This window comes from Ursus maritimus, unplaced genomic scaffold, assembly GCF_017311325.1.
Source record: "Ursus maritimus isolate PB19 unplaced genomic scaffold, ASM1731132v1 scaffold_1, whole genome shotgun sequence".
NCBI lineage: Eukaryota > Metazoa > Chordata > Mammalia > Carnivora > Ursidae > Ursus > Ursus maritimus.
Window position 1 is genome coordinate 50,040,668 of NW_024423343.1, and position 72,089 is coordinate 50,112,756.

At 36.2% G+C, this 72,089-nt stretch overlaps 1 protein-coding gene across 5 annotated transcripts; it reads right to left on the reverse strand.

Annotated features, from left to right (window-relative positions):
• Positions 1-10,124: 10,124 nt before the first annotated feature.
• On the reverse strand, positions 10,125-48,151 carry ITPRID2 (ITPR interacting domain containing 2). 5 transcript variants are annotated; one of them, XM_040643185.1, is made up of 18 exons: positions 47,728-48,148; positions 47,320-47,365; positions 44,324-44,373; positions 43,445-43,501; positions 40,935-40,974; positions 40,750-40,848; positions 39,366-39,574; positions 37,796-38,493; positions 30,609-30,681; positions 26,340-26,428; positions 23,749-24,957; positions 21,207-21,284; positions 21,001-21,128; positions 20,449-20,599; positions 19,303-19,356; positions 18,124-18,588; positions 12,037-12,154; positions 10,125-11,268 (listed from the first exon to the last, which is right to left on the reverse strand). In XM_040643185.1, the coding sequence occupies exons 1-17, from the start codon at positions 47,936-47,938 to the stop codon at positions 12,050-12,052; spliced, it is 3,762 nt and encodes a 1,253-aa protein (XP_040499119.1). In that variant the 5' UTR covers positions 47,939-48,148; the 3' UTR covers positions 10,125-11,268; positions 12,037-12,049. The 5 variants fall into 5 exon arrangements, with proteins under 5 accessions (XP_040499119.1, XP_040499118.1, XP_040499114.1 ...); XM_040643184.1 differs by having other exon boundaries at positions 10,125-11,263; positions 19,291-19,356; positions 47,728-48,147; XM_040643180.1 differs by having other exon boundaries at positions 19,291-19,356; positions 47,728-48,147.
• Positions 48,152-72,089: the final 23,938 nt, after the last annotated feature.

Sequence of the window (72,089 nt, forward strand, 5' to 3'; positions counted from 1 at the left end):
GCAAATCTTTGTTTATTTTTTAAGAAAGAGAGGTGGGGGAGGGGCACAGAGAGAGGGAAAAAGAGAATCTTACGCAGGCTCCATGCCCAGCATGAAGCCTGACTTGGGGATGGATCTCACAATCCTGAGATCATGACCAGAACTGAAATCAAGAGTTGGGCACTAAACCGACTGAACCACACAGATCACCCCAGAATAAGCAAATCTATAGAGATAGGAAGTAAATCGTAGTTGCCTAGGATGGGGGTGAGTCAAAGAAGAATGGGGAGTGACTGCTAATAGGTACTGGGTGTTTTGGGGGTGATAAAAGTGTTCTAAAATTAACTCTGATGATGGTTGCACAACTTTGTGGATATATTAAAAACCATGGAATTTACACATTAAATAGGTGAACTGTATGGTGTATGAATTATATTTCAATAAAGCTGATACACACACACACACACACACACACACACACACTCAAGCATAAAGTTATGTACTCTGTAGAGTGGAGGCATAGACCAAATAGTGATCTCTGCTGGGTAGATCACAGAGGGTTTCCTAGAGGAAGAGATGCTTAAAATGGGCGAAATTGGAGAAGAGGGAAAGGACTTCCCAAGCAGAGAACAGAACATGCAAATACAGGGAAGGATGGAGCTGCAAAGTTGAGAATGGCTGAGGCACAGCTGCATATCATGGGCTTTCAAGAAATAGGCTTGAAGATGCAAAAAGGGATGCATTTGGACTTTCACTCAATCACTCTAATCATATGGACGAATATAGGCAGCAGATGAACTACTGTAGGCAGAAAGGCCAAGGTGGCACATAGTGCCATAATTGCAAAAGGGCCTAAGACGCAAGAGGGCCTGAACTAAGGTATTAGCAGTGGAGATGACTGGATATGCAGGACTTAGGTGCTCAGGACTTGTGAAGAAGCAAGGTACCCGAAAAACAAAGACAATTCATATTTTGTAAGTGGAACTGGAACTTGGTGGGCCTACTTCGCTATTTCAACAAAGGGAAAATATAAGAAGTAATCTGAGACGCTAAGGCTTCACATATAATATTTTCTTGAAGGGAAAGAAGTGACATATGGCACAATCTACAAATGGATTTTTATGTGCTTAGAATCTGTAAATGTGGGCTTGAGTATATAAAACCACTTATACATTTCTTCCCAAGAACAAACAACAAAAATATGCATTTTAATAACTATATAACCAGGGACTTAAAATACTGGGAAGTTCTTTTATAGTTATTTTTGTAGATCATCATTGTTAATTAGAAGTCCCATAATCTTTGAGAAATAATTATGGTATTTTGTCCCAACAACCATAAAAATAGGTGGGCGGGGAAGAAGCACCTGCTGCATGTGCTGTGTTTTTCTAGTATTGTACCAGAATCTAAGTGTTCCTTGTTTAAAGAAGAAACCAGGAAGTTGGCAGGAGCCATAACTTCTCAAAAGTGCCTCTTCTTTTTCTTGACTGTCATGAGATATCAAGGTCATGAAATACTGATGTGCACACTTCCTGATCTTTAGTCTCTAAGATATACAAGTCATGGTGAAGTAACTAACTGTTCCTCCCTTAGCAATCCTTGTGACCCAGAGCTGTAAATTCTCCCGTCTAGATAGGAAAGGTCAACTCTTCCATTGTAGTGACTTTAAAATTGTCAAAATTGTTTGCAGTTTCTACCAGTTGAATATTTTTTAAAGTTTTAATTGTATGTCCTTCAGAATTATATCAATTTGAAAATCTCTTAGCTATTATATATCAGTTAGAATTATAATATTCTGAATAGTAGAACTCAAAAGTAAATCATCATAATGCACTCTGGGTGTAGTACATCTTATTTGTAATATTCCTAATTGAAAATAAATTAGCTTAATTTGCTAGTTTTTCTCATCTTTTTAAAACCCATACCCCACCCTTTCAGAAGATTTTAGAAGGTTGTGTTTTCTGTAGCTTGTATTTCAAAGGAATATTTTTCCAAATACAAAATTATAAAACAATAAAAACATCATGCCCATGCATATGTGCATAAATGCACACGCACACGCACACGCGTGCGCGCACACACACACACACACACACACACATATTCTGTAATTACTCTTGCCCCGCTGAGAATTGCTATGCTTAGAGGGTTTTTAAAAGCTTAACTCAGTTGTTCATTGATTCATTTTAGAAAAAATGAAAGAAAAGAAACAGGAGGTTTATGCTAAGAAAAAGTTGTTGTCAAGGGCATTCATAAGAAAACAATAAAGGGCTATCAATAGCCAAAACTAAGGATTCCAATTTTCCGAAGCTCCAAATCCTTTAAATAAATAATACAGGGTAAAGCATCTCACCATTGGCAATTATCCTAATTGATCTTTTATTGCAGTGCCAACTGTATTAAAAATAACAGAAAAGATAAACTTGTGACAAATATATCTAACACTGAGCTTTTCTTGAATTAAATAAAACTTAGGCATGACAAATCACACAATGTTTGTGGTGGTTTATTTAACGTAAAGTTAGAATAACTTCAGCTGTATTTTCACTCCGTTGATTAAGATAATACAGTATATTATCTTGGTATCTTAATACACTGGTATGTTTTTACTTTCTTTTCTATTATTATCATTACTACCTCTTGCTAATAGTAACTATTTTTTGAGCTCTTACCATATGCTAGGGAGTATACTAAATATCCTTATGTTATTATACCTTATTAATCTCCCATAATAAACCAAAGAGGTAGGTACTGATGTCATTTTCAGGAGAGTGAGGCTAAAACAAGTAAGAAAGTGGCAGAGCTAAGCCAGGAACTGAGGCCTGTCTGCCTCTAGGTTGGACCTCTTAACGCTTACTTATGTTCCTCTACTCACTTCAGTTGTGTATGTTTTTAGCAATATTTTCTTGAAAAATAAATGAATATACATGTCTGTGATTTTTAGCAAATTCAGTACAGACTCAAACATGCAGGACAGATCACATGAAGACTTAACTTGCTTTATATAACCTGAAGTCTCAAACTCAGTGTTCAGACTAGAATGATACTGAAAGGGACACTTGTTGGCAAAATATGATATTTAATCCAGTTCTATCAACTACTATAATGCACAGATTTGAAGAAGAAAACAATGTTCTCAGAGCAGAAAAGTAGGGTTCAAGAAATCTCTCAGTAAGGAAATAATCTCTAGGTCTTGAAGGGAAAGAGGTGAAAAAAGAAGAAAAAAGCAGAAAGAAATGCTGAAATTGAGAACATACTATAAAAGAAATCTGTATTGCTCAATAGGTGTCTGTGGTTAGGATTTTTCCATCATAGAGGTATTTCCTCACCAAATGACTTAATCCAGGCAATTCCTAATTCCCCCAACTGTCTCTTCCTCTGTTCCCTTTATTTTTATTAGTTGGAGAGTATAAAGAAATTTGCTTTGTTGCTGGCTTTGCTATAATTCAGCTAATTCATAAACCAAGCGTAGATAGACTGTTGTCAGTTTTGCTGATGTTCCATATTGCGTTCCAGATTGGTTTTAATGAAGCCAGGCATTCTGTTACTTGGATTTCTTAAAAAAAAATAATAATAATAATAATAATAGTAATAGGGATAATTTATTTAGGAGCAGACACAAATCCAGAACCCTTGGAAGGTTAAACCTATTTTGAAAAACTGTCCCCAGGGGCGCCTGGGTGGCTCAGTCGTTAAGCGTCTACCTTCGGCTCAGGGCATGATCCCGGAGTTCTGGGATCGAGCCCCACATCAGGCTCTTCCGCTGGGAGCCTGCTTCTTCCTCTCCCACTCCCCCTGCTTGTGTTCCCTCTCTCACTGGCTGTCTCTCTCTCTGTCAGGTGAATAAATAAAAAAGTCTTTAAAAAAAAATAAGAAAGAAAAACTGTCCCCAGAATCATGAGTGATAATCACAAGTGTGTTCTATAACTCACATAATTTCTGATAATGGATGAAGTTTCCTTTACTGCTGTTGTGCATTTTTACAAATAATTCCTGCCAACTGTGTATCTAGAGTCTGAAAAGGTAGAACATTTCACAAGAGATGAATTGTTTCATTCATTTATTTCCCTTTCCCATTATGGGCATAACAGGCACAATGAACCAAGTAGACGCTTCTGGGAAATTAATATCTACTCTAAAAAATGGTTAGGATTACACCTGACTGATCTGTGATATTATTTATGTTCTGATTTTAGCTTCTTATACAGCAGTGAAAGATAACAACAACAATAAAAAATTGTACCAAAATAAAAATTCTCCTTTGTGAATCTTGAGAAACTTGATTCAGATGCTAGCAAAGTTAGCAAATTAGCAAATAGCAAAATAAGGCCATATAAAAATCAACTTTGTCACTAGTGCCTTGTCCTCAACAGTTATTCACTAGATGTGTGTTAAGTGAATTTATGTTATTTCAGAAAATATAGTAAAAATATGAATGTTCAACATTTGTCATTAAACGCTTGTCTGTGTTCAAGAGTAAAAGAGAACCAGTTTGTGCCTGTACGTGCTAATTTGTGTTCATGCTAAATATTCAGCCATGGTCAGTTTGGTGTTTTGTCAGACAGCAAGAGTGCTTGCCAGCGCCAGAGAAGAACAGGGGATGGGAAGGACAGCAAAGTGTCTGTCTTAAGTGCTTCTCACCCATGGACAAGCCCCTTGGAGATGGTAGTGAACCATAAACGATCAAAGAAACATTCACAGGAGGGGCGCCTGGGTGGCTCAGTCCTTAAGCGTCTGCTTTCGGCTCAGGGCGTGATCCTGGAGTTCTGGGATCGAGCCCCACGTCAGGCTCTTCCCATGGGAGCCTGCTTCTTCCTCTCCCACTCCCCCTGCTTGTGTTCCCTCTCTCGCTGGCTGTCTCTCTCTCTCTGTCAAATAAATAAATAAAATCTTAAAAAAAAAAAAAAACATTCACAGGAAATTCTTTTGAGAAGGCTGGGTTATGGCAGTGCTGCTTTGCTGCCAACGGAGTAAGCAATGATCTAGCAAGAGAGAGGCTCTCGCCCCTCCTCTGTGCAGCATGACATCATCACGGCTTTGGTCAGTTGAGGACCCCAATAGCAAGGGAGCACTGTAGCCTCCAGTAAAGAGAAAAGATCGACTATTGTGAAGATATATGAATAGCTCTTGAGGACTTTCCAAATAAACACTCTTCTAGGAAGACGATATTCTTCAGCAGTCCTGAGGAGGTGATTGGAAAAGATAAAAGAAAAAAAAGTCTATCATCATTAATATAATCCCATTTATCCTCATAGACTGAGGAGGCCTGGGTAATACATATAATTAATATAATATGATATGATATAATATAATTGATTTGCAAAACCTTAAGGAATTTTTTTTTAACCTCAGGACTTGAGAAATAATAAAAGGAATTACTTGAGATGTACCAAACAAAACCGTAATCATCTGCGGATGAATATACTAAACAACTCAGAAACATGAATAACATATTACAATGTGTTTGACACAGTTGTGATTGTTTTTATTCACTAATCCCTTCCCAAAAGGAATGGTAGATTTCTCCAAACACCACCGAATGGAACAAATACCACACTTTAGAGCTCATGTCCTCTTTCTACGGTAGCATCTCCAGAGCTAGTTCATTCCTTTTCGGGTCTCATCCTTGCTCTTGAGTGGCAGAGTTCAGAAGCACTCAGACTATCTGCATTTGCTCAATGTCCAGTCAACATAGTATAAAGACTTATCACCTGCTATCATTAACAGCAGAATAGCTCTCTGCTTATGCTGTTAATGTTGCCAACAGGCCGGTCTTGACAATTGTGCATTTGCACGTGGCCTTAGGTAGTTCCCCTCATAGTTTCCTCCTTATGTGCTGTGGTTATCTTTGTTCTCAATTTTGAACTTTGGGCTGTAATGAAAAGTTTCCTGAAGGGAGCCTCTAAAGTGACATCTCCTTGGAGATAAAAAGTCCTTTTCCTGCTTATCAAATTTCTCCCTTCAAAGCATTTGGCATACAGGCAGTAAGACCTACTAATCTAAATCTTTACTATTAAAAGTACAGTTCATAGACTAGCAGCATCAATCTCACCTTGGGAACTTCTAGAAACACAAAAATTTGGACCCCAGAAATAGGACCAAGGCCTACTCCATCAGAACCTTCATATCTACAAGATCTGTGGTGATTTGATTTCTATGCATATGAAAGTTTGCAAAATATTGCTCTAAGTGGTAGTCCCTGAGCAAAAATTTTTGCCCCAAAGAACAAAATGTCTTTTGTATTGTTTTGAACACAATAATGTTCACCCTTCGCAAAGTAGGAGAATCAAGGGTCTTTTGTCAATCCCTGGTTCTACTGCTTGAAAGATGATGAAGATGAAAAATTCAGGCCCGGATCTATAAATTCATGTTCTCTCTTCCAAATAAAGCATAATTTGCCAAACCTCATTACCTGTCACCCTATTTCTACCCATCGTGACCACCATCACCACCACCACAAACCTTATTGAGCTGTGCCAAGCACCGTGCTAAGTGCATTTACATTTGTCTAACAATTCTTTAAAGAGGCACTAGTATCACCTTATTGAGCTGTGCCAAGCACCGTGCTAAGTGCATTTACATTTGTCTAACAACTCTTTAAAGAGGCACTAGTATCACCATCACAGTTCTATGTAGCAGAGATTTAAGGCCAGCTTGAGTCTTAACCACTAGAAAGGTATACATCCTTGTCAAGTCACTGATGACTTGAATCTCACATATTCTAAATCGTCTTGCTTAAAATATTTTGTTACCTTTTAATCTAGTAACTTGTTTTCTGAGGAAGTGCCTGTAGAAATATAATGTTTAACCTTTTATTTCACAAAAACACTCCTTATGACTAGCTGTAAGCTTAATTACACTGGAAGAAAATAGGTGTTTTATTAATATGTGCATTTGTTTTGAAAAAAGAGTAGCATTTACATTCCTATATCACATGAAGCAAAATATATGACATTTAGCACTATTTTTAAATGCAGAAAATCATAAAGAGGTTAACTTTGTAAAGTGTGTTACACTGCTAAATTGCTTTCTTAGGAAAACTAAGATTTATGCACATCAGAATTAAGAACAGAAAATTTAGCATAAAACATGAACCTCTGTTTTAAAACATTATCATCGTTAATGATGCTAAGCCTACCATTTGAGTGTCCAAGTTGAGTACACTTGTCATTCGATACTATTTTTATTGATTCCATAAAAGTATATTTATGACACCAAGATTGATTCAAGGAACATTTTTATAAATCTAAACCAATATGGGCATCATAACAACAGAATGTAGGTTTTCCAAAAACCACAAGAACATACAAGTATTTACAAAGTGCATGCTTTCTCTGTAGTTGTCTGGCCCTCACGTAAGTAGTATAGTTAAAGTAACGTCTCAAGTTTCCTTTAATTTTTCTCCTTAGCTTACAGATAAACCACTTATTTTCCTTAAAATATTTCATCACTAATTCAAATATTTTTATTTCTAAAATAAAGCAACATTCTTTTCTCAGTTCTAGTTCTAAGTCGTTCTGAAGTCTACTCTTCAAAATTCATTTTTCATATTATTCCAACTCACATTACCTACAATATCCTTAATATGTTTTTCTATCCATTTGAAGAACCCATTGGATTTTTAAAAAATGGACAAAAAGGAGACAATCTAATTCCTAAATGTATTGATTCCTTCAAAAGTCTAAACAATGTACTTGTTTACTTGTCTTTAGAATGTGCTTTTATTCATTCTTTATATATCCATCTTCATAAGCTCAGAGCCTTGTAAAGGGTGGGTATCCAGCAAACTTTTTTTTTTTCCAATATTTTATTTTGAGAGAGCGAGAGCATGCGTGAGAGTGCATGAGTCAGGGGAGGCACCAAGGGAAAGGGAAAGGAAGAAGCAGACTCCCCGCTGAGCATGGAGCCCAACAGACTTCAGGGCAATCCCAGGACCCCCGAGATCATGACCTAAGCCGAAGTCAGATGCTTAACCCACTGAACCACCCAGGCGCCCCTCCAGCAAACTATTATAAAGTGAGTCAACCCTCTAAGTAAGCAAATCATTGTTCACAAGATTTAGTCTCCTTTGGGGTACCTGAAAAGACCCTTGTGAGGGAAATGGACACTGTTTGTTTGATATGTTTCTTTGAGTACATTTCTAATTTATAGCTAAGCACACTGACATTCTGTATGTAAGCTATTACTCAGTGAGAAAGAGCATCATTTGTCAAAATGAGAACAAAGTGAATAAGGTAAAGGACTGGATTTAACAGTAATAAACAAATAAAAAAAACATAGAAGAAGAGCTATTAATTAGATATGACATCTTAACTTTCTCCATTTAGAATGCAGCCAGGATAAGTGCAGATTAAATGATTTCAACATTTATAAAAGATTCAATAATCAGTCATACGTAACTTATTACAACTTAGATCCTCAGCTTTAATTACAAGATAGAATATTTCCTCTTGCCACTTCTTGGAAGCTATCAATTCTTCTTTTCCAGGAGAGGAAAACAGAAAAAAGGAGCGCCTATGTTTTGGTTTTGTATTCTTCTTTCACTAGCAGCACATTCCCATGTGGACAAGTGAGGAGCATGGGCAGTGCACCATCTCTTCAGGACCCCCCAAACAGACTCTATTATTTTCCCTGTACTTTACTGCATCCTTATTGTCCTCTAAAAAAGTTGAAGTGTGTTGTAAACCTAAACTGCTCTAAAAACATGAATTGGTTTTTTTTTAGAAGTCGAAGATGGCCAGCTGAACAAATAGTCTTAACTGATGTAATGCATATTTTAAATGTTACTGAAATTCAGTCAAACATTTGTAGAGGAACAGTATGTACTCAGGTCTGATCACCTGCCCAGTTTTGTCCATGGTATATCATTCATGGTGACTCTCACATTCCAAACCATCATTTCAAGATTTTTTTTTTCTTCCGTGCCTTCTTTCTTCAGGCTCTTAGCACATGTGCAAGCTACAGACAACTTGGGTACTTAAAAACAGTTCTTAATCATGCACATAGGAACTCAAACTCAATTTATAATTCTGAATAACCTTTACTAATATTCTTGATTATTTGAACCCCATATCCTTTCCACTTCCCATTTTTTAAGACTTTACACAAACCACATCTTCTTGGTAAAGACTTCTCTGACCACCCAGGCTACACTCTCTCAAATTCTTTTTATGATTCTTCTTCATATTTTTTCATTTGGTACTTGTAAACTTACCCATATAAAAAAAGATGCCTTGTTCTCTCTCTCATTCATTTCTACATAGCAGGAGCTAGCATGGTGGCTTTTAAACACAAAGGTTTAAAATGGAGAGAAGGATGAAACTCTAATACTGAAGTTCACTTTATTTCATTTATATACTCTCTAGTGTATAGTCCTCTAGTGTATAGTCTTCTCTAAATGATTTGCCCATTGACTTAGTCTATTACTGCAACTTTTTTTAAAGATTTTTTTTTTTAATTTATTTATTTGACAGAGATAGAGACAGCCAGTGAGAGAGAGAACACAAGCAGGGGGAGTGGGAGAGGAAGAAGCAGGCTCATAGCGGAGGAGCCTGATGTGGGGCTCGATCCCATAACGCCGGGATCACGCCCTGAGCCGAAGGCAGACGCTTAACCTCTGTGCCACCCAGACGCCCCTATTACTGCAACTTTTAATCTCTAATTTTGATTATCAAACTCCGGGTATCTTGTATTGTTAGAAATGAACTGTTAAGTGGCTACAAAGCTGAACAGTTAAGATCATCGATGCCTGTATTACGTTTAACATGGGGTCACTGGTTTACATGTATCATTACTATTATTAGAATCAACTAAATTGAATAATTTGACCAGAGAATAAAATAATACTTTAATGTCTGTTCTTTGGAGTTTAATAGTACATTTTAAAGGAAAGTTTTATTCAGCTTCAGATGGTAATAATTAGGACCAAAAAACTAGATGAGACCAAGAGGAATCAGTACAAGCTCTTTCTCCAGGGTGGTCTGGTCTTAACTGTATTTTTCAAAGCATCATAGAAGCCTCTTCGGGAAAAGAGAATATCAACCTATTAGGTTATATCTAATTCTTTTGGACCTTATTTGTTACTTATCAAATCTAATCCAAATTCTTCACATTGTAGTTAAAGAAAAGAAACTATTAAAAAGATGTTAGGCAAAATAAATACTTTATTGTTTTATTTTTAGAAATCAGCCTTTGTGTGATAATTCAAACATTTATAAACCTTTTAGATATTCTTTCAAAGAATACTGTTAACATCTCAACCACTTTTGATTAAAATTTCACACAAAGAAATATAATAGCTGAAAATTATAAATGCTAAAGGAATAATTCTGATAAATTTGGTTGTTACTTTACACATTTATTTAATACATACAAAACCAAATAGGAAACCACCTTCCTTTTCTTTCCCCCCCTAAAAACAAACCGTTCTCACTGGTTAAAACTGAATTAAAACCATCTATTATGAGGAGAACAAATCTAAATTACTTCCATTTTGAAAAACAAAACCAGCTTACTCATTTCTATCCATTCAAGTCAGAGGTCCCATTATTTTGGCAATACTCTACTATTTAGTCTAAAAGAAGAAGAAACATCTCCTTATAAGAAGTCTGGACAATGCAAGAAGTATAGTGTTTAACATAAGGCATGTCTCCAAAAGAAAAATACTACATAAGCTATAATAAAATTACATTTGTCTTGGTAAAGTAGCAATGCTTACAGTGTAAGAACATTAAGTAGTTGTAGGTAACCTCATACAATTCTATCCTACTGCTATTAGTAACCTCCTCAAGAATTAAGAGCAATTTTTACAACAGAACAATTTTTCTCCTTGGAAGTGACACTAATTAACAGCAGTGGAGGGCAAATCATTGGTTGCTTCAAGCTCTCAAAAAATGAATCAGTTATTGCACAGTAAATACCTCATAGAGGTCAGTGTTTTAAGAAGTTAGTCTGAAGAAATGTTATTTATAAGTTGGTTAAGTCTGAAGTTTTCAAGTTTTAAAATTAATTCTACATAGGGAATCAATTGGAAAATATTGACATACAAATAAATATTAGGCTTTTCAAATGGCTACAGTTTTGGTAGTTTAGAAAAGAAAAAAAGTCAGCAAAGTGCCTAAATTTCTATGTACGTTTTTTAAAAAGATATGTATAGGAGGAATAAACATTGTACACTGTATACAGTAGCCCAGCTCAGCAGCAAGTATCTTCTGAAGCACAAGTAACACCTCCACCAGTGTATATCATGGATAACTCCAACATCGCACAGGCAATAGGATCCATGCTAAACTTAAAAAAGAAAGAGAAGTGAGCATTAAACATCTTTCAAATATTAGTGTTAAAAGTTCTTTAAAAGGAGGATAAGAATCTTCTCTAAAAATATATATATACAAATAACATCCTTTATATATTATGATATGATTAGATATGGACCTATGGAATACTTTATTTTTTTAAAGATTTTATTTATTTGAGAGGGAGGAAGAGAGAGCGAGCAAGGAAGTGAGAGCACAAGAACGGGGGAGATGGAGAAGCAGACTCCCCACTGAGCAGGGAGCCGGATGCAGGACTCAGTCCCAGGACACTGGGATCATGACCTGAGCCAAAGGTAGATGCTTAACTGATTGAGCCACCCAGGTGCCCCAGGATACTTTTCTTTAAAAGACAAAAAAATTAAGAAAGATACTAATAATTTGTGATTAATTCTCAATCTTGGTCCATAAGTCGTACATCTGAAACACCATTATAACCAATGGCATCAAAATAATGCTCAGGTTTACAAGCCTGATTTCTTCAATTCCAGTATTTATTTGCTATAATGAAATTTGAGTAAAATAACATACTATTGATAATCCCTTGGAGGTAAATATGAGATTTGACTTGCTTGCACTTCCAATGGGGCTGTGTGAGTTTTTCACACTGCAGGATAACCTATTATATACATTCTAAAAATCAAAAATTGGCCAGAGAAACAGTCCTGGGTACTACGAAAACAAAGCATTAAAAACCAAGTAGTTATTTATATTTAGCAAACCAAAAAAATTCAGAAAAATTTACCTATAAATTCCATTTAATGACCATCTTGCTTAGAAGTAGATGCTTTACTTGAAGATACTGCTGCCAAAAGTCCACTTACAATTTCCCGTCTGATTTCACCAACAATAGACTCTTTAATCTAGAATGGAAAAAGAGAAAAATAAGAATTTAACAAAATGACTATAATCTACTTTTTCTGTTTTCAGAAAAACAAAAACAGCATTTAATTCCTACAATCAGCTAATCCATAGAAAAACCCTCATGTAAACCCTCATGAAATATAGAGAGGTAGTGAGGAATCATGTCCTTCTGTCCTCAAACCCAGGTCAGTGTATGGTCTGGTGTAACTCAGATAATTCCATTATAAAATAACATCACAATTCTTAAGTTGAGAACATTAAAAATGTTATTTTAATAAAGACTAAAAAACTTCATTTGCTTCAGGACACAAAGTAACCCAGAAGAACTGATTAAATGTTAGATTTACTTTTATGTTTTTTATCAATGTCTATTTTTGTATGGTCATCGACAGTTTACTTAGTGTTCTTACTGTTAAGAAAACTCAGTAGGAGCAAAAGAATATATCAGTATACTGCCTCTTTATACCAACTGAAAACAAAGTATCTAAAGAAGTTATATATTATTCAAACCTAACATGCACATTTTAAGTGGAAAGAAAAAATAATTTGGTACAATTTATTTTAAAACATGAAAAATATCCTCTAAACAACCACAAAGTCTTAAGAAATGTTTTTCCTTAGTGGTACGGTAGAGGTTTGTAACCTGTCTGAAAATTTTGCTTCAGATAAGGATATACAATCTTATTTTATTGTTGGAAAAGGCAAAGACTTAGGGGCAATGATAATTCCATCAAGATTTTCTTTTCCAGATGCCCAGACACTACACATGCCTGTCCACGCCTTTTTCTCTCTAATGATACAGCATCACCTCCAAATAGCTCTTTGTGAAGGCTTTAAATGTGGATTTCCTGAAATAAACTGATAATGTCTTCCCAAATTAGAACTTGAGACACTTTCAACGAGCTTTTTAAATTCTACATTTCCACAGTTTCCTGTCAGCCTGATCTATTTCCTAAAATTTTCCTAAGTACATCCTGAACACATCTCAATTGAAGTCTTTCCAAAAATGGCTCTGTATTAATCTGTCATGCAAAACTGGTACATAATACATAGATTTATACAGAAACAAATGCTCCTTAGCTACCAACCATCTGTATTGGAATATATTTAAATAAATACAAACTTCTCTTTTTATCTTGTACCAGTATTTCTAAATTTTAAACATCAGGAAAAGTTTTTGACTTTCATAGTACTTCAGATTTATTTTTAAATGAATATGTGTTGGATACAAATATTATGAGAGTCAGAATCTCTTAGCCACAGTGTATTACAAGTACAAACACAATGTGTTGAATCAGAACCTCTGCAAATCTGTATTTACAGAAGACAATGAGTAGTATAGTCTTCCCAGTCCTGTTATTCCATGAAATATGGCAATTTTATTAACTTTCATCATTCTTTATCATTCAAAAAATAAAACAGAAGCCAAAAAGTATTCTCTGCAAACCAAAACTGTGTGCCAACATTTTTTGAGGGAACAGACATTACTGGAATAAAGCATAAAAGAAGCGTGTCCAAGGAGGATGTTATAATCTAGATGGGCACAAAATGAATATTGTTTCATAAAATATTAAGAGGAAAAATAATGTATTAATTCAGTAAAACATAAGAAAGAGAATGAGAGACCAGTATGGGCTACAAGAGGAAAAAGTAAAAACTTCTCAGAGAATGACAGACCTTAAAATCGTAGGTCATGAAAAATAAGGGCAACTTCAGGTCACAGTGAGGAGAGAAAACTGCAGCAGGAGCACCTCAGATGAGAGGGGAGCAAGAAGGAGAGTCACTAACAGACTGTTCCCACCAGGGAAAAGGAGCCTGGAATAGGAAGGGTGAGGTCAAATGGGGTGTGCTGTGCTATGAGCTACTTCAGGGAGAAAACTGGGTCGCACTTATCAATGTATCCTGGCATAAAGTAAGTGCTTGATAAATGTCTGAACACAGTGCACTAATGAGAGAGAGAAGCGACACAGAGTGAAGGTATGAGAGGGAGAGAGGCACAGTATCTGACACAGAAAGTAGAAAAACAAAAGATTATAGACAGACTAGCCTGAAAACAATAAAATGCCTTTAATAATTTATTGAAGGAATAAACGTATGGACAAATACATTAGCTTCCAAGTCTTGGATGCTACAGGGAGGATGGAAGGATCAGGAGTGAGAAAACTCTAATGGGATGGATGGGAAAACTGCCCTTACGAGCACATTTTCCAAAAAGTGGTAAGACTGAACACATACTTGAGTGAGATTAAGAAAAGAATGCTCATTGGCAATAGAAGCAGACTGTTGCAAGTCTGAAGTGTGGGGTAACAGGCATCTACTCGCTGATGACTTTGTGGCAGCCATTAGAGCAAGTGATCACTGAAAGAAATTATAGTAAGAACACAGAGAAGCTATGTATTTACCAAAATACATGATTAAAGCATGTCAGATGGACTGTAATAAAAATACTAAAAGGCATGAATCAAGCCTAGGAAATTCATTAAACAAAAAAGAACCCTCTAAAAAAGAAAAGCAATCTATGTTTATTCTTTGATGTTTAATTCTGTTGATTTGCTTCTATGGCACATGCTCATTTACTCTATGAAGTAATCTTTTTAAGTAATTGTAAACAGTTTCAGGCCACTGATTACATGCATCACAGACCACCTGGACAAATTCTAAGAGTGTAATTTTTCCCCACTACAACATATACAATCTGTGCAAAAGTGCGTTACCGTTAATCTGACAAAAGCTTTGTTATGGAATGAGTATATTAAACATTTGTCTGAAAGGACTTTCAGAGTTCTCTTTCAAAAGAATTCTACTGTATTAACACATTATAATGAGAGCATACTTTTTCAAAACTTCATAAACAGTGAAATGATGAGAACAAAAACCTGACAGACATCATTGTTTTCATGCACCCACGAGCGCAGTAAGAAAACTTCCCTGAACGTGTCTGCCAAACATGCTTAATCCTCACCTGCAAAACGTTCAACCAAGGCTTAAATCCTGCCATCCTGAGGAGTGGCTTTGTTAATGGTGTCAGGGGCACAGAATTTACTGGAAAGGCAGAGTCTAATTTAATTTTCTCAGTAACTGATATAATAGCTTTAACAAGCTATTCAGTACCATGTGTATTTAAGCAAAAAGATTATGGATTTGAAATGAATGGCATCAAGACTAATCTGAATTTTATATATTTTGTAAACAAAGTTTAACAGAACACCCTTATAACTGAGCTAAGATAGTATCAACACACTATTTTTTTCAATTATAAATGGCATTGGACTAACTTATCTAATAATGTATATTTTTTAAGTGCTTCAAAATAGTTTATTTTCTTAAGTACATCAAAATTCCTCTCAACACCTTGTTTCACCTGTATATTTTGCTTGCTAAGTCCTTATCTGTAAACAGCAAAAGGGTAAATGTTAGGCCCAACTTCCTCCAAACCATGCCAAATGTTGAATTAGGGAGTTTCGAATGAACAGGTTTAGTTACAAATTCAGAAAAATTCCTCAAACATCTGCCTTGCATGTCCATTTAAATGTCTTCAAAATTATAAAATCTTTCTTATTTTATGGGAGGTTCTATGTAAATGATCAAATACTTCTCTAGGACCAAGAAACAACCATCTTTTCTGTATGCTACGTTCTATCAGCCAAAGAATCAAAATGTTCTAGTCTAGGAATGCTTTACTCCTCGGAAATTACTCACAGCACAAATCAGGCCACCTATTAACAACTTTAAAAATGAGGACCTAAGTGTGCATTAAGGGAATATTTACGTCAAACAAGCAAAATTAAGTCGAGTTTTCAAGGGAAACTTTCAAACTACAGCAAGCTAAAGGGAGCAAAAATATCACATTTCTAGGGGAAGAAAATGTACCTTAAAACTTACTTCTTCATATAAAACTTCTTAATATATGGTGTGGAGAAAATTACTTAATTTCATGCAACAATTAATCTTTGATATGAAACATATAAATAAAAATGGGTTGTAATCATCTGCACCTAACTGAGCAAGACGTATGTACAGAGCCTGCTCCACATTAGCTGGCTACATACAATCAACTTAAAAAATTACATTTGTAGAACAAATAAATTTATAGAATTAAGACCTTTTAAACTTTAAACTGGTAATTCAAGTCATGAAAAGAAATTATAAACATGTAGTCTCTTTTGCTATAATGCTGGTTTTGAAAATGTAAATTTGTCTCAACATGACTGAAATATTAGGAAACAACTTGAGTATAATATAAATTTCACATCTGCTTATGTGCAGCTTCATCTATAAGAATTACTGGGTGAATGCAATTAACTGCATTCAGCTGAACCTAGGAGCACAGTACACAAAATATCTACCAGCTTTCTCAGTTCACTGTGTCACGAGCCACACCTACTCACATCTGGTATTAAAACTTTCTGCTGGATTTCATCTTTCTCTTCTCTGCTACCTTGCCATACTTCACAAGCTGCAACCCTTCCAAAGCCCAGTTCCACAAGCAAATTTCAGGTATTTTTCAAGGTCAAGTACCATATATACTGCAGTATTTATGTATTTCTTAACCATTTAACATGTGTAAGATTGTGTTATTTTTGTTAGGTTTCTATCCTCTTTTAAATATGTCGCTTACAAAGTTTTGGTTATGCTTCTAATCCTATTTCCCCCGTAAGCCCTGTGGTTATTACTGCACCAATGTGCACAGCACAACAATTTTTAGGAATGTGTATATATATATATATCATACCATAGTAAAACTGTATTTATTTTTACTGTACTTCTCAAGCTACTGTTATGCAGCTATGAATGACGGCACCTCCTACCATGAATTAATCTCTGGACCCAGAGGATCAATGGCCCTTTGAGAGAAGATTCTGGTCTGCTGCCACCATTCTTGATCTATAATCACTACAAATTTGTTCTATATTACTCACAAATTAATTTCAAAAATACATTAGGTTCATATAGCTGCATTTATTAGAAATATGCAGATTAAAAATAGGGAGCCACTAACCCTAATTTCTCTGGCCTATTTTGACCGTTTCAATTTCTAAATTCTTGAATACATTATACTGCATGTTTTTCTGTGTAATTTTTGATTGTTTCCTGAATTAGTCTTATTTACCTTTCTACTAGTCTTTAAACTTAAGGATTTCATGTCTTATATGTATTTTTCTTTTATATCTTATAGAGCAACATACTCATTAAGACTCTTATGAAGCGACTTTTTTTTTTTTTTAATGTATAGGATATCCCTCTTTTTAACCAATGGAAAGATTCTTTCTCATCATGGGTTTTAGTGTCAGTGGGAAAGAGCTACAGATAATTATCATTCTTCCTTAGTTACTCTTAAGAGAATAGATTAAAAAAAAATTCAACATCCGTAATTTTTATCCTGTGCAATCTATTACATTTTGTACCCAGACAAAGTGCAATTTGGGAAGAAAAGGAAAAAATTAAAAAGCTATCAAAAATTCTGATCTGTACTCTCACTTTGTAAAATATATTTATTCCTTCTTATTGCCTGATCTTAGTGTCCAAAACAGCTATTTTACTAATTTTCTCAATGAAATTTTGACCCGTGACTACTAATCTTCCTAATTTTTTGCAATCCTTTTAGTAACCTAGAACTATGGTTAAATGCTTCAGGTTTACACATTGCTATCACCCAAGGTAAATCTTTTTCTTATCTTTGAACAACTCATGTATCTTCCATTTATCTCCACCACCCATCAAGCCAAATAGATCAAATTCTTTAATACTTAATATTTCACACTGGAGTATAGAATCTGCAGAAATGCCATTAGAAACATATCTTAATAGACGTGAGCTAGATCAATGGGAAAGCTCTCTGAAAATTTAATTTAAAAGCTCTCTGAAAATTACTGAATACAGTGAATCAAAGGAATATCTTATAAATAACGTTCAAATAAAACCTCCTGCAACACATACTGCCAAATAAATAAGCATAGATTTTACTCACCTCCCGTATGACTTGCTGCAACTCATCTTGCTCCACATTTTTATGCATTTCCTCAGCAGCTGGCATTAATGGGATTTTTCCATTCCCTTCTTCCACTTGAGATTTAGGTCCTACAGCCTCCAAGCCTTCTTCGGCTGCTCCAGCTTCCTCAGAACTTTCCACATCTGGAGGTGTCTGCACAGAGCCCATTCTAGAAGGAGCAGTGGGTGTTAGAGCCACTGATGCCCGGAATACTTTCTTGCTTGGTACCAGATGGGTCTTGGGTTTGCCCACTGAGTCACCAGAAGGTATTCCAGTTCTTCTATTAGCATGAGATGGACCAGAACATACAGAGGATGACTCTGATGTTGCTTGGGAGAAAACTGATTCTGAGCTTTCTCCAGGAGGAATTTCAAATCCCATTTCTCCAAGTCCCATGCCCAATTCAGACTTCAGATAGGACTGTTCCCGCATCAGTTCAGTGACCTGGAAGTCAGAAAAATTGCATTTCTTCTCTCTTGAAATTAAGACTAGTGGTTAAAAGATTAAAATTCTAGTTGTGATTACTGCCAAAAATCACTTAACTTGTAAAGACATGATTCTAATTCATTCATTTAATAACTACTCAATTTCATTTGCAAAAACATAGGAAAATGTAAATTCATGGTGAGACAAAGCCATAAAATACATAACTAGACTACATGGTTGGACGAAATTTTACTTGTTACTGCATGGGTGTCCAAATTACTTGTTAATGAACAGTAACTAGTGAAAAACAAAATAGCTAATCATAATGTTTTGGCACCAAAATTAACCAGTTTCTTTAAAATATAGTAAAAATCAGACTTTTGTTCAAAAAGTAGTCATCTTACAAATCCAACTACCTAAAGGACCTGGAAACAGACTGTGAAAGCACATTTCCTCTGCAGCATAAATGAAATACTTTTTATATTGTATTACACTTCCTTTACACCATAAAGATAAATCACCATTGCAATTAACTGGCTTTCTAGTGGCCTAAGATGGCAAAAGACTTTCAGAAATGCCAAACTCACTTCCAATCAATTTAGCTACCATCTAATTCTGTATTTAAAAACAAAAACATTTCATCTACACTGGGAAAACTGTGTGTTTATGAAATGTTATTATCATTCCCTTCCCCAGTGATTTGAAAGGAGAGAGGCTTACTGGTTCCATTACATTCAATGGAGAAGGGCATGACAAGTTATCAGCGCTTCTACTGCCACACATTCCCTGAAAAAATAAGAACAATATAGATGTATGTATGTATGTATAAATTACTTCTTCAAAATGCACGTGTTTCATAATAAAATGAATTGGCTAATTATTGCCCTGAAACATTCTTTTATGTCACAAAGGTCACTCTCAACTGTCATGGGATCCTTTAAAATGTGTTAATTCTGACTGAAGGTTCATAGCAGATGTTTTGATTCTCTGCTGTCACCAACACATATTTCTCAAAATAATGGACTGAAACAGTTTACAGAAAAAGATACTCACCAATGAAAACTGATAGTCTTATTCTATGCTACACACATATATGTGTGATACATATTCTTATTCTACTGATTGTACTCCATACGGGGGCACATATATGTGTGTATGGAGTCATCTACTGTTAACAAAATCAAGTATGTAGTTCAAGTAATAGCAAAGTTCACTATTTCAACATTTCAAAACAATTTATTTCACAACTGCAAAGATAATAGCAAAAATAATCAACTGCTGAGGTTTAAATTTCACTCAAAGAAACATCAGAAGTTTGAAAACTGATACAAAAGAAAGAGAAGGTATTTTATTCTCTTGGGTGTTTACATGTTTTCTGCCTTTAAAAAAGATCTCATTTGATTCCTTAAAAAATATAGACTGGCAAAGAATCCAAAATAAAGGAAAAATTTAAAAGAAATAGTTATGTATTCAAAGGCAAGAAGGGGAAAAAAGACTGAGTAAAGTATATATTTACATTCTTGGCAGTTAGTTACAGGCAGTGATTAAAATCTAAATTAGTCACATATTAATCCACTATCATTTTTCCTTTAAAACTCCTAAAACTTTATATTTCTTTATTGTAAATATTTGTATTTCTCAATTTAAAAAAATATTATTAACATTTCTCAGTATATTTCTAAATATACTAAATATTTAAGAAAAGAATCACAACTTGCACATTCAACTGATCTGTGGGAGAGGTTCCTTATACATTCTGCTTGCCTCAATGCCATTAAAATAAGTTGTTTTAAAATTAAGGCATTGGTCCTAAATTATGTGGAACATGATACATGAAGTCCTAAGTGAAAACCGCTGACAAGCCCCCAGGTGCCGTACCATGAGGGCAGAGGAGCGGAAGGGAGAAGGCATGCGCACGGCGCGGAACTGCTCCTCCAGGGCCAGCAGGCGCTCCTCCAGCTGCAGTTCCAGGTCCTGAAGTTCCATGCGGACCGAATTTCTCAAACTCTGAAGCTGATCAACTTCATACCTATTGGTTCGATGACAGGCACAGGGTTGAAAAAAGCAGTTTGGAGATTCACATTCACCACTCTCTCACAAGCCATTAGAAGGTACAGAGATGGCCAGTTCTAAAAATTAGCACGACAGCAACTGCCACAGGTGTGACCAGTAGGACAAATGGTCTTTCTTCCTCTACCCACTCTCCCAAATATTCCAAACTAAAAAACAGATTACAACCACTGTCTTTCTTAATACACTGAAAGCAGTTTAATTAGTAAAACACTATGCCTAATTTTATTTACAGTGATTCACAAAATAAAAGGTACACAACACTAGACATAAAACCAAGCTTTAAAAAAAAAAAGGTGACAATGCTTTTTTGGAATGAAAAATATTTTGAGTTACATGAAGACAAAAAAAACCTTTTACCTTTCCTCCTCGGTCATATGATGATAAACCATGGTTTGCTGACGCAGCATTGCCAACTCTAAATCCATCATTTGCGTTCTAAATAAATTCAGGCTCCGCCTCATTACCTGGAGCTCCTGAAAAGTATTCTAAAATACAGTATGACAAAATTATACTTCTAAATAATATAATTACTTTGTAACACAAAGATCTAAATAAGAACTTACTTCATATAGAGGTAGAACAGATGATTTCTGAGTACTATATGGAGCAGCAGCAAGATCAGGTCCTCTCGTCATAGGGTACTTTAAAAAAGTAAAAGTATGATTACAAATTAAAGTGGTTATTTCCAAATTATCTAAGGCGTTAAAAAGGTAGAATTTAGGGCCTATATGTTTTTCTCTTTAAGGCAAAAACAACCACCACCACCAAAAAAATCCCACTTCATTTTGTAAGCAGGAACCAAATCAGTCCCCAATGCCACCTAGATTACTCCTATCTGTTTCAGGTATAAGTCAGCCTATTTGGAATGAAGAAGAGGCCAAGAAACATGTATCATTTAAATCTTTGTCTTACAAGACTTCCCTCTTGCCTTAAGAAAGTAGAAAACAAAACTCAAAAATGTAGAAGTGATAACAAATTCTGAGATTACAGGAAATTACTGAGTTGGCTGGAGAGAGTAGCAAGCAGTCATCACACTTGTAGACATTTAAGCACCTACTGTATTGTCACTATTTTAGACAGTGAAGAAAAAAGACAAAAGAAGACAAAAAGCATTCCCAGCCTTCAAGTGTTCTCAGTGTAAGAAAAAAAAAAGTGAGAAAAAACTTAAAATGTTGGGGGGGGGGGAGTGCTATGACGAAACAGAAAAATCTAGATTAGGTGAATAAATGATCCCAGCACTGGTGACACCTGAGCTGAGCCTTAATAGTAAACAGCACTTGGTCAGGCAAAGAAAGGCAAGGGTGGGGCATTCCAGGTTAAAAAACAAAAAATAGTCGCATTTGTAAAAACAGACACCTAGGAATGCACACTTATTTAGAGGCCTGCATGCGGTCCAGCACAGCTGGCGCACACACACACAAAGAATGAGCCTGGAAAGACAGGCAGAGACCAGGTCAAGAAGAGCATCTGTCTCTTGGGGGTGGCGGGATGGTGAGAAGATTAATTAGCTGTTACTAATGGGACATCCAAGAGGAGATGACCACATCGAGAACAGAACAACAAGCTGGTCTAGAAAAGTACACCATTAGGGTGTAGGAGGACAGAGCCCTGCAAACGCCGTATTTCAGATAATTACAGCTGAAAGGTTGGATATCTCGCTCACAGATAAAAGTAACTATACGATGTATAAGGAGAAAGAAGAAATACCCACATTCTGGTTAGACTGGAAATCATTAGGAGACAGTTGTCATGAGGATAAAATCTATATTTAAAAGAAGGTATACTTGGGGCACCTGTGTGGCTTAGTCTGTTAAGTGTCAGGCTCTTGGTTTCGGCTCAGGTCATGATCTCAGGGTCCTGAGATCGAGCCCCACGTTGGGCTCTGTGGGGTCTGCTTGAGATTCTTTCCTCCTCCCTCCTCCTCCCTCCCCTTCTGCCACTCCCCCCATGTTCTCTCTCTCTCTCTCTGAAAAATAAATACATAAAATATTTAAAAGAAGGTATACTTTGCTACATAACTTAAGAAGCTGTGACCTGCGATGCCTGGGTGGTTCAGCAGGTTAAGTGTCTGCCTTCGGCTCAGGTTATTACCTGGAGCTCCTGAAAAGATCAAGCCTCATATCGGGTTTTCTGCTCAACAGGTAGTCTGCTTCTCCCCCTCCCTCTGCCCCTCACCCCCACTCATGCTCTTTCTCTCTCAAATAAATAAAATCTTAAAAAAAGTTGCAACTTTCATTTTTACTTTCCTAGTGGCTTCCTGTCTGTTGTGTCATCATAAGAGATATATTACATACATTCTAAGCTTCCTGACTCCCAGCTGAACACTGTGATCATTACATGACACTGTCATTTTTATTTCCTCAACTGTCTAAATACAAGTAGCTTGGAGAGAGATTCAGAAAGGAAATGTGAAATGCAAACCTAAAGACAATTTAGTTATTTTCAAAGTTTTGGGGAATTATTTCCAGCCCACTTAACGTATCTGAGAGCAATAATTTTAAAAGTGACAAGACACACAGACTATTTTTATTCAAATTAACACTTTACCTGGTTTTTTTCTTTTCTGGGGTAGTTCCAGTTTCTGAACCCAGTGGAAGCAGACTCATTCTGTGCCAGGAGACCAGCACCAGGAGTCAGGAGATGGAGGGGAAAGCTTAGAGAGCTATGAGCAGAACCAGGAGAACGCACGGCGACACAGAAGCTGAGGGGAGGGAAGCTTAGAAAGGAAAGAGGTGGTAAACACAGTCAAATGGTAGAGAAAAGGAGAGGAAAGTATTTGAGAGTGAAGATTTTTTAAATAATAGGGACAACCTCGCTAAGGAAAAGACCAGGGAGAAGAGGCTAAAGAAGGGAGGCTACCTAATGAGCAAAATCTCTTCTCCAGAGGGAGGGAGATTATGAACAGAGAAATCAAGCTTGTTCAGGACTAATTATAGCTTCTCCCTTGAGACAGGAAGGCAGAGTTTAGGAGAAGGGCAGGTACACGTAAGTTTAGGCATGTAAGAAAATGAAGCTGAAGTGGATCCTGCCTGATGGGACTTAGCTTCTCAGTGAATTAAGAGGTGCTCAGATCAATAAAAGAAAAAAAGATCTTTTTTCTCATACCTGTGAAAGATTCTGCAGTGAGTTTCTAATATCATGCAATACTCTTCGCAACTGCATTTCGATGGCAGAAGGAGGGTTCACAGAGCACGCTCGGTAAGGGTAGGCAGCATGTCTATGGGAGTTAGGACACCCGAAAGGGGCAGTGAAGGCACTACAGGTGGCGCCTGATATGTTGGGAACACTGTGAGTGCTCAGAGTTCTCATGTGCTCACACAGGGGCCTCTCCTGCCACTCGGAGTGGACAGAGTGAAGGGAACAGGTGGACTGAGATACAGGTGCTGGAGCATACAGTGAACAGGCAGGAGTCCTTCGATGATGGCATTCCTCCGACCGGTTCACCTCGCTCTGAGGAGCTTCTTTCTTCACAGATGACGGAGAGATGAAAATAGTGGATTTAACTAAAGACTGACCATCGTGCTCAATCGCCTCTTTTCCTAATCCCTGTTCCTCTTCAGGTGTGTACTTATAGGTGAAGGAAGGTGGACTGCATCTGGTCTCCTTTCCTGGGGACAACCGGACATTGACAGAGGATACAACTCTTACTGGGCTCAATAAGGTGGTTGGTAAAGACTGAGACCTTCTTAGAGGATAGCCGGCTTTTGCAAATAAGTACCTCTGTTTTAAGAGATCTTTCGATTTTATCAAGCTACGTCCTACTCTTTGATGAGACAGACTGCAAACCTTCATTTGAGCTCTTTGCAAAGCTGTATTAACTCTGTCCACAGAAGATGGAGGCCCAGTTGTATTTTCGGAGCCCTTCTCACTGCATCTAGCTTCAATAGAAGCCAGTGATTTCAGAATATGGTGTGTGGTATAGTGGGCAAATTCATATTCACTGCTTTTATCCACATCACTTTCAGCACTTGCTTCCCTCAGCAGGTCCACTGGCTGTGCTGGAGACAAATCCTCTCTCATTTCAGTAATTTCAGTAATGTGATCTCCTGTGCTACGGGTGGACTGTGTGTTTCCTGCATTCTCCACAGCCTCATTTTGGGGGAAATCCTGGCTATCTGACCTTTTCTTATCGGCAGCTGTTGCTGCCTTCTCTCTTCCCTTTTGAAGAGGGATGAGAGACTCCTCCTCTGATTCATTAAAATAAGGCTGGTCTTGTGCTGTTGGTGTGACAAGGTCTTCACCAAATGATGTGACTGTTGTCTCACTGTCACAACTATCAGCACTACTCCCCATGGCTTGCAAGGACTCAGGAACCTGTGGAAGGAAAACAGGAAGACGGAAAATTCAAGTAAGAAGTATCATTAACAAAAATACCAAACTGATGTGATGCTTCTATATTTCAGGGTCTCCCACCTCGGTAAGGGCCCTGGCACTACTCAAAACTGTTTTCACTGCCCCTAATTGGCAACCCCTCCACTTTTCCATAAAGATTATTCCAAATCTTTACTATTTTCCTTAGGTCCCTTTTTCAGCACCCATTTCCTTTTCTTCCAACACATGACACTGAATCACTGAGAAGATGGACAAACGTTTCTTAACTTTCTTCCCCAACGGCTACAAATGTTCCCATATCTCTCCCCACCATTTCTTCCTCTCTATTCTGAAAGAAAACTATCCTTTTTTTCTAAGCTAATCCTCCAATCTGTGTGTCCAATCACATCCTCTCCAGGACTAGGTTATCTCTTCACAATTTCATCCCAGATTTTCCTGCATCAGACTGTCCTCTTAAGAGCTNNNTCCCTTAGCCAAACAACTTCCCTGAGTCATTCCCACATGAAAAAGACACAAAGACCTATCACCCTTATTTGAAAAAGGAGTCAACATTCATATCTCCTCCTCACCATTGTCTCCATTCATGTTTCTGCCTCATTTACTCCCTCAGAACCACTCACTCAACCACTCACTTTCCAAAAAGACAAATTCTTATCTTCCCATGCTCATGTCCACAGATTTCCTTTTAAAAAAAGACTCTCCAACTCCCAGTTGTTCTGCCCAATGGATCATTCTTTCTGAGTCTCTTTCTCCTGTCCATGTACCCCTCAGGTACTAGGCTCCTAGAGGCTCTTTTAAGTTCTCTTTTTCTCTTACTCCACTTTTCTTTAAAATTTGCTTATAATAGATATTTTAAACACTTTCAAGATACTTCTGTACCTTTGCATACAAGTGTTCCATGTACTATACACAAATTGTGAACTCCTTAAGGATAAAGATGTGCCTGTTATCTGGGTTATCTAACACACTCTAGCATAAAAGTCATATAATATTCAGCAAGCTACATAACACACTTATTGTTAGTTATTAAATAAACAAAATAATTATGGTAAAATACAGAAGCAATGATTGGAAAACAGAAGAATTCCAAACAGAATAATGATCAAAATAACGTCTTTTAACTGAAAGCCCAAAAATAAAGGAGAAGCTCTCTTTGTTTCTAAATGTTCAGTCTGAAAAAGATATATAATTAGTGAAAACCAAAACATGTACTCAAATGCTTAGATAACATCCACATCCTGGCATTTTTATTCTGTCATTTGAAAAATAAAGATTAGGCTGATTCAGTCTTGAAATATATAGCTACTGAAAAATCACCCAAATATGAAGTTAATCACAGAGCCTACTACAATAGAAATTTTTACCTGAAGATGATTAAGGGAGAGGCAGTCTGTCGAATCTTCAGCAAAACCACTGCTATCAGAGTGCTGACTTGCAGTACGTAATAGATGATCTACCGAAAGAAATATCGTTAGGCAAAACTGCTAAATATGACTGCACTGAAAGGAAAATTTACAGATATATGATTCTTAACAGATACACATATTGATTCCTTCTTAGAAAAATATGCATCACTTATGCAAAATGTGGCTTCAAAGGACGGGAGGTTAACTTGAATTCGTCCCAAAATGGAATCAGATCTATTAAAAATTCTCAGTGTTCAGTTCCTAATTAAGTTCCAGTGTTAATATATTTTGGTAAATCCAATTAATATCTTATCTTTGGAGGACAAATGGCTGAAATAAAGGATCATACTAAATAAAAACAGAAATCCCAAAGTAAACCACTTCCATTAGTAGATATGTAAAGATATTTAGCAGATAAAATGAGAAGTTTAAATGTAGTATGTAAACAGTTCTATATCTTCCTAATAAGAAAATAAGAATATAACTAAGGTGCCTATAAATTAAATAATTTGCATGACAGTACTTAAATGCTTCTGATAATTTCAAATGATGCAAACATTTTTAAGTCATGAAACAATGAATTCCTAACAACTGCATGAAATTCAAATACATTCAACTGGTACATAATACTGTGAATCTTATAAAAACCCCATCTGGTTTTTGGCCTGAAAACTCTAATCCCTGGTTAGTATAACCTAAAAACACTTTTTAAAGTAAAAAATCCTTGGGGCGCCTGGGTGGCACAGCGGTTAAAGCGTCTGCCTTCGGCTCAGGGCGTGATCCCGGCGTTCCGGGGTCGAGCCCTACATCAGGCTCCTCCGCTATGAGCCTGCTTCTTCCTCTCCCACTCCCCCTGCTTGTGTTCCCTCTCTCGCTGGCTGTCTATCTCTGTCAAATAAATAAATAAAATCTTTAAAGTAAAAAATCCAACAAGGCACAGCAAGAATGATCACATGCCCATCCACACTGTAAGTACAGGAGAGACTTTACAGCTATTATATTTACTAGGGGAGAAGCTTCATGAGAAGGTCAAGTTCTGCAGAACTTCAAAGCACCAAGCTAAATAAAGTGTGTTTACCAAATCCACATTCAAGATTTGAATGATAGAACCTGATAATATGTTTGAATAAAATCCAAAATCAATTAAAATTCACCTGACTTTGAACACTATCCCACTGTAGCCTCAGGTTCAATGTAGAGCAGCACAGAACAGCATAATTTCTTCTCATTATAATTTAGAATAATTCTGTAATATTGTTTTGAAGTTAACAAAACTGCATAATGAGATATAAGAAACTGATCCATACCTTTGATAAGTCTAGGTAAACTGGAACAGTCGTGAAACTGAACTGTAATAAGGTGTCACCATAGGTACTAATTACACACTATAGCAACTGAGAGAATGATTAACATCTTACATCAGAGCAGTTATCACCCTAATTATGTGTTTGCATGTCTTTTTTCTTTTTAGACTATGAGTGTTCAGAAGATAGAAACCTCGTTTACTCTATTTTGTATCCCAGTACGTAGAACAATTGAACAATAAAAAAGGTTTGCTGAATGAATCAATGATAACTTTCTCCGTAAAGCAACAGTAAAATTAAACAGTCACTTAAAGGATTTAGAAGTGATACTGCCTATCTGGTTGGGCAAAGGGCAACTGCTGGAGGGCCTGGGCAGGCCACAGTGACCAGCTCTGCTCAGGTTCTCTCTGCTGAGATCTGTTTCATCTGCAGTGGAATACAGTCTGTGCTGAGTTCACCTCTGTGGTCAGCCTTGAGTTCACATGCACTAGGTCAGATCGTAGACGACGCAGGCTTCAGAGCAGGTGTTGGGCAGTGGAAAGAATAAGGAGGCCTGGGTTCAAGTTCCTACTTTATCACAATAAGCAGTAACTTCTCTCCTCCACAAAACAGAATAATTCTTCTATCTCACAGGGTTACTTCAGGAACTAAATAGGGTGTAAGCGAAACTATTCTGTAAACTGTAAATCACAATCGATGCTCTTTAGTCACACATTTCACAAAAAACACAGTTCTCCACAGAAAAAGGTAGAATTAAAAACAATCAGACCTCTGTCCTAGCTGAAGAGATTAAACATTTTTTCTAATTAAAAACCAGAAAGTTAGAGCAAAACATTAAAGTGAGAACAAAACAAAACCTAGAATTTGTATTTGCCCAATATCATAAAGAAACAAACAGAATACCTGTATACTCAACAAGACTAATGAAAATCTGTACCTCTCTAATAAGGAAAATGTGAATTGAATTGCTCTCAATATAGTTTACTGAATGTCAGCTGTGACAAAAGTTGAGTCACTAAACCTCTCTGGGCTTCAGAACTTTTTTTTGTAAGAGAGAGAGAGAAGGGGTGGGGGGTGGGATGCGGAACAGAGGGAGAGGGAGAGAGAATCTTAAGCAGGCTCCACACCCAGCATAGAGCTCAATAAGGGGCTCAGTCTCACCACTCTGAGATCATGACCTGAACTGAAATCAAGAGTCAGATGCTTAACTGACTGAGCCATCCAGGCATCTGTACGCTTCAGTATTAAATCCCAGGACTGGATATGAGTTTAAGATTACTGTAACTTCAAAAGTCCTAGGACAAAAATGCTAAGTATTTTTATGTATGTACTATATGCATTTTTACTAAACTTGTGAAATGAATATTCTACCAGTGGTTCTAATTCTGTAATCACAACTAGTCTAAGATATTTTCATATCATATTATCAGAATGTGATAGGTTATATTCAAAAATGATGAAAACACTATATTGTTCCCTCTCCCGCTCATGCACATACAAAACCACTTTACTGTTAATTTATAAAAATGTGATTCATAGAAATGTTAACATTTTTACTTATACCACCAGAAATAAGAGACCTCTTCTTATTGGTAAGAGGGAGAAACTCAGATGTGAACCACATTCTGTCTTTTCTACAAGGAGCTTGCTCTTAAAAGATCCTGAAGTACTTATATACTGTTTTTAATTCCTTTTTTTGATGCAGGGCAAGCAGCTTTTTCCAATGTATCCCATGTCAACCTAACTACAGGAAAAATGTCTTGATGGCTGTGAACCATGCCTTATAGCTCAGAAACACATGCATATATTTTGGACTTAAAAAGGTAACAAAATTAAACAGGAAAGTTCTTTTTGTGTCTGACCAGAACTATAGTGACCTACCTTGTTTCTTAGTACCACAACACAATAAAAGAAAAATTATATGCAAATTGTCCCTTATGAAGTCATTTCAGAGATCAGAAGAGAACAAACATGCAATTTCCTATTCTAGGAATGTACATATAAATCCGTGTTTAAAAAAAACCAGGGTGGTTCAGCATGTGTAAGCTTTAAAAATAACAGTCCTACCTTCAGTGGTCACTTTAACTTCTTTACTTCCTCTCTTCTTTTCTCTAAATCTCAAACGCTTTGTGACTTTAAACATCAGACATGTTTTTCTTGTTGCAAATTAAAAGTGAAAGAAATGGATTCAAAGGTTCTTTGGTCAATAATTAGTAATTCAAGAGAAGAATGGTATCTACAGCCAGTCACCTTTGATCCATAGTTTGAATTTAACTTAACTAGCTTTAACCAGTACTGAGCACTTGGTATTTTTTGCTAGAGGCATATTCATGTACATATTTAGGAGACATGTTTAATGAAAAGCAGAGGTGGATAATACAAGTATGTATTTTGGGGCGCCTCAGTGGCTCAGTCAGTTAAGCATCCAACTCTTGATTCCGGCTCAGATTACGATCTCAGGGTTGTGAGATTCCGCACTGGGCGTGGAGCCTGCTAAACATTCTCTCTCTTTCCTCTGCCCCTCCCCACCTGGCTTGCACATGCACTTCCAAAAAATAAATTAAAAAATCCTTAAAAAAAAAATACAAGTGTGTATTTCAATCATAACCATGTAAAAATAAAAAGTAGCCCTCAGTCTGTTGCTCTATCACTTCCCATCCAGCCCTTATGCAGAGTTGAAAAATAATTAAGAGTACAAAGAATTGCATTTCAGGATAAGCAAACTAAAATTACATTATGAACACAAAAGTCTTCAAGAGGGTACAAAAAAATTCTATGACCAAAGTATAAGAAAGCATGCATACCTCTGACTTAACCTTCTTTTTACACTTATAGGTACTCAAATACTGATAATGCCCTTTTCCAAATCAGTTAATGACACTTGGTAATGTGCCTGGGAACTAGTGGATATTAGTCTACTTACCTCTTTTTGACTTCGTGAGACCCAGCTGGTAAGCCGCTGGAACGTGAGGAGCTTCTCCCTCCGTACTTTGAACCTAAAGAATGGTTTGAAGCAATTAAAACCTGAAAAATCTACTGCAAAAAAGAATACCTCTTGATAATTATTAAACAAATCAACATAAAAAATGCAAAGCATCTTATCTCAAAATTGTGAGAGCGTCCCACATCTTTATTTTATGACCTATTTTCCAGTTAACAATAGGACTGCGAGTTTGTAGCTAGTAATGAAAAGTGACTACATATATAAACTACTTCATTAAAAAGAAAGTTGCTATTAAGTGAAAAATTGATCCCTAAGAAAAAGTTCTATAAATGTTAAAATTCGAAGTGCAAGGCCAATTCCAGGACAAATGCCATGACTTTGTAGCAGATCATGACTGACGCACAGTTGAGGCAATTACAAGTCTTGCATCTTTAAAAAATTGTATATCATGCTCCCATTACAAAATTTTATAAAATCCCACAAATTTTGAGTGTCTCAAAAACCACACTTGTATTAAGACTGCTTTGTCCTAACGTAAGTGGTCTTTTTTTTTTTTTTTTAAAGATTTACTTATTTATTTATTTGACAGAGATAGAGACAGCCAGCGAGAGAGGGAACACAAGCAGGGGGAGTGGGAGAGGAAGAAGCAGGCTCATAGCGGAGGAGCCTGATGTGGGGCTCGATCCCGTAACGCCGGGATCACGCCCTGAGCCGAAGGCAGGCGCTTAACCGCTGTGCCACCCAGGCGCCCCACGTAAGTGGTCTTTTAAGACGTAACTTGGGAGTTGTAAATAGAAAAGCATGTTTTGTCACAGAACTAAAATGTTGAAAGATCTTAACCATAAACCCTCCCTGAAAATATATTCATAGAAATTATCGAATCCAAAAAAGTTCTTTTTTTATGATGTTTCCCCCCCCCACCTGCACAACTACATAATTTAGGAATTTTCAGATTCTTTATTCACCACACCCATCCCATTCCCCAAATACTCTAACTCCATATTGAGATTAAACATTTGGGGAGGGAGAGACACTAATTCCTAACACTACTTGGTAATGATTAGTACTTAAAATAACAAATAGCATCCTAGCAAAGTAGGCAAACTACCCAAACAGGGTTTTCAACCTTGAACAAATGAGAAAGCAGTTAGCAAACAGGTCTTAGGTAGAACCCTGGTAGTTCTGAGCTATGAATCCATCGATGAATAAGAAATATTCCACAGGGGTGCCTGGGTGGCACAGCAGTTAAGCGTCTGCCTTCAGCTCAGGGCACGATCCCAGCGTTCTGGGATCGAGTCCCACATCAGGCTCCTCCGTTATGAGCCTGCTTCTTCCTCTCCCACTCCCCCTGCTTGTGTTCACTCTCTCGCTGGCTGTCTCTATCTCTGTCAAATAAATAAATAAAAAAAAAAAAAAAAAAAAAAAAAAAAAAAAATTCCACAGGAATAAGAGTGGAATGAAAAACATGAAAAAAATCTCAAAGGTTAAAGATATTATTACCTAATTTAAAAACTGCTCTGATTTGTGGTATCCTTGTTCTATACAGTTCCACGAATCCAACGTTTATGAATCTTTTGAGAACTAAAACACACTGGTCATTTAAAATTACCACCCATAAATTACTATATAAAATAGTTTCTACCCTCTTTGTTATTACTGAAAAATTATATCTATATTTTTCAAAGCAGCAGACATAACTTCAACAGGAAAACCTTTGTTATGCGTGCAAGGAAACAAAATGCATTTTCTTTTTATATTCAACAAAAGGTCTATTATTAGTCTCTATTCAGGCCTACCCTACTTCAAAGAGTTTTCTGTTAAAGTAAATATCAAACAGACCAAATAAGTATAACAGAAATCCGAATGCCTCTTTAATTATATTCTAGGAATCTCAGTTTTGGCAGGGCATTATGATAGACCCAACTATACTCTCTTATTTTTAAACGTAGAATTATCACGTATTTTATTCCTTAGATTTATAAAATTAGTCACAAAATAACATGATTTTAATGAATATGTATCTTTAATATACTATCTTTCAAGATGCTACTCTATGGCAAAACAAAAATAAAAAAACTACAAAAACTACAAATGCTATAATTAGTTCAAAGAAAAGGGCCCTTAAAGAAAAGCTGAGAGGATCATATTTTACTAATAAAATTACTAACATCAGGATTCTTCTTCCCACTTACTCAATAAAATCATTAATCACTTGTTGAAGACAGAAAACAAAACACATTCTAGTAACAACAGTTAAATTTCATAGCTTAGTATGTGTTATTACTGGTCACAGTTGTGCGAAGGAAAGCAGTCAAATTTGAGATGGAGTACAGCACAGAAAATTATGAAGCAAATAAAACTTGAATTTATTTGTGTGGCAGGACACTAAACAGTTTCAAATCCTCAGTGGTATTCTCGTCATTTGCTACAGATTGCCTTTCATTAAATTAACTATAGCTAAATATTGATAACTGAATTGAGTAATCAAAAATGGGTGTTCACTATACAATTTTCTTTGATCTCTGGGTAAGTTTGAAACTTTGCATAATAAAAATTATAAAAAAAAAAAAAGACCCTAAAAAAAAAAAGATAAAATAGCTTGATCTCAGTGTTTTGAGATTTAAAACTGTATGAAAATAGCTTTAAAGTAACTCTGTATTTGAGTTATTTCATTTTAAAAAATGTTTTACAAAACATTTATTAAAACTGTATCTTTGTGAATCAGTGTCCTGCTACCATGGCAGGCACCTACTCTGGTGGTGGTATTTTTTTTTTTTTAACATGTCACATTTTTCATAATATACCTCTTCCAGGCACAACACTATTGTGCTGTGTTCTATATAGCACCAATACATGGAATGTTCTAACTCAAATAACCCTTCCTCTAAGGTTTAAAGAGATAGGTATAGCAGTTTTTTGAAAAAAGAAAATCAAAATTGGAGTTTTAGAAATTCTACTTTTTAGGGGCGCCTGGGTGGCACAGCGGTTAAGCGTCTGTCTTCGGCTCAGGGCGTGATCCCGGCGTTCTGGGATCGAGCCCCACATCAGGCTCCTCTGCTGGGAGCCTGCTTCTTCCCCTCCCACTCCCCCTGCTTGTGTTCCCTCTCACGCTGGCTGTCTCTATCTCTGTCAAATAAAATAAAATCTTTAAAAAAAAAAAAAGAAAGAAATTCTACTTTTTAAGGACATCTCAAAAAATTCAAATGAAAGCATTATTTTTCTAAAAAAAGTAGTATGGGACTATGCACCAGATGACTTGAGATCTTGTCCAATGTCTTGACACTATCAGTGAGTCTGACCTTTACCAAATGGTATGGTACAGTCAAAAGTAGCAAATTTATACAAAGACCCAAATTCAAATCTTATTCATGCCACTTACTGGCTAGATGACTTCAGACAGTTATCAGAATTATCTGTGACAATTATGTCAGTTTTTTTAAACTGAAAAATAAAGACTAAAACTTCTACCTCACAGCTCCTTAGGATGATCAAATATTTTGCAACAGTAAAATGGTAACAATTTACAACAGATCTCTCTCTGCTATCATCCAGGGACTCCCTACCCTAACATCCCCTTAGCCGTCCCCCAAGTAAGGCACAAATATCAAAGGGAAATTACTACATTCTTCAGAAAGATGACAGAGAACCACTGCTGTCAAGTATTATCAAATGTTAGAGGAGAAAAAATGCTTCCTCATCTGTAAAAGGAGGTAACTGGAGAATGAATTCAAAGATCTCTTTCTGTGCTAGTTTATTATTCTGTATTTGTTGCAAATTTTTATTTAAAAAAACCCTTCAGGTTTTACTTACAAGGTTTACTTTACTGTCAGGTAAATACTTATATAACAAAAGTTAATTTAAGTCTTTTAGATAAATATCAAATAAAATTTGGTGGTTAACTGGACTTCAATTGAAACAGACAGACGTGGGGTGCACGTATCATGTGTTTGAGTTCATGTACTATTGCAGTCTATTCTATCTAAGACACAATGCTTGTCTTCAAAACACAGTCAAATTTGAAAGGCCAAAGGAACAACTTAACTGTCAAGTATCTGACTGACTTCAGATTATTTTAACTCAGGCCAATAAATAAAACGAAAAAGAATTCTGAAACTCAATGACTAAAAATAAGGAGATACACTAGTTAAATCAACCATCAGTGTAGAGAGAGAATTAGAAACACTAAAACTCCAGTAGCTTAAAAAATTATATACACTTCCAGTAATACCTCTACTTGAATATAAATTCATTTGTACAGTAAGACACAGAACAACCCATTTACAGAAATAAACAGCTGAAAGTTCTCTTTCTTGTAACATTTAAGTATGAGAAATTTTTCCTTTATACCTACAAGATGAACAATTGCTTACTGAGTAGGATCATTCTGGTTTAACTGTGGATCCTTCATACCACAAATCTGTAGCTCTAGACTGTTACCATGATGTACTTATTAAAAATCAGTTACTCTGAGAACACAAGAATTATCTAGGAAAGTCATTACAAATTAGAAAACTCGAGAGGAGGGTTTTACCACTTTTAGACACACTCGAACATTTTAAATAGTGTACAGAACATTTTTTTATAAGGCAAACTGATTTTAATTGAAAATAGTCTCTGGCCTTTTATTTATTTTTTTCTTAATGTGAGAAATAATCACTCTCACTCTCCAAGGACTGAGTCAGTCTTGTCATCTATTTAATTCCCCTTATGTTGAAATATTTCCTGTCTTTGCTCCTGGTGACTGTCAGAGCTTACCTTTGCTCAGAGGGATTAGGCAGCTTCATGCACAGAGTCAGGTCTGCAACATTTTCTCCTACCTCGCTACCCAAAGCAGCTGGCATTCAGTTAATCTGTCTGAGAACTGGTTTACTGAGAGAGAGAAAGGGAGTGTCCTCTAACTTACATTTATTTGCTGTTTTTACAGGAAGAAAGTTCCCAATACGAATCAAACCTCAAGGGAAAGGAGTCTAAAAGAAAAACAGCAACAACCTACTTTGAATGGGACCTAAAAGTTTGCTTCAGTAAGATTGTTCTCTTCATTTGTCAGTATAATTCAAGTCACACTTGGGAGAAGAGGAAATTAAAGAAACACATTATTTCCTTTCTTTATCCATTGTTCTACAGGCTCTCTTTAAAGTTCCCAAAGGGATAAAAACAGTTCTAGGAGGTTTTTATCCATGTTTTAATTACATCTGAAGAACCAGGATTCATTATCCTTAAAATCCCCCATATTTACAATGCAGCCATGGTTGATCATATCCATGTATTCTTTTTTTGAAAACAAAAATCTTCTACTATTCTTCAACCACCAATGCCTGTAATTTTCTACTAAAAAAAAAAAAAAGTTCACTTCAATGTGGCATTACTTTCTTCATTAATTGCTTTTGCCAGCAGAGGGAGCAAAAAAAAAACAAAAACAATAACAAAACAAAGCCCCACACATTAACTCATTAAATGTTAACCTGCCACCAAAGCAGATCTATCTAGTACTTTCCAAATGTTTTAAAGACCTTTTGTTTATGATAGCAATAATTTAAAAAATATGTAGTTTAAAATTCAGGAACTCTAGGAATTAAAAGCAAGTCTTCTCATCGGAGTCACCAGTATCAGATTTGCAAATATCTAACATAATTTGTTTAAATTTTCCTACTCTGCTATTAAATTAAAACAAGGAAACCAGTTGACATATCTGAGTGTCATAGAAGAGGGGCCCTAATGAAAGGCAAGCAGTTACACTTTATTTATTAATGGTAGGACAAGTTTGGACCAAAACAGTGTCAAAAAGGAATCAAATAGTGAAAGAACAAAAAGATGCTTTAATGTATGAAGTAGTCATCTTATGAACTCATTATAATGAGAAATATATTAGGAATTAAATAGAAATATAAAGAATATATAAAGAAATAAGGGGGAAAGAAGGTTACAAATAATGTAAACTATTTCAAAGGGCTGCTCTTCTCCCTTTTCATTTCATTTTTTAGTTAGAATTAAAATATTAAAAGATAAATTCAAAAACCACAAAAAAAGATAAATAGCTATGTCAGCAACACAAATTTTGCAGTAAGTGAAAAATCTTCACTAATGTGAGAGATAGGTACTCACCAAGAGGACATTTATGGGCAGAATCAATTATCCTACTCTCCAACTCCCTAAAATAATGGCATGTGATTCTAAAATTACTGGGAGTTGCTACTATATTACTAATGCTATTCTATAATAAATTTTAAAAAGAGAATTGCACATTACGTAACTTCCAGCCATAACTCTTCAGCAGTATACATGTGCCTCAGTTTCCTCATGTGTAAAATAAGACCAGCACTACCTGCCTCACAGACTAAAGAGAAAAGTACTTCAAAGGCCTGGTACAGTGCCTGCCACAAGGTAGGTGCTTGATAAACTTCAGTTTCCTGTCTCAAACTACACAGCGCCAATCGTAAGTATTAGCTCTAGCCATTCAAAAGTAGTTTTAGTTGACCTCATCGAAATGAATCTCTTTGTCTTGCCCAATTTGAAATTTATGTAAATGCAGTAATCTCTCTAGGTAGGAATAAAAAAATAACCCAACATTGGTCTTCTGGGCTTGCACAAAACATATTCGGTGGCGTTTCAAACCTTCTTCCCTGAGGTTCCCTATCCCCCGCTTCAGAAACAGTATCTTCGGGTTCTTTCCAGTCCCATGCCAAAACCTATCCTTCTGAAAGCCTTGTTCACACTTAACTACCCTTTCCACTACAATACTTTGAGAAAAGTTTGCCTAAACACACATAGCAATTTAGTGGCAAAAAAGAACTCTAACTTCTTTTTGATTTTAGAGACTGTGTTTTTAACTGTTATGCAATACTGATTTTCATTTAAATATACTCTCTCAGGGCTTTCTCAAAGCATGAAAATCTTAAACTGAGAAAGGGGGTTAAAGTTCAGGTATTATCAGTGAATGACACAGGACCTAGAGGAGCTTATGGACTGTCACACTACCCTGGCCATGCATAGTCCTGTGACCAATTCCTGGTTCCTGAAACACAGAACTAAAACCTGAAAAGTCAAAATTAGGATGATTTTCTTCTAGTATAAATCTATTAGCCACCTTTCTTTTATAAACATCTTTTCGGCATTTTTTTTTTTCCTAACTCATTATTTGAAACAGGTCTCAGTAACATTTTACCTACCTCTTCCATTTCAAAGGAGTCCTTCTGCTGCGCCATTATATTTCTTATGGATGGGATCGTGAGCGGTGCACATGGCTCTTTTTCAGGTGTGGACACATGGACGCTTTTCACCTCATTACCATTTTCTGGCTCATTGTGCCTGGACATGTTGAAATTGTTACCTAAATCAGATTCTATAATACCAGATTCCTCACCCAGTTTATTCGCATAACTTTGAGTTTCTTTACTTTGTTCACTTTCAGTTTTTTGGTTAAAACTATTTGCTTCATCACAAGGTCTATCAATGTCAGCATTCTCCATAACAGCTACTGAACTACCTGATACTTCTTCTTTAACTGTAGCCAACATAGAAGATGAGTCTTTCTTCTTTACAATTTTTTGAGACTTTTGATCATTTTTATTGCCACTTTCTTCCATCACTGAAACATTTGGGATCTTTCCTTTTTCAGTTGCTGGGGAAGGACTACTACCTTCTCCTTTCTCTGTTTTATCAACACATAAATTTAGTTTTGATAGTGTTTTCATTAAACGATTTGCAGTGTTACTTCGGGTTAAAGGTGGAGGTGAGTCTGTCTCCTTGTTAGAAGTCACTGAAGACATACTTCCAATTCTCTGGAGGGGAGTCCCAGAGACTTGAGAATATAAAGAAGAAAATGCATTGGCCACAGTAGTAAGCACTTCAATTTGACGAAAACGGCCTACAAAAAGGAAACAAAGTGAATTATACATATATATTTTTTATCTGTTTATACATATATTAAACGATTACTACTTTTTAGAATGCCAATAATTGAACTTAGATCACGAAGATTATAAAACCAGAACTTTTTTCCTTATCCAACATTTAAAAGTTCTCTACATTTACTGGGGAGAGGGAGGAAGATTTTTCACCTTAAGCACTAGAATTTATGTTTTAAAAATTTACTTAAGAATTTATGTTTTATGATTTAAAACCAGAAAGAAGCACAAAGCATGACAACTCTGGATAAAACAGAAAGGACTATCTATTGATCTACAGCTGTAATTCTATTTTTATGTCTTTGACTCCATTAAGACTCTTGCAAATGTTCTCCCAAGAAAATAACGTAAGTTTATATTTTATACCTAATTGTGGGGAAGGAGGGGGTAGGACTGGATTTATAGATCTCTTAAAGCTGTTCCAAGGACCACCTAGGATCTCATTTTTGGAACTTCTGTGCAACAGAGAAAAATAAGATATAAATAAAAATTATCAAATTAGCCATGCTATTTTAGATTTACAGAAAAACATCTAAAATTGACTGACTTTATTTAATAGTAACAAGCCTCTCCCCTACTTCTTTCCTTTTTGAACATCAGCAATCTGGAGAGTTTAAGATAAGTACAAGGTTCTACATGTCAGTTATAGTAACACTTAAGAATGAGGAGGGAGAAAGTTAACTTCTATAAATAGAATAATAAAAATTCAGAATAAGTAAAATAGCTATTGTGTTAACTTCAATAATTAAGTTCCCAGTGTTATTCCTAAAAATCAGTAAGACTTTTTAAAAAAGACCATCTCACTGTGGATGCTAATATTTAAAAACCTTACTTGTTAAAGCGTAATTTGGGTTTTCTACTTCCATCCGTTGCATTTGAGCACTCAAAAATACTTTAATATCTATCCCTCTGGCAAATGATGATGAATTAAAAAATCTGGAAGGAATTTTAGAAGCAATATCTGGTTCATCTCGTCCAAATCCAAGATTATAAAGAATTTCTTCAGGATCTTCCTCATAAAGTTCCAGCAATTCTGAAACACTACAAAAAAAAAAAAAAAGAAAAAAGAAAAAGAAAAAAAAAGCATGAAGATAGAAAGTAAGTTTATAGTCCACATCACATTATAAAAAGGAGCTTCTGCTCTTTACACCATTATGTATTTTAGCATCTTTATATACTGGGTACTAAATGTGCTATATAACTCTTAAAAAGAGTCTATTCTTCCAAACTCTTAGGACTGGGAAAAAGAGCTAGTCCCTGAACAGATACTCAGCAAGACTCCCAAAATGATTCCTCACCTTATTTTTTTTGTCATTTTAAAAGAGTCCCAGTAAAGCAGGTAAAACAATTAGAGGACAGCTAGCGAGAATAAAGAATAAACAAATTAAGAAAGAAATGAAAAGGGAAAACACACTAGGAAGTTGGTAGCACAGGACACTACAGAGTTTTCTGCTCTTTGGCTGTCATTGAAGATGCAATACAGGTAACAAGCTGAATTCAGAAAGGGAGGGAGGGGCCTACTTTCAAATTTTCTCTAACCACTTTCACTCAGGAAGTAGGAGGAGTAAGGTATGGAGAGAATGGGTTACTCAAAGGTAAGTTCTTGCTCTGATTCTATTGGGAATTAAACATTTCCTATCTCTTCTTCCTCATACCAGTGATAATCCACCTTCGGAGATTCACTGAGGAAACAGAGATGAAACCTGAACTGAAGAAAATTTCAATTTGTTTCAGAGAAAATGCTCAGATTCCAATACAATAATCTGTGTAACAATTTAAACTGGTCCCATAGGCTCACATACTTATCTATTTTAATATATATTTTGAAGAACTTTGATTTAATATGTTGAAGATAAATCTATGCTTAAATATCAAACTTTATATTAGAAAGGTTTATTCTGATTTTTTATCTTGGAGTAACTCAAGACCCTAAAAAAAAAAAATGGAGAATTTTGGAAGAAGTTATTCCACTATGGACTTCCTCTTTCAAGTTGTTGATAGGGCTCAAAATACTCATTATAACAGGAATTCCAGCAGCATTATAAACACATTTGCTGCTTTTTATTAATCTTAATTTTTTTTAAAAAAGGAATGAATGAAACATTTTGGATTCTTTTTGATTTCATACTATCAAGCCAAATCCAATACTGAAAAAGTGGTAAGAGTAGGTCATCTATAACACAATGTAACTGTAGTGTAATTTTGGAATAGGTTACCTTGAAACTGTCCCACTACTTTTCCCAGATCCAGTGGAATTCATACTTCTCCCTTTCTGGTGAAACTGTAGTCTTCTTTCTTTGGCCAAGATATTATTGCTATAAACAAAATTAGATTATAAAAAATCTTATTTTCATAAATGTTCTTCATTTTTGAAAAGAGAACAAACAGCACAGCTACGTACCAGTTTTCAATTTGAGTATCAGTTTCATGGAGGTGGTTGGCTATAGGTAAAAGAATAAATGCAGAGCAGAACTGTTAGTGGGACAGTAACTACTGTGATATAGTCATCAAGAAAGTAGATTAGCCAAATATTACAGCTAAATGCCCCCAAACTCTTGTCTTGGTTCATTAAATCTGCATTACTAAAAGTAATATACGGATCAATATCAACAGAACCAGCAGCTTCAGGAAAGTATTTTCATTTGTTAGCAATGTAAAACTACTCCCTTCACTGAATGTTTAAAATAAAAGACATATAGATAACCAATTAAATTTCCTTAATAGTAGAAATAAATAGTAAGAAGATATACAGCATCTAGTAAACGTGGTTCTAACTAATAAATTTAAAAGCTGTTATTAAAGAAGACCTTAAGAGCAAAAACATGATTTAGTTTTATTTAAGTGTGGCAACAGTATACATAAATTCCTACTGTGGTTTTTCAAAGGCTAAAAATTCATCCCAGTTACAACCAATTTTTCATGCATCTACTTTGAAAATTTCTATTCATTTCAAAATAAGTTTTCTTAAAAAAATTACTTTTTAGCTTTATCCTAGACTTACAAGTTTTAAACACATTATTGTTAAGTTTAGAGTGAGTTCAACTGACTGCATTTAACTTTTATAGACAAATACCAAGAATGAAAATAATTACAAACATCTACTTCAGTATATCAGATTTTTTTTTACTTCTTTTTTTTTTTTTAAGATTATTTATTTATTTGACAGAGATAGAGACAGCGAGAGAGGGAACACAAGCAGGGGGAGTGGGAGAGGAAGAAGCAGGCTCGTAGCAGAGGAGCCTGATGTGGGGCTCGATCCCAGAATGCCGGGATCATGCCCTGAGCCGAAGGCAGACGCTTAACAACTCTGCCACCAGGCGCCCCCCCAGATTTTTTTTTACTTCTGATCTGCAAAGTCATGGCAATTTGCTATATTTCTTTGTACATCCACTCAGAAGGCTGCCTAACACATACCATTCAATAAATATTTACTGAATGAATGAAAATAATCTTGAAATAATTTTCAGTAAAACAACATAATATTTCCATTCTTCTCTGGGACTTCCTTTTAGGTTCTGGTTTCCAATAAACTCACTCAATATGGATGAACAGGCAGAAGAGAAGTGAGTTTTAGGGCAGTGAAAATACATTTCTGATATCATAATGATAAATCCAGGACATTATACATTTGTCTAAACCATGGAAAATACGTGACCAAGAGTGAACCCTAATGTAAACTATGGACTTTGGGTATTGTAACAAATGTACCACTCTGGTGGGGAACACATTGATAATAGGGGAGGCTATGCATATATGGAAGCAGGAAGTACAGGGAAAATCTCTATACCTTCCCCTCAATTTTGTGAACTTAAACCTGCTCTAAAAAAAATAAAATCTAAAAAAATTCCATATTGTGAAATTAAGGCAGATATCAAAAGTGCTATTTACAGTAACACTGAAATGCATTTTAGTAAGGGGTTGACAGCATGCTCAACTGTACTAATTGGGAAGCAGTAAGTTTAACCCCTTTACAGAGTTTATTCCTTGAAAGCACATTAACTGAAATAATAAAACCTAATATATATATGTATTCTAGAGTTAGAAGGTTCTAAATAAGTAATTTACCATACAGACTGATTTAAAACAGCAAAAGATCAAGGAAATTACATTCAATGGATAAATTCACCATTCATTATTATAATTTAAAAGATTTATATTTTATTTTTTTATAATTTAAAAAGATTTAATAAAATCCTTAATTCTTTTTGATAAAAAGCACACATTCAGAGCCCAGCTATACAGCTACTAATAATCTTCTAATACCAGTAAAATAATAAAATAATAAAAATTTTTATTTTACATTGTGGAAAACTTTACTGTAAATCCACTGGACTAGATAATAACATCTGTGAAAATTTAAACATGGCACAATGCACTTTTAAAATATTAATGCAGTCTGGAATAGACATCAGCATAATGATTTCTAATTAAATTCTAATAAATGTTATTTTATTTTTGTCTCTTAGCGTTCTAAAAATCTGGAAAAAGAGAAAGGGGAAAGACAGGAGACACTTGAATGCAAAGAAAAAGACAAGCCGCAGCTGTTAAGTCTGACATAAGGCTACCTCACACTAAAAATAAGCTTCAATTTAGTCTTCTCATGTATAAATATTTAAGTTTCCTTCCTTCTGGCGGGGCAATTTTTCCCTCAGTTCTATGACCATTGTTTGCCCCGAAACAGTTCCTTTAAGCAATTAAGTCCAAGGAAGACATGGACATTTCACAATGGTTTTCATAGCCATTTCTACATGTATCCTACAAGCTCTGACTTAACATATAAAGGTTCTGTAAAATGTGTCTGAGCCATTTTCAAGACCTTTAACTTTGGCTCTGAGGACTGTACACCTGAAAGCACTCAACTCATTTTTTTTTAAACCTGTATGAAAATACAGTTCTTCCAAACAAATGTACCTTCAGCTCCCAAAGACAAATCATCTTCAAAACTGCCTCCATTTCTCACAAGCACACCTGAAAGAAACATTAGAAGACTCATCCTGGTGTTCTGTTCTTCTGGACCCCCATATAAAATCATAGTTTTAGCTGAAGCAAATTGACCAAGCAAAAAATAAAATACAGTAAAGTGTTTCAAACCCGAATGTACTCATCATTCTATCATTTCAAAAAGCAAGTATAAGCTTTACTTTATCGCAAACAAACCATGATTCGCAGCCAGGTAAAGTTGTTAAAAGCCCCGATATAGGCTATTTTATACTTACGGTGTCTTTGAAGATATTCATTTAGCTAACATCTTATCCAAAAGTTTCATGAAAATTCAGATCCCGAAGCAATCATTCCTTTTACCTCCCTTAACAGTCAGGAGCTCAAGCTAGATTTTTCTAATACTATAAATGTTTTTTAATATGCCTTGCCACTACCTGCACATTCTTGTTGTACTTTGAACTTTAGAATTCTGTCTTGCACAGGTAGTAAAATTTCAGGTGTGGCAACTTCGGTTAATATAAGCAAAGAAATGCTGCACTAAAGCTGACCCAGTTCACTTAATATTTTCCTTATGTTTACATATATTTCTACATTTAATTAATCTTCATAATATCTAGCTAGACAATAAAAATATGAGTTTCACATTGTGTAAAGGTTTAGTAATTTGCTTAAACTATTCATTGTTTTATGGTTTATGACAAGATTTCTTTCTTTTGGCTTTTCTCTCAGAATGGCATATTTTATAAAATGAACATTACTTTTATAATTTATATATGTATACATTCACTCAGAGGACAAACAAAGTAGGGCGCTCATAAAGAACAAATTTAGAAAGCAACTTTCTCTTACCCTTGAGCGTATTACTGCTTTGCTCATCCAGTGAGGCTCCCAAAGGGGTACTGAAACCACATAAACATATAAACCTTAATCTTAAAAAGATATCTGGAGAGTTGTCACTGCACAACTTTACACTTAAAGGATCACAGCCAAGCAAGCTTCTAATCACAGTTTAACTCTCCTCCCCAAACACAAAAGGAATTCAAGTGTATTACATAAGTAATATCTTACTAACTAAGCAAACACCTATCCTCAAGTCAGTTCACCAGGAATGATTTAATCACACATCTGATCTGCCAGCAATTAAGAGCAAGAATTGTAATTACAAATGATATGAATTACCATTTTCTTTACAAAAACAGAAAAAGAGAATGTCAGCAGGCAGTAAGAAAATGTCTGCTCCCCTCAGTCCCTTCCCTAGAAACACGAAACAGAATTAAAAGAAAACAAATCTTTACTTTAATAAAATTTAAAAATCAGAATCTAGTTAGAAATAGGCTCAATAGTTTTTTTAAACCTCATCTGTTAAACCTATCGCCAGCATTTTAGAGCATCATTCAGTGTCTCCCTTAACCCAACTATCTTTTTTGGTCTAAATGGAGAAACTTGAGAGGTTTTTTTCTGTTTTTAAACTATGAAATACATATATCTTCATTTAACTCTAAAAACTAAAAAGTCGGCTTGAGAATCAACCTTAAGAACCAGCCATTGCTAAAATTCTTTCACATTCTTCCTGTTCAAACACAGATAACTTAGAAATCTTTTTACGTGAAAATGAAAATGTTTTTCATTTCCTTCTCAAAACTAAATTATATTAAGACACATTGTTTTATTTTGAAAGTTCTGTTTTGTGATTTGAACCTTTCATAAGTAACAGTTTATACCTGTTACAAATTCACATCAGATATGGGATCATAAAAATATGAGTCTCAAAAAATATTATTGAAATAACAATTTAATGTTAAAACTTTCTGCAAGCAAATATGCAAACAGTGGCAGTTCTTTGAAAATTAGTGCTTTTGAAATGTAAAAGAATCACAAATACCATAAAGACAATAAAAACTTTGAGCTAAGTTTTTGCATATATTTTAATAAAACTGGAATTTATGCCTTTATAAAGTCCTTCATCCCTGGGCTACATTCTTAGGACAAAACACTGTATTACTCCTTCTGCAGATGTCTCTACGGGTGGGTGCACTAACAGAAAATGGCAAATAAAGAGAATATAGCTGCCATTCTCCTTCAGAAACAAGTTTCTCACTCTCACAACTGCTGTCTTCCAAATTCTCTCAAAAACTATCCTTTCTTAGATGCTAATTCAAGCAATTTATTTCCACTTACTCAAAAAGATGATTATCAAAATAAAGACCCCCCTCCCTTAAAGTAATGACAATGGTATCTTTATTCGGGATATGGACAGCAGTAAGGAAAAAAATGAGAATGTATCAAGGGAAAAAAGCTAGATTTACATCACTTACAATGTACAGAGTAGGCAGATGCCTAACTCTGAGAAGGATCCTAAACTGTTATAGAAAAAAAACCAGAGTTGCAAATATCCTAGCAGTCAAATCTATGATAATACAGCTAACATTACAGAACTATTTGTTCTAGCTTTCCCAGGTACAAATGAATGCCCCTTTTGTACAAAAGAGGTGCAAACTGTAAGGAACAAGAAGGAAATCTATGCAGGAAACCTGTGAGGGAAGGAGCAACAGACTATAGAATCTGCCTACATAAGATTAGCAACAAAACTTTTGGAATTTTCAGCGATGGTATGTCCAATAAATAGCATTTGCCTACTGCATTTATCTTACAAGATAAATGTACTGTCTACTTGATATGATCTCCTATAATCTTAATTCCTATACATTATAAAGTAAACAAAAGGTGATTTCTCTCTTGCTGTTAAACATTATTTTTGACGCATCTTTAGAGAGAAGGTCCATATACTTCTTCATATCTCAAAGGATCTATGACACCCCCAATAAAGGTTAAGGGGTTCTGTAGTGAAGAGTGCTTAGTAATTCATCAAAATTACTCAAATATCCAGGTAATTCATCAAAGCAGGACATCACTGGAGTAGTAGCCAATATTTTATCTCTGTTTAGGGAAGAAAATAAGCTGGCATACATGAAAATCACTTCTCCTTCCACCAAAAAACATTTCCCTACCTCTGGTACTTGAACAGAAGATTAAGAAAAGCCCAAAATGAGATGGCAAGGATGTGCAGAAGCAAACACCTTAACCGCGTTAAAAAGTAACATTCTTCATATAAAATTTTACCAGTAGTAAATAAATTGGAAAAAAATTAAAACATAAAACAAGCCCTTTTTTACTGTAGTAAGATTTACTTGCACTATGATTCGTCTCCTCTAGTACTTTATCAAAGATTTGTACCAGTTGCCAAAGCATGCAATTAGATTTATGCCGTTTGAATGCCTTCAAAGCTCTATTTCCCTTCGTGCATTCCAGTGCCATCTGACAAATGCACGTCCAAAGAGGAAACTACAAGAACAAAGTTAGCTGGTTTTATGGCTGTCCAAACAGAATTAAGGCACAAAAATAAAATTAGAAGCCCAATTCGTGTTAAGTAAATTAACTTCATCTAAAACACATTTGAAAGGGAAATCATTCCATGCCAGATATACAGATGTCAAAACAAAAGCAAAATAAAATACTGTGTGAAATGGGAAAATCCTTTCGAATAAAAACAAGACAAGAATAATAACACTGCATGATTATTTAAGTCTCTGATCTCTGATGCTAACATCATGCACGGGAGCTTAAGTCCTAACTGTGAAGTCAACACGGTCACCAAATAATCAGCGGTCACAGCACTTCCATTTCTAATCTTTTAGAGGAGGAAACTATCCGCCGGCTCACTTTCCGGCTTATAGCTCACAACGGCCACGGGACCCACAGGGACTGCGGCCCTAGTGACTCCGCTTTGGTTGTGCCATCTCCGCGGATCTCCCTCTGAGACGCGAGCGGCGAAAGCGAGGGCTCACCGGCAGTCCTTGAGCCATATCGCGATCTTCTCGTTGGGCACGTTTCCTGCGGGGCAGAGTGAGGGGACATTTCGTTACCGACCCCAGGGGGTCTCCGACGGCAGGGTCAACCTGGACACTCCCATACAGGAAAATCTACTGGGGGTAAAATGTAGCCTAAGTAGCATGTCTTAGTGTTCATCTGAAGGGAAACGAGATGGCACCGGAGTGTCTATGTTGAATCTGGAGACGCCTCGCCAAGCGCGCGCATTTAAAGGTCCAATGTGTCCCCTCTCCCCCGGCTTATCAAGCCCTGGAGGATCTTCCAGAACTCAAAGCAGTCGCCCAGGGCGCACGAGACTTTCCCCCGCCCGCCAGCCTGCCTTCCCCGAGTCCCCCGCCCGCCGCGGCTCGGCCGGGCGCACAGACCTCTTCCCGCGGCCGCCGGCAGCTTCGCGCCCGGGAGGTCCTCCTCGTCGTCCTCGTCCTCGTCCTGCGTCGTCGCTTCTGTGGACAGGTCCTCCGTTTCCGACGCCTGCCAGGAGCCGCGGCACTTGGCCCAGGCCTTCCTCCTGCGACTCGCCACTTGCCACTCCAGTTCCTCCTCCGCCTCCGCCGACGCCACCAGAGGCCGGTCCATGGCCGCACTGGGGGCTCCGCTGCCCCAGCCCGAGCCTGCGTGAGACACGGCGGCGGCGGGGACCCCCGCCCCTGCTGTCAGTGCCCAGCCGGGCTGGGGGCCCCGGGGAGCGGGAGCGGGCGCGGAAGGGGGCGGAGGAGGAGAAGAAGGAGAAGGAGGAGGAGGAGGAGGGAGGAGGAGGAGGAGAGGAGGAGGAGGAGGGAGGAGGGGGAGGGAAGGAAGGGAAGGGAGGGGGCAGAGGGCCGGCGCTTCACATGAAGCCGGCGCGGCGCGGTGCGGTAGCGCGAGTGGCCCGAACTAGAGCGGCTGAGAACGAGCGCCGGCCCCCCGGGCCCCGCTCCCCGCCCCCAGGCCCCGCTCCCCGCCCCCAGGCCCCCGCCTCCCGCCTCCCGCCTCCCGCCTCCCGCCTCCGCCCGACGCGCCAGGGGCCCGGCCGGCCGCGGCGCGTCTGCGCGCCCCTCCCTCGGCGGCGTCCCACGCCCCCTTCCGGCCGGGGCGCGCGGGGCGGAGCGAGGCGCGGCGCGCGCGGAGCGGGGCGCGGGGTCCCCTCGCTTTGGCCTGCGGAGTGGGAGAGATTTGTTTGCTTGTTTGTTTGTTAGCGATCTTTGTTTCCTGTCAGCTTCTCTCACAGAAAAACTGTGGAAAGGCCAAGCGCTTCTTTTCACCGCGTCAAAACAAGTGTCGGCTTGGGCTTGCTGACTTACTGTTGCTGAAGTCCAAGGAGTTGAGGATGAAGATGAAAGAAAGGCGCCTAATTGGTATTTGTCACAATGTCAAAACTGAAGAAGACCAAACTTCGTGTAGTGCTACTTTCATGCTTAAAAAAGTTATTTATCGTGGTTTTGTTATGTATGAAAATGAGAAAGAATGTTTAATCTGGAAATTCCACGTTGAAGTTGGACATAGAGAGATGAAGAAAAATAGAGCAAGGAATGGCTAGGAAAGTGTAGAAATGCTTGCTTGGATTTTGTTGTTTATAGAATGCTACAAGAAGCAAATGTCAAAGTTCAGAACTATTTTAAAAATGCGTTTAGGCATTCCCTCCCCTTTTTAAAAAAAATCTCTTTTAGTGTATGTAAGGACTATAAAGCCAACTTCCGATGATTTACCAGTATCTACAAGATCATATCAAAAATCCAGAATAACTTTCCAGAACCACCATTATATTCTGGGCCTATGTATATATACTGTGAAAATAGAAGGGGTGCTAGAACATTGATACTAGCATCTCATTGGCTTGAAATTTCACTTTACTCTTTTTTTGAATCTTAAAAGACTTTTCAGTCTTCAAGAGTTCTATGGCAAAATGCAGCTAACAATTTAATGGCCCTTCAGAATAGGCTAGAGCCTAGTCCCCTGTAGGAAAAGTTAGCAAGAGAGTGAGGGAAGTAGCTGGAGAGGAGGCTGGGAAAGGGGTGGTCAAAAGCCACACAGAACAAAATATGCGGTCTTCACAGTTTTATTCTGGGCCCTGAAAGACCCTCCCCTACTCATCTGGGGCTCCCAGCTTCAACTCCATTATCTCCACATGCTGTTGTTGTCTCTATGTAGTTGCATCTTAATTTATTGCTGTTCTTTCTGTCCAATACCTTCATGAATTTCAAGATCCATCTGAGTCAGAACTTTTCCTCAACCACATCTTTCCACAACTTCTGGTCACATCTCTCCCACAATTCCCTGATACACAACTGAATGTTTAGGTCACTTATGTTGACACTGAATTGTGCAGTAAGTAATATGACTGGCCTTTGAGGGTATATTTGACTTCCCAGCCACACTGTAAACTGTGAGAGATTAAATAACATTATTCTGTATTTTTTTACCCCTTACATGTTTAGTAGAGTGCTAATCCCACCAGGAATGATGACTTCTGTTGAGGTGAATGTTCTGTTCTTTATGTTCTTCAGGATGGACAAGTGGATAAAATATTTGCTTTATGTTGTTTCCCTAAGGCCTATTATTTTTTTTTTAAGATTTATTTTAGAGAAAGAGAGCACACTCCAGCATGAGTGGGGGGGAGGGTCAGAGGGAGAGTGAGAATCTTAAGCAGGCTCCACCCCCAGCGCACAACCCCTTGGAGCTGGATCTCACCACTGTGAGATCATGACCTAAGCCTAAATTAAGAGTCTGGTGCTTAACTGACTGAAACACCCTGATACCCCTCTGAGGCCTATTATTTTTTATTTAGTTTTGCTGTTTAAATACTTTTAGACAACAAAGAATTTTTGAGAAAGGCAACAGTGAACCATATTTTATATTTAAAAACCAACTACCAGAGTCAAGCTGTAAAGAAAGGGCTAGGAAGTCAAATATACCATCAAAGGCCAGCCAGGTAACATTAGAATAGAATATAGAAATTGTTGAATCTCCAATAGCACAACTGTATGTTTTCTAATACATGATCATTTTTAATGCAAAATGTTGAGGGTACAGAAATAGTAGGGAAGGAAGTCCTTGAAACAGCAAGTTATTTTGAAATGTAAAGGGTTTTAACTGCGTTCTCAACTTTGAAATTTTAAAAAATGCCCAAGGTGTTTCATTTATTTAGTAATGAATGCCATAACACACATGAGGAGAGTCTAATTATTTCCTTCTTCAAGGATTTTTTTTCCAACAAGTACTGTATTGTAGACCAACTGCAATCCACACTGCAGAAACTCTGCATAAGGAATAATGCCTGATTCATCTATGCTTACAAAGTAGAGGAATAAACAAATTTATATTAGATGTAGATAATTTAATCCAGCAAATTGTAGTGGAAACAGTAGAGTCTTTGGTGTCAGACTGAAATTTGAAATCTGTTTCTGTGTCTTTCTAGTTTCATGGCCTAAGGCAAGACAGCTATTATCTCTGGCCATCACATGCCTCATCTGTGAAATAGTCATGATAACAGCCTTCCCAAACTGATGTGAGCATCACATGGAATCACATGGAAGTAGGTGCTCAGGATAGCTGCTGGAAATGTTAAATTGCAGAAGGCAAAAATCAATTTTATAATAGGGGGATTGTTCTTATACTGGTAAGTGACATATACATGCTTATGCAGATGAATTTTTTAAATGGCATAAATTCAGGCTAGGACAGAAAACATACTCTGGTTAGACAGTTTTAAATGGAAAAGCTTATATCAGAAATGAAACATTATGCTTAGTTTAATTACTTTCATTATTTTCTGCTTTTTCAGACCTTAACAAATGCCTCAAAATTACTAAAACAAGATTTACTATTGGGTAAGCTACGGCATTTTGTTCTAGTTATTGCATTGTTTGTTCAATAATATTTATGTAATCAAAATTTTATTTTATGCATCAAAATCTTAATAATACAGACTGATCAGAAAGTGGTAGTATTGCAGCTTACCAGATTTTCACCCCTTGTTAAGACATAAGGGATCTGGGAGGTATAAGCTAAGTAGAATTGCAGATTAAATAAACAGCAGCATTTTATATTTCAATAAGATTGCCTGAGAAAAGAATTCTGTATGAAATAAGTTTGGAAAACACTATATATTATATCCCCACCTCTCCCACCTCAATCCAGTCACAATGAATGTAAGAGATTTGAGAAGTAAATTCTCAAGATTTATTGGGAAAAAAAAGAAGAAAACTGGTTAACTTCATTTTACCCAGTATTTCTAAAATTCACTTGAATATGAAATCTTTTGGGCCTGCTCAATATAGCTATTAACATTTCCAGGGATACCAGTGGAATAATTTGCAACAGGATAAAAGAGGATGAAAGGAAAATATTATTCAATGAATGAACTCTTTGAAAACTTTGAAGGTTTATTTACAAACCATATAAATGAACAATGAGGAAAGGTGGTTAGTCTGACTTAAGTTTTTTTCTGATATATTAAGTCATTATTAATCATGAAAGTATTTCTAGTTGTGGATATTTTAAAGTAATAAAATTCATTTGTATAGTCTATAACTTGAACATATGACTTATTCTTAGGGTTTTCCCACAATAGCAAAAATTCAGGGAGTATTACACTAGTTTGTTGTCCTCCTAAGTAAGCATTAATATAGCATAATGATCTGCTATTTTGATTTTCCTTATTTTCTCAAGTGCACACCAGAAGGAGAAGCAGGTGTTAATACTACTGGAACTTTGCCTTGCAGATTATTTACATAATCTGGGTAAATTTACATATTTTCTAATTTGTGCATGTTGAAGACTTGTCATTTTATCACCCATTTCACTGTCTTACGGATCACAATTTCTTCAGTTTGCCACATAATGCTAAATTTACCCTATCCATGGTAAAACCTTGTAGATAGGTTATTGTCTTTTCAGTGGCTCAATTCTTTGGTGTTTCTGAGCAACAGGTAAGAATAGCTCATCTATTCTTCATCAACAATTGACTGAGGCAAGATTATGTAACAGAATAAGCTTTATTTGGTCTGTTTCATGAATTCATGAAAGTTTAGTTCAGTCGTTTTTTCTTTTTCTTTTTCTTTTTCTTTTCAGTCCTGCCCTAAAATATTGTTTTTAAAGATCTCTGACATTTTGAATCATAAAGGCTTTGGAAGACGTACATCTATTGATATTAAATACTCAGTCTATGCCACTTGATATTAAACATTTTTCTGCGTTACACAACAAAACAAGAGGATGTCATTATTGCACTTCCCAGTTTTAACACGGTCTTATTACATGATCAATGTATTGATAGACATTTTCTTCCTATTTGAAGATTAATTTCTAGCTCATGTCACATATATGATTATTTCCTATTTGAAGCCATTTAGCAAGTTAAAAAGTTTCACAATGTATATATTTGGAATTATATATTCACATGTAAATCTTTCTACCTCATTTTATGAGAATCAGAAGAGGTTAGTGACTAGATGAACAATATCTAATACTGATATATCTTTAAAAGCTTTAAATGGTACTGATCTCATAGATGGTTCTTTAACACACATACACACAATGTCTTTTTTAAAAATAATTCTTATGTGTGCCTGGACCTGAATAAATATAAACTGCGCTGCCTCTCCCACCACATTTCCCTTCTCTAATCTCCTTTCTGCAGCTCCTTCATGCCTGTCTCAGAACAAACACAATCTGCATTCAGAACAGGACCGTTTACAAGTTCAATGGAGTTATTTTGGGTGAGTCATTGAAAACAGTACAAAACCTTTCCTCACTCACCAGAAATGCATTTTTAAAATAAAGCCAAAGTGAACAAGGCTTGGCAAGTTTGAGGGTGGACAAAATGGGGAGAGCACGGGATTTCTGCCAGACTCAGACAGGATTTTACTAAACCATTTTTGTCTATTCTTTACATTCAACTCCACCAATTTTTCTTACCATCACTAACCAAAACGTATAAGATTGAGCAGGTGGGACATCAAAACAAGGACACTTCAATTCAGCCACCACTGTGATACTGAGTAGAACCAGCAGATCCCTTATATCTGACAATCAGTTAGGTCCCCCTTTCTGTCATTCTTTAATTCAGAAGCTATAAGATGTATCCACTGAATAATCTTGTTATTCTAATTAAATCAATCTTGACAAATTAATAATTATAGGCAATTTTTAGAAAGTCGTATATAAATCCAGTAAACAGTTCTTTAAAATTGCTTTTAAAATAAGAGAAGTTCCATGAGAGCTAATTAAAAAATAAAGTATTAAAGAAAATAGAGCTATAAAGACAGAAAATAATAAGCTAGTTCCTAAAAAACCTTTGAAATTGAATTATTATAATGAAAGTCTATACAATGGCTTGATGCATTTTAGATATTTAACAATCAGGTATTCATGATTTATGAAACAGTGTAGATTCTTCTTTATCTGTCTGTATAAATATTACTCACCCTTTATCCTGCAGAGAACTTTCTAGCAGAAATACAAGTAATTACTGTTCCACAACTTCGTACAAATCAGTTGAGGCTTACATCTCATGAATGAGGAGAAACCTAGAAAGAATCAATAAAGAGAGATTCTTAAACATATAATGATAATTCAGAATTCCTTTGCTATAAAATTTGATAGTCCATGAAAGCCACCTTTAACACAGGTGGACCCAGCAAGTCGCTTTGTGGTAATTGACATACCCTGTAGGCGGCCCTACAGTTAGAATTGTTCACAAAGGGTCTATCTCCAAGATGTGGGGACAAGCCAGGTTCTATTAGATGGAACTTTGCATATATTCTCCTTGAACTCCCTGCAAATTATCAGTTTCCACAAGTCAGGGTGACAATTGTTGGTTAAATGGAATGAAAACTCTGTTTGAAAGTTAATCTGGCTGTGAAAGCACTAGGGTCATAATAAACAAGCACATATTTCCTGCTGTAGTTTAAGAGCATAGCCAAGAACTCTGGTTTCCCACATTTGGGGAATTTTTTCCTTTTCTTTTCTTTTACGGTTAGGCAATTGTTTTTAAATTATAAAATAAGTACTTATACAGCCTTCAAAGCTTATCTCAACTATCTAAGAATGATTTTATCACGTTTAGTTATATTTAAATATAATCAACAAATGATCAGAAGTTAAAGGGACTAAGTATCTATTGATGGGAACGCAAAACTAAGAACTTCCCCACAATCTTATTTCAAATCAAACAGAAAAATGAAACAACTCTCCATTAAAATTTCTTTGGAGCAGGCAAGAAAGGTGGCATATTTGGCGTGGATTACATTAGCACTAAATCAAACAGCTTAAAGTTATGTTTATTAATAGACTGTTATTATATAAAAGAACTGCAGGGTAAAGGTCAACACACAGGTTGTTTTGGTTAATTTTTTAAAAATCCCCTGAGCCTGTGTCTTTCCAATTACTTTACTAGTCAGCTAAGTTGGCACCTTAAAACCTTTGACTACTGTAATTATAATAGTGCTGATATTCAATTTGGAGAAATACTGTTAGAAGAGCAATTATTTCAGTGGACCCAAGGAAATAACAATGTTGAAATTGGATACTTTTGATTGAGCACTTGCTTTGTGCCAGACACTGTACTTAGAGCTGGATTTACAGTGCCTCATTTAATAGAACTCTGTAAGGGCTTGTATTATTCTCACTTTATATTAGGGAAACTGAGCTTCAGCGAGGTTAATACTTGCCCCAGGCCATGTACTAGTAAGTGGCAGGGTGGAACCAGGACTTCTCCCCTGCAAAGTCTATGCTCTCACCTACGATGTGTGACTGACTGTCTGCTAGTACTCCAGATCCACTGTTAGAGAAACATTAGTAATCACTTTGTTTGGACTGAGGAGATTCTTCACGTATAGCTGATGGGCAGAGGCTCAGTATGACTCAGAGCCGGAAGGTATCCTAGGGAGCCAATTACCTACTACAATTCCCTCATTTTACAAAAGGAGGGAAACTGAGCTCAGAAACTTTAAGTAGCCTGCTCAAGGTCAGCCATCTAGTTACTGACGGAATTCATTAGGGACAAGAATCCATATCTCAAAGCCCTACAAACATTGATAAAGGCAAAGGTAGAAAAACTGCTTTTATCTTATCAAATGTTCTAAAAAACTTAGAGAATGTAAAAACAAAGATTTTAGTATCTAGGCTTCTTAAGGGTATATAATATTATAATTTATCAGTAAAGGTAATACCTCTGGCCCAAAATTTGTAGCTACACCTAGCCATCTTTCTGGAGAGGACTCAAGGTTGGGGGCAGTGAAAATCTCTGCAAACTTGAGTATATTATTCAACTAATTTTTGAGTCCTTCTAGGATAACATCCTATATTCTATAAGATACAAAAACCCAAGACTGTAGCATCCCTGGCCCAGCCACATTCTTGTACTCAAAACTTTCTCAGGGGGAATCACACTCATGATCAAGAAGAGATAATTTTTGCTTCTTAACCTATAATCTGGTCTTCCAAGTAAGCTGTAATTGCCCAATGGGAGACCTGAAGTTTTAAGATTTCACCTTTCACCTGAGAACAATTTGAAATTCTATTTTGAAAGGAAACAATATTCAGAAAGTTTTTCTGAAGGGTAAAATTCAGGTACTACTATGACTCATATATACTATATGTGAATATTTCAGTATGTTAATAGTTAGCCATGACTTAAAGTAGACCAGCAAAAAGATGGGTGCCTTGATATTATCAAATGATTTCCAAAAAGATGGTTTTTACAAAATCACTCTGATTTATAAAATGGCATCTGCCTATATTGATTCTCAATATGAGCAGTGATGTGAAATGAGATGTGTTGTTTCTAATAAAGAGTCTTCCCAGAAATTAAGTACATCACCCCATGTTCTCTTTAGGAGAAACAGAAGAAATACCTTTTTACAATATTTGTTCCAAGAGGAGTTGAAATTACTGAGATATTTTATTCTAATCTCATGGGCACCAGGACTTGGATAACTAACAAAGTTTCTGTTTTTAACGCTGGTTACTAGAAAATTGAAAGCCAAATGTGTGGCTCACCCATGGTGGATGAGTAGGTCATCATGGTATGCATCCTAAACCTTATTCATAGCTCTATTTTGTCCCCACCCTTTTTTTTCTTCTTTTTCTCCTTTTTTCCTTTCTCAAAATAATATTTTTTTTCCTTTCTCAAAATAATATTTTATAATTTTTGATACTCTTTTTCTGCACCATGACAAAGTATTGCTAAATACGTAAGAATATTATACAAAATTATGTTTATTATACAAATACGTATATCCATAGAGGAATATTAGAAGGGAAACAAAGATGTTCCATGACAATGACAATATTATGGCTTTTTTATATTCTAAACTTTTTGAAAGTGTATTTACAATTTAGGGAGAAAAAGTTATTTGAACTTTAAAAACTAGCTATTTATTCCAGAGATAGAAGTAAGGGAAATATTTACAACCCCCTCACACACACACACGATGTATTTCAGTTTGATTATCTTAAGGCAAGTGAGGAACTGTCATAAAGTCAGTTTGGAATGGTAATTGAGCGCCAGATTTCAAAGGTCTTGGTGTGCTATTCTAAGATTGTGTTATTGCAAGTGGGAAGTTAGAAGCACCTTTCAGATTTTAACTAAGTGCTTTATTGAAAGATAACTAGTAATTATATAGCTGAAAGGGTCAGGCATGGGAAGTTGTTAGGCAAGGGAGCCAGTTAGGAGGCTTATTAGTATGGGGCTTGGAGATGCAGAGGTTAATAAAGACTCAAGTTAGACTGGTGGGAATGGGGGTGCAATCAGATTTGACAAATTGGAAATGGGTGGGAAGAAAGAAATAGAATGATCTTCAAGGTTTTTCCTACTGTAGATACATACATGTATAGGTATTGGTGTCATTCAAATGATAGAGAATTTAGGAAAATTTGGTATTTGGCATTAATTTGTTTAAGAGTAAGACAACAAGAGAGAGGAAAGGAAATGAGTTCATTATAAGACATATTATATATGAGGTGGTTACAAATCATACTGATGGAAATGTAGCCCCAAACATTCAAAAATACAGTACAGAGCTGAAACTCTGGATGAAAGTTTGACTTAAATACTGTAAGATATGTGTGTGCTTGGACTCACTAATACTACACAGCCATTTTTCTATTTCCCAAGTAAAAGATTTCCCATTCTACCAAAGCAGTAGTCATCAATGACTTCTAAAGTGCTAAATCCCCGGGTTCCTTTTCAGCCCTCATTTTATAGTTATCTTTATAGCTTTTGCAGGACTGACTATTCCTCTCATTTCTTACTTGATCTTACATTTTCCTCTTCTCCTACTTCTCAGTCTCCTTCACTGGTTTCCATTCTTTTACCAGCTTAATTGTTGTGTTCTTGAGAGTTCCCCTCTATTAAGTTTACACACTCTGACTGAGATGGAGAAGACTAAGGGTGGAGAAGTTTGGGGTGAAACAAAAGTTTATTGAACGTGTTAAGTTTGAAAGCATAGACATCCAAGGGGATATGTTGTGTAGGCATTCAGTACATGAATATAGAGTTCAAGGGAAAAAGCTGGACTGGAATATAAATTTAAGAGTCATTAGCACATAAATAGTATCTATAGTTAAATAACTAATTGGGGCCAGCAGGGGGGAATTGGTGAAGAATGGTAAGAAGAGATGTCTGAGGATAGTGCTTGGAGTACTCCACATTTTAAAAGCAAATAAATGAGAAGAACCCAGCAAAAGAGGCTAAGAAAGATCAACTAGTGCAACTAGCCAAATGGGAAGAGAACTAAAAGAAACAGTATCTTGAAGGCCACTGAAAAGAAGGTTTTAAAGAGGAGGAAATGGGGGCGCCTGGGTGGCACAGCGGTTAAGCATCTGCCTTCCGCTCAGGGCGTGATTCCCGCATTATGGGATCGAGCCCCACATCAGGCTCCTCTGCTATGAGCCTGCTTCTTCCTCTCTCACACCCCCTGCTTGTGTTCCCTCTCTCACTGGCTGTCTCTATCTCTGTCAAATAAATGAATAAAATCTTTTTTAAAAAAATAAAATAAAATAAAGAGGAGGAAATGATCAACTCTACCAACTTCCTGAGGAGTCGATTAAGATGAAGACTGAGAATTGACCTCTGGGTTTGGCAGTACAGATGTTATTGTTGCCCTTGACAATAATTGCGGTGGAATAGCGAACAGTGAAGCCTTGATTGTTGTGGGACTCTGTGGGGCCGGTTTCTTTTTGGGACACAAGAAACAACAGGGGCAGTCAAACTAAAACAATTAATTCGATAAAATAGAACAAAAGAGCAAGAAAACCATTATATAGATATATGGCCATTCAAGAGTATGATTATCTATGTCCAGATAAGGTTGGGGAAAAGCCAGGTTCTAAAGTATTGACCCTTGTGAGTTTATTTCCACTTAATTTTAATATTAGCCCTTCTTGTAATTACTGTCATTTGTCAAGAACAGTCATGAGAGAGGTAAAGATAGAAACAGTAAATGTAAACATCTGATGAAGAGAAGGATGAAGATAGGAAAATAGCTAAAAGGAAAAACAGAGTTGAAGAAGGATTTCTGGTTATTTTTTGAGGAATAAACCATGTTTATTGGCTAAAGACAAAAGCAAGTAGGCAGAAAAAGGTTAAATATACACAGAAAAGGTTAGGTATTTGAGGGATAAGATCTTGAGAAAGGGAGGAAAATTTATTTCATTTAGGTCATTTCTTTCTTTTAGATTGGGAAGAGATACAATGTACCAATGTAGTTAAATTTTCAGGAAAAGATAATTTTTTTTAAAGATTTTATTTATTTATTTGACAGAGAGAGACAAAACACAAGCAGGGGGAGCAGCAGGCAGAGGGAAAGGGAGAAGCAGGCTCCCCGCTGAGCAGGGAGTCTGATGTGATGTGGAGCTTGATCCCAGGGCCCTGGGATCATGACCTGAGCTGAAGGCAGATGCTTAACCCACTGAGCCACCCAGGCACCCCCAGGGGAAGATAATTTAAAGTAGTTCACACCATAAGAAACAGCAGGAAAGGAGGAGAAGGAAGGGAAGAATGAAGGGGGTGGTAAATAGAAGGGGGGATGAACCACGAGAGGCTATGGACTCTAGGAAATAAACTGAGGGTTTCAGAGGGGAGCGGGGTGGGGGAATGGGATAGGCCGGTGATGGGTACTAAGGAGGGCACATATTGCATGGAGCCCTGGGTGTTATACACAAATAATGAATCAGGGAACACTACATCAAAAACTAAGGATGTACTGTATGGTGACTAACATAACATAATAAAGATTATTTAAAAAAATAATAATAAAGTAGTTCACACCTAATGTCGTATATATGCTCTGAGAATTAGGCCAGATCATCTGCTAAAGTAATGGATCATGAGCTGGTTGGAGAATTTAAGAGAGTGAAGGTTTGGCATAGCTGTTATTAAAAATGGAAACAAAATTATAGGGGAGAAGTAAAATATTTATTTAATCATTATATAGTCCTCTAAGCACCTTAAAAATATCAGCTCATTTATTCATCATGATATGTCTGTGAGATATGCTGGACATTATTCCCTCTTTGCAGATGAAGATAATGAGGCACAAAGTGGTATGCTATTTTTCTAAGGGTACCCAACTAGTAAGTTGAAGATCCTGGACCTGGGCTTCTGTGGTCTAGCTTCAATATCCATGCTCTTAACTCCTTTACAATGCTGACTGACGGCAGTGGCCTAACTTTACTTAGCAGGTTTAGTACATAGGTGTTGAATTTCAAAAGACAAAATTTAACACCCATCCAGGATAGGAGCTCAGAGGTTGAGTGTGATGGAAGTTGAGATTAGTTGATGAGATAAGCCATGGCATGCAGGGTTAGATGGAAGACATAGGGCAGGAGGGAAAGAATCCGGGTCATGTAGGGCCTCAGAGACTTGAATCTTTGTTCTATTCTTAAGGTTTAGATTCCTTTGAAATCAAATAGTTTGATAGAAATAAGGAAGAAGGATCACTGAAAACAGCAGGAGCTCAGATTAAGAGAGTAACATTGTGAAGTTAATTAAGAGGGATAAAGAGTGGCTGGGGATGGCTTAGGTAGCATTGGAGTGTGGCACTGGTAGTAGATTACTGAAGTCCAAAGAAGGTAAAGGCCTGTGCAGCAGAAGAGGTCAAGAAATGATGAGTCTAGGGTGTTGGGTGGGGCACATCTATAAATATTGAAGTCACTTATGAATCACTCAAGATGAGACAGGAAATGGGGTGGAGAAAACGGCTACAGAAACCAGTGGATTGCAATGTGAATGTGATGAGGGAATGAAAGATGGCATAAGAGAGACAAGACAGACATAATGAACATATTCCAAGCAGTGGAGTCGTATAGGCCAAACTTCCCTGTAGCCACCTGCCTCTGGGAGTATGATAGGGAAACCAGAAGTGCCATGCCACTAAGATGCCTAAACTGGCAGCATTCCTGAAGAGCTTTTTAAAGAGATTGAACTGTTGAAATGATTAAAGTTTTAAATTACCTCAGAGGTCCAACACATTAGTAAAGTAAATATTAACACAGATTAGTTTATCTAGGCCATATAAAACCATTATCATTTAAGTACAAATATGGCCGTACGGATATTTTAAGTTTTCAAAGGTGGGAGAGTGGAAGGAGGAAGAGAACATAGGAAATTGAGGTATAATTTGGCCCTGTGTAATGTGAACAACTGACGTAAAGGAGGAGGAAAGAACCAGCAACCATGAACATGGAGAACCTCTTGTATGTGCCCTAGGGATAATGTGGAAAGGGGAAATGTGCAAATGAGCCATACTCTTCCCTTAGTTCAGAATTCTCAATAAAAATTGTTATTTTTGATGTGGTGAAAGGGGCTTTCCGAATTCCAATGAAGAGACTCAAAAACAAAAAATAAATTTTTACAGAAAAGAAATCCTATTCCTAAATCAGGCAGGCTGAACTATATACTTTGAGATAATTTAACTACTTAGTATTAGAGGAAATTATGTTTCAATCAACAACAATTCAGATATTGTTGGTTACCTACCAATACACCACTCCTCCACCTTCTTCCTTACCGCAGAATCCTTGTTATGCCACTGGATGTTGGCATCTACATATGACACCAAGAGATAAGGCAGCCATCTTGTGACCGTAAGTGGAGCTAGCCTAGAAAGAAAAACCAAGATGCTAATAAGTTTCCCAGATTTAGGAAACAGTAATGCAGGGACCCAGCTAAATATGAAATTTCAGATAATGAATAATATCACAAGGGATATATATCATTTAACTAAAATTCAAATTTAACTTGATGTCCTGTATTTAATCTGACAAGCTAGATACTCAGGATGACAAAATGGAAAGTTAGATAGATCCTGTCATTGATGAAGTAATTGAGCTGCTGAATTAGCCAACTCTGGGACCACCTTAACTCAAAACATTTTAGTATCAGATAAATCTTCTTTAGTGTTAAGCCAGTTCTTATTGCATTTTCTGTTACTTAGAGCCAAAGGCATCCTAACTAACACAGTTTTGTCAGCCCTCTTACTGAGCAAGTCAATACACATATTGTTCATCCCTAAGTATTAACTTACAAATTCTAATTAGTATTTTCAAAAGGTTTCTTTCTGAAAGTTCTTTAGTATGAAATACATCTATGTTGTCAGAATTCAAAGTTTTCCATCTTTGTGTACTATTCCATGAAAGTTATTTTCGTGAAATGTGTAACATGAAATGCCTTTCTCTGCACAGTTTAGCTGGATTAGATGATCTCTAAGATCTATTCTAGTTCAGAAAATACTAGTTATTATAGAACAAAAGTAGATGTGAAATAAAGATAGGCACCTAACAATAAGGCCATACAACAAAAATTATCCAGTGTTAAAGTTAATTATGTAACAAAGGGCTGCTTCTGACGGTAGTTGATTGTTTAAAGAATTAGCAGAATTATATTCATAATACCACCACTATGAAAAACAGTAATGCAACAACTTTGATGGTTTTGAGTTTCTTGAGTTACAAATAGAAATTAGAATGAAGTCTTTCATCCATATAAATATATAGCTTTTATTCTTAATATCCCAAAAGTACAAAGTAATCTTGGGCAAAAGAAAACAAGATAAATGATGGAAAATTTCTAAATGATTATATTCACAGGCTGTGTGGCTCTGGAAGCCCCAAAAGTTGGCATTTTCCATCTGTTTCCAGTGGGTTATCAGAGGCTTGAATCAGTTTGTGCGGGCTCTTAAAATTCTATTTTTTTACTCTGAGTCTAACTACAGTGATTGGAGAACAGAGCGATCTTTACATGAATTGACCTCCCCTGGTCAATGGGAAAATGGCTTATGCTACCAGGCAGGAACTTTTTACATGGTGAAATTCGTTTGTGTGCATGTGTGCACAGTTCTGCGAGTGTGTGTGCACACTTACGCTTGTGAGTGAGGCAGAGGTTATTAGATCAAGAAGCCTCTGCTTTTTCCCCCATGCTCATGCACAAGGCAGTTGTAGCTGCACAAAACCAGAGCAGCACAAGTCAGTTTTCAGAGCTGTGAAATGAAGCGAGGTTACCGAAACATTTATAATCAGCATTATCTGGCATATCAGTACTCTACAAAATTATGTTCTGATCTGAAACCAGCCATCTTGCCACTCTCCTCTCCTAACAGTCTTATTTAAATGCAATTCACCTCTCTTTCCAAGCCTGCTTTCTAAGAAAAACAAAAACACTGCAGTTATAGAAGCCATTCATTTTAGAATACTGTCCAATTACCACTATTCTCCCTCAAGCATACCTCCTGACAGACTTCCCATGCCTACCTCTCAACAAGCATATCACAGTATTTATCCAGCAAAACCGGGAACTCCCAAGAAGGAAAAAAATTTGCTCCTTAAAAAAAATAATTTTCTCTGTACCAGATTTTAGAAAGGAGAACCATGGCATGTGCGTGCATGCATAGCCACAGACCTCCTCAATGAACTTGGGAGAAGAAAAAGAAAGGAGGGAAGGAAACATAACATTTTCAGCTGGGTGGTCTGAAGACACTAGAGTTGAAAAAATATATTTAGAAGTTTAAAAATCTTTTTTGTGAGATAATTTTCATTTGAGATCTGTTTTATGTATATATAGGATGTATTACTTTTAAAAAAAGGTTTATGTTTTCCCCTAAAAATTAGTAATCATACTATGAACTATTTCCAAAGACCGTTCATTGATTTGACCTTGGCAGGATATTTCCAGCTCATTGATTAGTTTTTTATATTACTTGTTTTTTTGTACTAGGTAAAATTTTGTCTCCACATCTTGCATAGTGAAGAAACAACTAAAAGCTATAAATGGAAAAGAACACTTCTCCAGGGACATTTAATTCAGATTTTCCTAAGGAATGTTTTTTCTTCAATTTTAATTGTCTAATAATATCCATTATTTTTCTAATGTATACAAATATTTCTACACTACCCTAGGAGAAACTATTTTAAATATTTCTCAAATCCAGAGCACTTACTATTAAGCAAAATTTCTCATTTTCTAAATGCTATAAAAAGGGATGATGGGGGGCACCTATGTGGCTCAGTCAGTTGAACAGCTGCCTTTGGCTCAGGTCATAATCTCAGGGTCCTGAGATTGAACCCCACATTGGGCATCCTGCTCAGAGGGTGTCTGGTTCTCCCTCTCCCTCTGCCTGCCTCCCCCACTTGTGCTCTCTCTCTCTCTCAAATAAATAAATAAAATCTTTAAAAAAAAAAAAAAAGGTGGAGGATGATGGGGCGCCTGGGTGGCTCAATCAGTTAAGCATCTGACTCTTGATTTCAGCTCAGGTCATGATCTCAGGGTCATGGGATCCAGTCCCGCATGGGGCTCCACACTGGGCATGGAACCTGCTTGGGATTCTTTTTCCCTCTCCCTCTGTTCTTCCCCTCCCTCCCCCACCTGCTCATGTGCACTCTTTCTCTCAAACAAAGAAAACTAAAAATTATATATAATATATAAATCTGATTTGAAAGAGGTAGATTAGTTCATGGTGTATGCCTAAGTTACTCTTTATTTTTTATTTTTTTGCCAGCACAATTGCAAAAGTATAAAATGTCTGTGTATGTCCATTATTGCATATGTGATTTTAAATCTATAAAAATGGGCACCTAGGTAGCTTAGTCGGTTAAGTGTCTGACTCTTGGTTTCAGCTCAGGTCATGATCTCATGGGTCATGAGATTAAGCCCTGTGTGGAGCTCTATGCTGAGCCCCTGTGTGGAGCTCTATGCTGAGTGGTGAGTCCGCTTGAAGATTTTCTCCCTTTGCCCCTCCCCTGCCTTGCATGCATACACACACACACACACACACACACACTCTCTCTCTCTCTCTCTCTCTCTCTCAAATAAATAAATCTTTAAAAAAATAAATCTATGAAAACAATATAGCATCTTTCGATACTTCCACCACCAGAATTTAAGGCAGTAAAAGAAAAGTGCCTTAAATATTCAGAATACACTGCCAGCTTATTAGCACAAAAGCACGTGTTGAGTACCAAAGGTAGTACCCATTGCTCCTTTTGCATACTTTAAATTCAGTGTCCTCTTCTATTGCCTTCAAAGTACTTCTTCAAAATAACCGCATTCTACCCATTCGAGCTTATATATCACTGGCACAAACACTCCTCTCCATTTAGATCTATCTTCCTCTTCAAAATACATGCTTTCCCCTCCTCAGCGCTGTCGTTCCCTCCACCAGGAATGTCATTTCCTTTACCTCTACTCTTACTTGAGCACCTCATTTCCAGAAAGCTTTTTCAGAGTTTTTTGCCCATATGGTGCTCTTACTGTCAGTGTCCATACAGCATTCCATTGTTCGGTTTCTGTTAGTTTATTCTTATGTTTTTCTGTAGACTCCACCTGTCCTTGTATTCTGAAACACATTGGAAGTTCCTCTACCAAACTTTATTTATTCATTGTTCATTTCTGTAGGATTCAAATTTCTAGAACCACCAAGTCAATAACCAAAGTATAAAAAAAAAAAGAATAAAGGTTTTACTTGTACAGAAACTACATTCAGAACCCCTTTTCCCTTATTTTGAAATGCAATTTCTAGGTGTTCCTCATGGTAGCTACTAACAGTGACATCATTTCAAATTTGGGTCCCCATAATATCCCCACTCTTTTCTTCCCATGGTTCACAAGATAATACAGTGGTTTTCAATTTTTTTTTTTTTTTTTTTTTTTAGGAATAAAATTTGTCTTTTCTTTTCAAGCTCATTCTTACCCAGGATTTCAAATATGTCAAAGAGATGCAAGCTGAGCAACTCTTGTTAAAGAGAATGTATTGTGTACAGGGAACATGAGGGTCCTGCCTGCCTAGCCCTTATGCAGTCCCACCACTGGCCCCTGTTGCTCCTCGGAGGAACTCTGGAGGCCTTTGTAGAAGGGGCAGAAACCCTAGCCTTGGCTCTGCTGTCTTCTCTCTGTTCAGCTTGAGCAAGTCCCTTTCCTCAACCTTAAAAACAATGAACTTGATCTTCAGAGACCATTCATTGAAATTACAAAGCACCACACTCAAAACAAATGAAAAAAAAAAAATCATGCCTATTTTGGTGTTCTATTGTTGTATTTGGTCATTGCTTTTAGATACTTTCTTAGGACAAAAACTGGTTGATGTTTTATAAAAATTAGTATTGAGGGTTGGTTATAGATTTGAACTATTTTTTTTTTAATCTAGATTCTGCTTTGTGAGTACCTTTTATTATCAGCAAATTTCAGTTTTGAAAATTCTAGTTTGTGGTAGCATTTCAAAAAAAGAAACCAAAGTTTGCATTCAACATTCACAACTTCTAATCTTTTGTATTCCTTTAAGAAAGCAAGCAGTGTAACATAATGTTCCTACGTAGAAGCAATCTGGTATAAATATCATAGATATTTGTTTTGGCAGGTGTTCATTTACAGAATGTGTGAAGAAATATGCAAACTCAGTATCAGGAAAATACCATTGAATAGTACTGTCATTCTAGTTAATAAAATATATTGGTGAACTTGGGACATTTCATTTTGACTATATTTTTAGAACTATTTCTATGGGGCACTGATTCATTTGTAAATGGAAAAAGTCAGGCAAATACCAAAACAGTAAGTACTACTTGATTCCAGGCAACCTGTTAAATAAACTGTTGCTGCTTTTAACTGCAGAGTACTTAAATCTAACTGCTGTCTATAATTTTTTAAGAATTCCGGCTTCCCCAGCAGATGAACTTGACGCAGCTATCAGTATAAAAGTCCCTTACCTGTTAGTTTGGCTTATTCAAAACAGTTTTTGACGCTACTAATCTTTCTACCAAAATTTTTCATTTTACAAAATGAATTTATACCATGAAAAGCTCAATTAAAAAACCCATTCGACTTACGTATTTGTGTGTATGTGTATATGTATATAGACATATAATTTTAGAAATATTTATTGTTAAATAAAGTTTCTTCTAGTGAATTAAACTTTGCAAATAAAAGTAGTATATTTAGACAAGTTATTGAAAATTTAATTTGTTTTTACCATAGTGCCCTCATTACTAAAAGGTTACATAAAATTTTAAATACACTTAAATTAAGAATCATTCAGTCCATGCACATTTTTATTCATTCAATAAATAGTTATGTTGTACTCTGACCCACATAGGAATTGAGTACTGAGATTTTGTTTCTGATACGCAGGAACTTGCAAACTAACGAGGATCATAATGTGGAACTACAGTATAATTATCATTTTAGTTAATCAGGCAAGTGTTTTAACATACCACTTAAAGAAATGTCAAAAAGCAAATGAGGTCTGAAATGAATCAAAGGAGAACTTTTTTGCCTGGAGAAGCAGTGAGAGATTCCTAGTCATACTTTCTTTCCCTCCTCCTGCAGAACCAACATCAACCAGCTTTAAAAGCATTATTATGGGGGGGTTGGGGGTCTGGCAAGGGTGAGAATAGTGATTTTGATTTGAGAAAGTCTGAAGTAGAAGGAAAGGATAAAGAAGTAAGATAAAGGGGGGAAAAGGAACTAACATTTATGCAATACTTAGCAATTGAGCTTTTTATGTTTATTATGACATTGTGTTTCTTCTTAAAGGGAACTTGCTAGAAAGCTATTGAAACCACTGAGGAAGAAGAAGAACCTGGACAAATAGACTACAATTCTTTGCCTTGGCTCTATTCAACCCTGTTCCTATTAACCAGTCTTTGAGGGAAAACTATCTAGCACCAAACTAATGGAGAATGTCAAGTAAGATTTTCTTTCAAACTGTATTCATGCCTTGAATTTAGTAGGTCATCAATGTTTTTATTTGGTTTAATTAAGCAAAATAAGGAAAAATGAGTAAATAAAGGTAATGCAAAAAAATAAAGGTAATGTTCAGAAGATATAGAATGGGTTTTTGGGCTAGAAGCCACCCATTAAGCTCTTACGCATTGGTAAGGCACGCAAGAATTGTAATACGGTCATAAAAAGACACTTGAAAGTTGGTTGCATATGCCTTTTTGGAAAAATGTTGAGTTTGGGGTCTTTAAAGAAAAGATCTCATTATTTTTCAATAGTTCAACCAATCAAAATAAAAACTAAAAGCAAAGCATTCGGACAGTTAAAATGTAGTTTCATTTAAAAAAACAATCTCTAACTTTACTATACATTTGTGTTTCATTTACCTACATCAGTTCTTTATTTTATTCTCCAAATTAAATTGCCCTGAAATTTCTAGCAATAATAAAGGGGTGGTCTGGGTTTTACAGTTTCTCTAAAGTTAAATATCTTAAAAGTAGAAAATCAAGGGGAAGGTAATATTTTGATGTTATGTATGTCTTCCAGAAAATCTATATTTAGTTCATCTGTATGTTCAACTGGTGAGAATCCATTACCATTGGTACAATTTTATATTATGTATAATAGAATTATAGCACATCTTGTCCAAGGAGGATGTTTCTAAAGAAAAGAGCCAGATATTTATACTCAAGTGTAAAATTCCCTAGTAGGAAATAATGTTCAAAAGTAAGATTCCATAAGCCCTAGTGCATATTTTAAGGCTTTAAGAATTATTTGCTATTTGGTTCTATTAAGAGCTAGCTAAGTACAAGCTAATCTTAAATGTTGGTAGGAATGGAATTGCATGCTATACTAAATTAGAACTGTATTAGTTCCACGTTAAGAGGAAATGTTTTGTACCTCTCTGAATTCATGCTAGTCACATAATGATCAATAAAACAAAACTTCCCTAATTATTTTATTGTAAGCATAAAACTTTTGATATGCTCCTTCCTATATTATAAAATAAAATATTAACACCAAGTGCTATGAAATTCTGTATTTCACCTCTCATGGTATTCAGATTTCTCATGGAAAATGTACATATAATGGATCACATACTATTAAATTTGACATCATAAAATGAGAAAAAGTTTTAAATTAGTTCTTTAAATGTGGTTTTTAAGGACAAATTGCTGCACAACAGGGTCAGACTTTTGTTAAGAGGCCAGATTAGTAAATGTTTTAGGCTTTTTGAGCCTAATGGTCTCTGTCACTACTCAATTCTGCTATATATCACAAAAGCAGCCATAACAATACATAAATGAATGAGTAGTGCTATTTTTCAATAAAACTATTTTCAAGAACAGATGGTAGGTCAGATTTGGCCTCTGGGCCATAGTTTACTGACTAGTTGTAGAATATATGAACTTTTTACATTTTCTCTGTTTAATCAAGATGATTTTTAACCACATTTCCCATTCTCTCTAGATATTATATATGTATTAAAATTCTATATATGGTAGTTATTAATATGTTATATGTTACATAAAACATATTTTTATATATTGAGATTTTTGAGGATCAAATACATGGGAAAGCACTTTAAAAACTAGAAATATTGGTTACAGGGTATAAACTTCCATTTTAAGATGGATAAGTTCTGGAAATTATTTTATAGCATCATGATTACAGCTTATAATTCTATATTATACTTGTAAGCTGCTAAGTGAGTAGATCTTATATATTCTCATCACAAAAAAGAAATGGTAGTTATGTGATGTGATAGAGGTAATCATTTTGCAATGTATAAATGTTTCAACTCAACATATCTTACACCTTAAGCTTATACATGTTATATGCCAATTATATCTCAATAAAGCTGGGGGAAAAAAAACAAGATTTCTTTTTTTTTTTTTTTTTAAGATTTTATTTATCCATTTGACAGAGAGAGAGACAGCCAGCGAGAGAGGGAACACAAGCAGGGAGAGTGGGAGAGGAAGAAAGAGGCTCCCAGCAGAGGAGCCAGATGCGGGGCTTGATCCCAGGACTCTGGGATCATGCCCTGAGCCAAAGGCAGATGCTTAACAACTGAGCCTCCCAGGCACCCCTAGAAGTATTTCTATCTGTAAGTGAAAGGCAGTAGGACTATAAAATTAGAGTTTAGCTATTCATAGCTAAAGTAGGTATTTACCTTCAAACATATCAGGATGTCTTTCTAATACACTGGGTGAAAATTATTTGTTTCTAATGTGAAGAGATTTGGAAGTATCTCAATATTATATATAATAAATGTAATAAATATATAATAATACAAAAATATAATATTTAATATCATTTATGACCCTCTGTATAGTTTATTCTATCATAAATGGGAAATTTGTTTGAAACTAATTTGGTATGTTTTTCAAATACATGGAACCAGTATCATTTCTTTTCCTGTACATGAAATGATAGGAAGGTGCTAGTTTTGTTTTTTTTTTTTTAAGATTTTATTTATTTGTTTGACAGAGACAGCCAGCGAGAGAGGGAACATAAGCAGGGGGAGTGGGAGAGGAAGAAGCAGCCTCCCAGCAGAGGAGCCTGATGTGGGGCTCGATCCCATAACGCCGGGATCACGCCCTGAGCCGAAGGCAGACGCTTAACGACTGCGCCACCCAGGCGCCCCCAGAAGGTGCTAGTTTTTTAAATATCCAACAATCTCACTAATTTACTATAAAATCAGTGTCACTGCTATGTGATTATTGGGATTAAGGATGTTAGGAAAGAAAGAAATGAGTTAAAGAAGTGACAGTAACAACATGGCTGAGAATGGAAGTTGATGTTACCTTCACATGGAAAAGCTAAGAAAATACTAAACCTGAAATTCTCCATGTAAATTGGGAAATGTGAGTTCTAACAGGCTAGACAAAGGACATTCCTTTAAATTATTTTAATGTGAAGACTGTTCAGATTAAGAATTGTGATTCATCCATAATAGATTAAAGAATTCAATTACAGTGACAAATAGTTCACAGGGTCACATTAAAAATTTTTCTGCTTCATAGATAACAAAATATTGCTTCAGTTTTAGGGAAATATTTTTTGTAGCTTTCAGCATCTCAAAAGTATCTTAATTTATATAAATTGTGATAGCCACATTAAATGTCCTTAGAAATATTATCACCTTTAGGTAGTGACTTGACTTTAAAAATATTTTATGATATATTACACACTATAGGGAAATAATTCTAGTTAAGCAGGTACATGTTACATAATTTTCATTTTTAGAACACTTACAAGGGAGACTGGGTGTTTTAAAAGATAAGGGAACTACCAAGTCCAGTAACATTATCACTTATTTGAATTATGAACACTAGACAAGTTAGTGCTAATCAGATGTTTTTCTGACCTACATAAAATGATTCAACCCTCCCACATCCAGGTTCTAGGGGAAAAAAAATATTACTGAATTGGTTCATTTTTTTCTCCAGGTCTGGGGATATTCCCTCTTGATTCTCAAGTCTGATATGGACATGACGCATACTTCTAAATTAGTACTTATCATATTACATCATGGAAATGTTATATTTTTATGCATATAAAATGAGTTGTTTAAGGACAGAGCTATATCTTACTTACAGTATTCTTAGTGCTAATGTAGTACCTGGCATTTCCTCATACTTTATTGGTTAAATTGAATTAAAGACTATACTTCAAGGGGTTCCACTGTCACTGATATTAACCTTGTTAAGATATGGTTTCTCAACATGGTGGCACCATACAAATAACTTTTCTAGAAACTATCCAGGGAGGCATGAGAAGGACAAAGTTGTCCTTCAGCATAAGGAAAGTACTATGCTAAAATTTCCTAGGGTGCTCAACTAGCTTATATTTTAATTACTTCTTAATAAGTGGTTTTAAGTAATAAGCTTGCACTATTGAAACCCACTAATACCTTGAGATAATCTATTGTTAGGAATAGAGTGTAAAAGGCCCTTATACCAGTGCTTCTCTCTAGCTTACCCACAGAGCATTGAATGTAACCTATAGATGATCTACTGCCATGAAATTGTTAGATTAAGACACTAAAAATATTATTTTTAAGCAAAATGTTGGGGAGATGGTTTCCCATTAGAAACAAAGGAATTTGAACATATAATTCTAATATACGTAAGTTTCCTTAAGAAAGAATACCTGGAAGGAGGAAGTAGGGGTGATTTCTCTCAATTGTTAGTGAGGTGATTTTCCTTAAAAGTATACACTACCTATAGGCACATCTGACTTCCCCAGGCCTGGGGCATACATTATATTTAGGAGGATTAGGACCTATGCCTCACAGTTAATGAGTACCAGCTTGTACATCTATGGGTACTGATTGTTTGGGGCCAGTATGTACATCATTGTGTACAAGCATTTGTGCTGCCTCTTCTTGACTTGTATTTTCATGGCTAGTAGAAGAGAACTTCTTCAACTTTATTCCCCTTAAAATCAGGCCCCTGCTCTACCCAGGTTCTACATTCCAGCCTAGCCGACCTCTTGTAAATACCAAACATTCTGTGTCCTTTGCATGCAGAACAT

Bases quoted from the DNA above. Each gene is read 5' to 3' on its own strand.
- ITPRID2 (XM_040643184.1), bottom strand. From the start codon at position 47,938: ATGGACCGGCCTCTGGTGGCGTCGGCGGAGGCGGAGGAGGAACTGGAG. The intron at 26,429-30,608 runs GTAAGTAGACTA...TTCTTTCGGTAG, and splicing joins TCTCACGAAGTCAAAAAGAG to ATCATCTATTACGTACTGCA. The intron at 21,285-23,748 runs GTATGAGAAAAA...ACTTTTTTAAAG, and splicing joins CACTGCAGAATCTTTCACAG to TACCCTATGACGAGAGGACC.